At 43.5% G+C, this 72089-nt stretch overlaps 1 protein-coding gene across 4 annotated transcripts; it reads right to left on the reverse strand.

Moving 5' to 3' along the window:
- Window positions 1-14366: 14366 nt before the first annotated feature.
- On the reverse strand, window positions 14367-50890 carry MMD (monocyte to macrophage differentiation associated). 4 transcript variants are annotated; one of them, XR_015721313.1, is made up of 8 exons: window positions 50592-50888; window positions 43276-43357; window positions 39534-39694; window positions 36089-36163; window positions 34246-34347; window positions 33877-34074; window positions 32070-32139; window positions 14367-15175 (listed from the first exon to the last, which is right to left on the reverse strand). XR_015721313.1 is itself a non-coding variant. In XM_087854515.1 (7 exons), exons 1-7 carry the CDS (start codon window positions 50615-50617, stop codon window positions 15693-15695), a joined length of 771 nt encoding a protein of 256 aa, XP_087710641.1. In that variant the 5' UTR covers window positions 50618-50890; the 3' UTR covers window positions 15182-15692. The 4 variants fall into 4 exon arrangements, 2 of the variants coding, with proteins under 2 accessions (XP_087710641.1, XP_045628975.1); XR_006775480.2 differs by lacking the exon at window positions 14367-15175 and adding an exon at window positions 26329-26395; XM_087854515.1 differs by lacking the exons at window positions 14367-15175; window positions 33877-34074 and adding an exon at window positions 15182-15947 and having other exon boundaries at window positions 50592-50890.
- Between the last annotated feature and the right edge of the window lie 21199 nt (window positions 50891-72089).

Below are 72089 nucleotides of genomic sequence, written 5' to 3' on the forward strand. Positions count from 1 at the left end.
CCAGGGACAAGGCAGGGAAGGCTGCAGATTAATTCTCACACAATTTGCTATTGTCCTTTGAGAAATGTCTGGAGAGATGGAAAGGGGCCAGAAATTTGAGGATACACCAAATGTTGCCTTGGTTTTCCAAAAGAGGCAATGATGGATCCTTGGTACTTCAATAAGTATAACATTCTTTAGAAGCAAATGATGTGTGAACAGTAAAGAAATAGTGAATAATAGGAGTTGGGAAAATTCACTGTGAATAAATCATGTAAAATTAACCAACTTTCCTTTTCTGACAAAGGTGTCTTACTGGTAGATTCTGGAACGCTAGAGACACAGTTTGGAAATAAAAGTGCCCAAACTAGTTAGTGGACTAGTTAATGTCCCTCTGGAGTTAGTTAATACCCCGCGGAGTCCCAAAAGGCTGGTCTGTGCTCCGACTGGGACCAATAATGTTGTCTAGGACTCCAATGAAACCAAAAAAGCATACTTACTGATGCCAGGATTCCCAATTATTTGACATCTTGGAACAACAACAAAAATCAAGAAAATGAAATTTAATTAGTGAAAACGAAAAGTCTTACACCTGCTTGAAAACAATCAGATACGGAAGGAGCCGCCAGCGGTTCATGAAAAAGACTCCGGGTTCTGAGGACTACAAGCCAAGAGCGAGTGAGCAGTGTGATGCGGGGGCTTGGGAAGCATTGCCCCGGGGGCTCTGATTTCCACACGGCAGAGCAAAACCTTCTGAAGAGCCACCCTTCCATAAAAGCAATGAGAACACTGGCAAAAATGATCAGAATCAACATTTTCCGAACTCTAGAAATTAACCAAAGTCTCCCAACAATCCGAGGAGTATTTATTCAGGTAAAATGGCTGCGTCCTCATCAAAAACAGTGTGCTTTGTGGCATCTTGTCTATTCCCACCCACGGCCCATATATTTATATAAAAACGGTATATAAAGATACAACTAGGTATATTATATACAAATATGGACATATTACTAAGATAACACATGTGTATTTGACATCTTAGCAAAGTGCCTGGTACATAGACACCACTTCATAAATATTAGCTTCTTAATGACCCTCTTCCCTTTCTTCCCTTCCTTTATCCGTTCTGCCTCCGTACACAATCTGTTGCTAGATCCCCTTCATTCTTCTTTCCTAATTTTCACAGCAGATGGCAAGAATGGTGGCCTCCTGGGTCCAGGCCAGGGCTCCCATTGATAAGCCTGGGTCAGGCTGGGTTATCTCTGGGAAGGGAGAGGCAAATGTGAATTGTAACCAAGGATGAGAGCCAAGATGAATGCCAATAGTGGGGCTCAGACCCTGGACGTACACGAGTGTAAGGCAATGGACAGAATGTGAAGGGAAGCAGGAGAAGTGAAGAAAGGAGGAGGCAGACAGAGGGTAGAGGGTGCAGCTGGGATGGAGTGAGGGCACTGGGGGCAGCTTGGTGTTCGGTTGTGGCCTGTCTGTCTGCTCCACCTCCCTCCATCCTCACGCCATCCTTTCCCTGTGTCTTCATCCGTCTGCTTTACTATTTGGACAACTGCAGCTGTTTTCAAGTTGTGTCCCATAGAGATACGCCCAAGGCTCTTCCAACGTTTAATTTGGTTTTGAAAACCTATATCCAGTTCACCACTTGGGGAGCCGTAAGAAGGTGAGAGAGAGGTCTAGTCGGTGGAGACTCCTGTTGCCACCGGCTTCAGTCACTGTTTCCTGGCTCAGCTTCATTTTTATTTTCTTAACTATTGGGGTCTCTCCTAAAATTTAGCTGTGCTAAGAACGTTTGCTTTCATCAGGTTTGGCTTTGCACTGTTGCGATCTTGCCAGGGGGCATCTCTGCCTTTTTCTTTCACTCTTCTTTCCTGCACTCCACTCTGAATAAATCATGCTAAGTACCTTCTTCATTAAGTTCCCTCCTCCTTGCTCCAGAATATCAATTGACTTTTTGTCATCCTCTGAGCAAAGGTCAAACCCTTGGCTGAGCCTCTGGGGCCCTCTTTAGTCAGAACAAAAGGAACGGGATGATGCCCTATGCTGTTAGGATCCTTGAAGCACGGTGCACACTCTGAGTAAATACCAACTTCCCATCTGTGATTGTTCCTGAAGGGAACCTCTGCGTCCTCCCACCTCCTTGAACGCTACCTTGCACACAGGAATAGTACCTTGTAAATCAACTGAGACTTTCCTCCTGACAGCATACTTCGTGTGCCTGCATAGCAAAGCTTCTAGTTGGGGGAATGACCTAGTGATGTTTAGGAAGGCTAAATTCCTGTCTTCTGTCGAAAATAGTATGGTGATGTTTAGGAAGTGCCTCCAACTTCTATCTTCTGTTGTCTGGAAAGAGACCTACTTCTGGTTGGCCTACAAATACAACCATGGGGATGACCTAACCAAAGATCCCTTGAGCGCTTCATTACACCTGGCTCTTGATGCCCCCTTGTGGCAATCTGTCACCATGCAGAGGTTACCAAGGTGAACAGAGAGCTGTCCTTCAGTGGGTGCCTAACTCTGAGCCAACTATTTCCCATGCATTATCCATTTATCCCACCACAATCCTCTCAGGGAGCTACTATGAGTTTTACAAACTTTTCTCAGTAATACAGCTAACAAGTGGCAGAACAGAGACTTGAATCCAGGCAGGTTAGTTGGTTAGGCTATCAGGCCCCCAAATTACTTTGGATATTCACCCTGAAAGGCATCATGTGATTGAGGATTCTCATAAAAAGATTACAGCCCACATTAAATTCCTGTATGAGGAACTTGGACTTGACAGCACCAGTATTTCCAAGAATCTTAAGAAATATCTGAAATTCTGAAATGCTGCATTCGGTGAGAATTGGAAATACATTGAAATATCTCAAAGTCTTATTTCCAATTGCATTAGCAAAAGTGAGATTTTTTTTTAAAGCAGGTGAGTAATTTTTTTTAAAAAACGAGGTTTTGCTATTAGCCCCGTTGCTAACATGCCCAGAGACAGACACCGTGGTGGGTATACAAAGATGAATTAAAAGATGGGACTTCTGGAATAATGGACAAATAAACTCAGAAGACTTTCTACCCAGCAAAATAACAATTTAACTGAGAAAATTATTTTAAATAGCCATCACTTAAAGTCTCTGGCAAGTGTCCTAAGGGCATACAGCAAAGGAAAACCTTCTTTCAGGAAAAACTGTAAAATCTCAGCTCTTGCAGCACAGGTCTGTGGCATCTGAGACATGTTCTGCTCCATGTCCTCCCCACTAGCCGCATGTTATGGAAACTCTACCTGGGTCATGTGCAGCAACAGGGCTCCAGCATCCCTTAGACCCTGGTCTGGGGCTGTAGTTTGACTTCTGAAGGGGCAGGATGCTGGTGTTTCTCAGTTCCAGCCCCATTTTGTAGAAGTTCTATTCCAGATTGGCATACCAAGAGGCTTGGGTCTCCTTTTCTTTATCTAGCCTCCACTGGTAGGGTGGAAGCTCTGCTCCAGTCATGGTAACTCACTGGTACTGGGGCCCTGCCTACAGCCCAGCTTCCTTGCAGGGCAGAAATTCCATGCTGGGAAGGGCAAGTTGAGAAGACAAAGGGTTTCCATATCCCCTTCCCCTAGTACCCACTCATAGAGCAGGATGTCATCCTGGGAAAAGAGGGTCTCTGACCCAGCTCCAGTGCAGTAGTAGAGGGATTCTGCCTAGTGGGAAAAACAGGCCCCAAGGAGGAAAAGATCCACAGCTCTGCCTTAGGGGACTGACTTTATTTGGAATAAAGTATGGAAAACTCCATGACCACGAGCATTGTTGAAAATAATGGCCATCTTTGTGGAAAGCAAAAGGAGACTGGTATCCATCTTCATGATTCAAGCAAAATGGCAGAGTAGCAGAAGTGTAACAGGGAGAACCAGGGAAAGGGAAAGCCAAGGACTCTCCTTCTATCACAGTCAACTCTGGGGGTCAGGAAGGCTGGGCTGCGCTGCACCCCTCGGGAGCAATCAGAGCAGGATGAGGACAGAAGTCCGTGGGGACTTTGAGAGAAGCCATTTTGGAGTGGTAAGGGGAGACATCAGATCAGAATGTGAGGTGTGAGCGAATGTGAAGAGAAGTACAGATAGTTTGTCTGAAGGAAGCATGAGGAATCAAGAGAAGAGTGTGGAGTTCCACAGGGATGTGGGATCATCAGAGTAGTTTTGCTAGTTAGTAAAGTTTTTAAAATGAAAGCTTTTGCGCATGTTTGTGTGTGGAAGGGATGGATCGAATTAAAAGGGGCAGTTAATGATGTGCTGTAGTAGGGCTATTGCCTTCGAGAGAGAGGACCAGGTGCACATGAAGAGACCAGCCTTGCAGGGGAGGAGGACACGTGCTCTGCTGAACCAGGAGCGGAAGCAGAGACTGGGGCTGACACGAGCCCACGGACCGAACTGGTCAAGCAAAGGCAGCAGCCCTTCCACATGACGGTTTCTACTTTAACCATAAAGTGAAAGACAGGAATAGGCAATTTGGGGAGAGAAGAGGAGATCGAGCTTACCACGTACATGGAGAGAGAGCAGGAACCCGAGGCATCACGCTGTGCCCATTCGAAGTCAGTTATCCATCTAGAGCGCCGGCACTTCGCTCCACACTGTGGTTCCCCATAGCCATTCCTGGGGGCGCTGGCGTAGAAACCGTTCAGTTCGTAAGGCGGGTGTGATGAAGAGAGGACAGGGTAAAACAGGGATAGCAGTGGGGGAATGACGACATCGGTACAGCATGAAATAGAAGCCAAAAAGAGGTAAGTGATGTCGAGAGAGGCCAGTGAACAAAGGAAAAAGGAAGTGGTTGGAGATGTAGTTCAGAGGTCTAGAAATGAGGTTTGCAAAACCATGCACTTTGGAAGAGGTGTGGGTATTTGACAATGTCTGCGGCAGGGTCGTGGTCCCCTGGGTTGAGGCCCCGCTGAGAAGTGCACTGAGCTGACGTTCAAGGCCTTGGGTGAGCAGCCTCCCTGCAGATGCAGGTTCTTAAGCTCAGTGGCCTTGACTTCAAGAGACGGTGACTGCATCAGGTGTTCAGTGAACCAGGGCAAGTGGCAACCAAGGAAGGAGAGACGGGAGTAATGTAGGATGGCATGAGCTTCAAAGGAGATGGGTTTGTTGTGTCGTTGTATGTTTTGGGTTTAGTTTGTTTTCCTAAGAGGGCAGGGGAATAATGGTCTGGAAGTAGCAATGGTGGACAAGGAGGGCCATTATCCTTCCATTGGATCCTGAGCTATGAGAGAGGAAGGGGGCACACAGTTCCCTTGGGTTTCAACTCAGGCAAGTGGGTGTCGGAGATACTCGAAGAAGTGTTCGAAGATATAGATGAGTTTGCTGACCAGTTGGTGGAAGCTCTTGGCGGCAGACTTGTCGGGGTTAGGAGGGAAGACAGGAGGAAGGGGGTGGTTAGACCAGGGGATGTATAGATACGCTTTTATTTTTCAAAAAACAGGAGTAGCATTGCTGATTGGTAAAATAACTTACTGTAATATCATTGGTTAACGACATACATTAATATGTGTATTAAAAAAATCTCCTCCTACTTAGTAAAATAACTACAGAGAATCCCACCAGCCTCTGATTTTATTTTTATTTCTTCTAGCATTTTAAATGGCTTCCCCATCCATTTAGACGTCTTGGGCCCTCACTGGTGGTTTGTGGCTTTGATTCTGTTGAGACCAGCTGGAAAACAAGCCATTAGGAAATGCATTTGGACCACACTCTGTGCCCAACAGAAACAAAACAGAATATCTATTTCATTAGCACACCAGGACCTGGGAGAGGTGAGAATTCTCTGGAAAGAAAAGTACAAGAGGGCTCAGAGAGATGTCAGCCAAGCCCCACAAACTCTGTTTTACTTCTTTCCAGACCATATCTCAATCAAAGCCGCTGGACGAGATAAGGCTCTCTGGCTTAAGATGCTGCAATTGATATTCAGATGAAAGGTAATAGGAGGACAACTGTCTCTCTCAGACGAAGGGTTTTATGTGAGGGAAAATAGCAGGCAAATCAAAGAAGTGCTGCGGCTCCCAAATAAAAGGAGAACAGGAGAGGGTGATGGGGAAATGGCTTAAATGACCAAAAGAAAGGCTGCACTTGTCTACACAGGTCTGGCCTGCCTGTCAGACAAGTCAGACTGTAGCCGGCCATCTGCTGCTCTGAATAATGACACGGCCACCCGCAGTGACCCAGCTTTGATTGCCTGGGCAATGTGTTGGGACCACAGGGACCCAGCTCCTCTTTCTCCTGCTGGGAAACACGTGGAGCCATTCCCTGGAGACCTATTTAAAGATATTGCATTGATAGATTAAATAGGATAATCTATCCAGCCCGCCTAGTGCTTAGGAAGGCTACTTTCCTTCCATTTCATCGTGTTGTAAAAACACTGTGTAACAATGGACAACACACATTTGCTCTAAAGAATTGGTTTTCTTTCCCTCTGAACTTTAAATTTGCAATAATTACAATACTGAAATGATCGTTGCTGTTGTTGACTCAAAATGGCTCTCTTTGCGTTGGGCGAGATTCCATGTGACATGAGTCTCTATGCAAGAAGGTTCAGTTAGTGAAGTTGCCTCACCTGGAAGGTGGTCTCACAGCAATGATTAATTATCCTTCCTGAGATGCTCCCGCATGTCAGCTGGGTGCTGTGCTAGACACACATTATCCCCTTCCCGAAACTCTGGGAGACAGGTATGAGTATCCCAATTTTATCGATGCAAAAACAACAACAAAACAAAGCTAAGGATGTACTGTATGGTGACTAACATAATATAATAAAAAATCATTAAAAAAACAAAACAAAGCTAAAGCGTAGGAAGGTTCTGCTGGTCGGCCAAGACTATTTTATTAATGATAAAATTCACAAATAAAAGACTTTCTTTAACTTCTGTCGTGTCAGTGGTGGAGAACAGCTAACCTTTGATTCGATTTTAAAGCCCTATGAGTCTGTTACTTAAGCCTGGGTCCCAGTGATCAAACACAAGAACATACAGTTAAAAATGACAAGTGCATATTCCTGCCTATCTTATTTTTCTTGAACACTGATGATTTTGATCAAAACATAGCTTCAACTATAAGAATCTGCCCTTGGGTCTCTTGTCTTCCCATGCCTTGCTGTCTCTCTGGGCAATCTCACTCATGCTTAGGGCTTTACCAGCCAGCTCAACTCTGATGACTTCAAATCTGCAAGTATAGCTCAGTCGCTTTCCTGAGTTTCAGACCTAGCTATATCCAACTACCCATGAGATCTCTCTGCCTTGGGATACCTAAAGGACCTCAAACTCAACAGATCCCAAACAAAACCCATCCCATTTTGTCCTAAGTAAGCTTCTCCTCTTCTAGTCCCTGTCCACCCAGTCCACCATAACAGGAATCTGCAAGTCTTCACAGACTTTTCTCTCTCCCTCTCTTCATATATCTTATTGGAGGCCAAATCTTGTAGGGGAGAGGTTCTTGGGGTAAGGTCTCCAGATCGCCAGCAGCAGCAACAGCAGCTGGAAGCTAGTTAGAAATGAACATATTTGGACGCCACCCTAGTTCAGCCCCTTTGGGAGGAGGACCCACAATCTGTATTTTAAGAAGCCCCCTAGGTGATTCTGACACCCGCTCTAAATTGACCTTCCACAGTATCTGTATGATTACCCAATTCCTGAAGCTTTTACTGCAGTCATTTCCTAACCAAGTGTACCTTTCTCTACTCTTAAATCCCTCCACGCTATCCTCCCCTTTCCTACCAGAATGTTCCCTCTAAATGCAAATCTGACCGTGTCTCTGCCCTACATAAAATTCTCCAATGTTCCCCCAATGCTTAAGCAGCTCTGTCTACTAAAAATATAGTGTGGGCCACATATGTGATCTTTTTATGTGGCTCCTGGAAAATTTTAAAAGAAAAAGGAAAGTGAAATTAATGTGAATGCTGTTACTGAACCCAATATATCAAAAATATTATTGCAATCTGTCACCAATATAAAAATCATTAATGATATATTTTATGTTCTTTTTGCACGCCAAGCCTCTGAAATCTGGTATATATTTTTACACTTACCGTATCTCAATTCCAGATGTCAAATTTTCCTTGGAAATGCCTGACTTATATTTAGATTTCATACAATTTACAATGGAGTCAAAAGAACACTTGTACTTACCCAAGTTGTTCCAAACATACTTAAAAGTTTTCCAATAACTGAACTGAATCCTTTTTTAAGTTTAAATGAACTAAAATTAAATTGCTGAGTCACACTAGCCACATTTCAAATGCTCTATAATCCCATGTGGCTACTAGCTACCATATTGGCCAGCGGGGTTTAGAGGACCAATTTCTGGCCCATCAGTATGGCTTCCCAGGCCTTCTATGAACTAGCTTCTCTCCAGGTTCATCAGCATATCCCATCCTCATTCCTTATGCACATAATGATACAGTTACACAGAAGTGCATTTCCTAAGACATTCCACATCATTTCACACCTCAGGGCCTTTCCCATGACACCTCCCCTCCCTCAATTACTCTATCTCCCCATTCATGTGTCAAAACCCACCTACTTTTTAGACCCAACCCAAGAGGCACCTCCGCTATTAAGCCTCCCACCTCTTCCCAGGACTGACCGACCAATTTCTCTTTTAAGCTTAATCAAACTCCGTGTAAAACTCTGAGACTCACATGAGATTGCATTTCACTTACTTGTTCACGGATCTCTCCTTACTAGAGAATAAACTTCTAAAATCTTGTGTTATTCACCTTTTTTATATCCCTTGCCCTGAGAACATCATTCAATGCTACTGGACAACTTAGAAAATGTTTGTTGGGTTAACAAAGAGTTAATACCCACACCCACACCCTTGGTTCTGTGACACTCTCCTCCGTGAACCTGGAGGGCAGCAGGGCGCTAACAGTGAAGAAAGGGCTGTTTTGTCCTCATTGGCACATCAGGCAGTGTCTTCGAAGCCCTAGGAGTGAGACGGGCTTTCTGCCTTCCCATCTCTTCCTTCTCCAAGGGTGATGAGACACACCTTTGCTGGCACCCTCACAAAGGGTTTAGAAACAAGACTGTACATTCTGGTGATTGTTGGCATTCTCTGGTTTGCTCAGGCCACGTCCCTTAACCTCTCTGAAGCTTGGTTTCCTCCTCTGTAAAACAGGAGTGATAGTAGCTGCCCTCCTCATGGAGACGTGCTCACAGAATGTGCTAATGTGTGTATGTAATATGCTTGGTAAATTGTGACAAGTTAGGCGAACCTATGGGTTTACCACCATTTCATCTCAGAAGGTCACCAACAGACTAGAACAGGGATCCCCTCCTTTACACAAGAGTCTACACTGCCTTAAAGAGGCATAAGAGAGGGAACTCAGTGCATGATGAGGATCCTGCTGGTGAGGACAGGCTGCCCCCTGTTCCACTCTCTTCATCACATTCCATTCCTAGATGGAGAAGATGCTACTTTACACTCTCCATCGGTTCTGGTGTGTTCTCAACCACTACATCTGGCTTTTTCCCCTCCAAGTCTTCTCTTATCCTCTTGTGATCTTTCTGCACCCAGGCTGCTAGATAAATGTTTCTGGAGTCAGGTGGAACTAAAAAGCAAAAACAACATGGTAAAGCTAATGGGTCTTATGACTGACATCCCAGTCCAGGTGTGAGCTGTAAGATCTAACGAAGTACTTGCCGAGCTGGGCTCCCTTCTGCCCACGCCCTTCTCCCAAGAGGAAGAACCTCCGCTGCTCGAACGGAAGCAGAGGATGAGTGCACTGAGAAGGGGCTCCTCCCAGAGTCCACTTCAAAGGGAAGTAGGATGAGAATGTCCCCAGGGAAGTGTGAGGAGGCAAGAGTAGAGGAAGCCTTCCCTGATTCTGGTGGGACCCGGGCAGGAACACCCATGCAGGTGTTCCTCATACCCTGTGGTCTGAGAGCAGAAGGTAGAGAGGATTATGTGAGAGGCTGAGAGCAGAAAGGGTCTGAAACAGCCACCCGCAGTTCCCTAGGCTCCCAAGCAGTGTGGGAGATCCCAGATTTCCCTCTGTCCCCAAGGTGGACAGTGACAGCCAGCAGGTGGATCCTGACGGTGTCTGCATCACGATGAAGCAGATGGACGGGCAACCACACCGCAGGTAAGCACACCTGAGAATCAGGCAGAGGCGGACACAATGGTGAGAGGTGACACCCAGGTATTCTCTGCCTCCCCTACCTCTCATCCGCACTCAGCCCATGGTGCTTGGAACTGAGACACAGCCCTAGGAAGTCCTAGGAAGGAGGAGAAGAAAACGTGGAATTGAGTGAGCCAGGCTGGAATTGGCTTGACTAAAGATTCAGTCAGGATTGTAAATTCCTACAAGGACTGTAAATTCCTTGATGGTATGTTCTGTGTCGCGCATCCCTGCTTCCCCCAAGCCAGGGTTTGCACACAGCATAAGCCCACCTGGCAGGTGTGTGAACTTGTTCTGAAATGAGCGGAGTTGGAGATAATATGTTTTCTTGGCACACCTGGGTGGCGTCCTCTCTTTTCCGTCGCTTGTCTGCTGCCCCAACTCGGGAAGCATGTGTGCGTTCTCTCATTCACACGTCTGTTCATTCCTTCACTCAGAAAATATCAATGGCGTTCTTGAACTGTACAGCTCTACAGATGGGAATGGGGAGGGCATGCAGAGATTTAAAGTGATGTGTTTGCATGCTTTCCTTTGTTTTGTTTCAAAATTTCAAGAGTCCTTGCCTATTCGTTTTGGCTTCACAGCCACAGCAGAGGTGAGGGGAAGCAGACGGTGTTAACTTCACTGTTCAGGTGAAGAAAAAGAGACAAGTTGAGATCTGACCAAAGTGACATGGAAATTCGTGGTAGAGATGTAGGGGTGGGGGAGGGGAACTTCAGTTCTTCTGATTTCTTTGCTTTGTGCTCTTAGGTAATAAGACATCAGAACGTATGTTTGGTGGAGCGCCTGGGTGGCTCCGTCGGCTAAGCGTCTGCCTTCAGCTCAGGTCATGATCCCAGGTGCTGGGATTGAGTCCCATTATCAGGCTCCCTGCTTAGTGGGGAGTCTTCTTCTCCCTCTCCCGCTCCCCTCTGCTCATGGTCCCTCACCCTCTCAAATAAATAAATCTTTAAAAAAAAGAATGTATGTTTGGGTTAAAAGCGCCGTCAGCCAATGGAAAGAGCTGCCAGTGGCCAGAGCTAGAACAATTTAAGCAACAAAATTAATCAAATAGTATTTATACCCAAAGAATAAAATAAATATCCATGAATCTATACTGACATAAATAAATGACCGCACAAATAAATGCGTAGGACGGCCAGATGTCACTGAAGAATTCCAGATAATTTATTTCGATATTCCGCTGTAAAGGAGGTGGAACAGGAGTCTCCACTCCTTAGGTGTGAGCTGCCTTCCGAAGAACATAGTGTGGAGAGAAAGAAGAGTAACTCTACAGTGAAGAAACCTGACAAGCAGCACCTCAGGCCAGTCACTCAGGTCAACATCAGTAGTGAGAAGTCACGCTGACAGCGTGTACCCTTGGTGTGATGTAATGAGCACAACACTTTACCTCTGTGATTACTCTTCCCAGAACCCCAGTCTGACTATGAGAAACACACCAGGTGAATCCTTGTTGAGGAACATTCTACAAAATACCTGACTAGTACTCCTCAAAACCGTCAAGGTTATCAAAAACAAGGAAAAAGTCTGAGAAATTGTCACAGGCAAGAGGAGCCTAAGGAGACAGGATGACTAAACATAGCTTGGAGGGGATCCTGGAACAAATAAAGGAGATTAGATAAAAGCTAAGGAAATCTGAGTAAATACAGGCTTTAGTTAATAATAATTTATCCATTTTGGTGACTCGTTGTGACTAGCATATCATCTTCATGTAAGATGTTAATAGAGGAAACTGGACGTGGGGATATATAGGAACTCTGCCATTGTCACAACTTTCCTGTAAATCGAAAATTATTCTGAAGTTAGAAGTTAATTAAAAGTGAAGTAAATTTTTTTAAAAGATTTTATTTATTTATTTGACAGAGAGAGAGAGACAGCCAGCGAGAGAGGGAACACAAGTAGGGGAATGGGAGAGGAAGAAGCAGGCTCCCAGCAGAGCAGGGAGCCTGACACGGGGCTCGAACCCAGGACCCTGGGATCACGCCCTGAGTCAAAGGCAGACGCTTAACGACTGAGCCACCCAGGCACCCCATAAAGTGAAGTAAATTTTTAAAAAATAATATTAATTGTACAGTTTAAAAAAAAAAGTGCAGTGAATTTTTTGCATGCATGATAAGGGAGAGGCTGGGAGGAAGGTGCTAATACCCTGCTCTCCCATGAGTCGGTAGGGTTTACCGTCAGCTTTGGCTGAAGTAACACAGAAAAAGGCTCTCGTATTCCTGTCACAAATATGTGGCCCCTCCAGTGTCTGTCTGAGTCTGGACAAACACACTTGCCGTGCCATCATCTCCAGAATCTCTGCTTTCTAAGGTCAATAAGCCCATGTACCCCTCTTTGGTAATTCCTCTGGTTTACCTGGAACTTGAATGTCTACTATAGCATCCAGTTAATTTTCAGAATCCAGAGATGATTGAGAGATTGGGAGACAGAGTACCTGTGAATATCACCTGGTTGCCATGCCCCTGCCTTGACTTTTCTGTCTGTGTTTCTTCAAAAATGATAATCCCTGGAGTAGTACAAGGTTAAACGGTATAAGGTATGTGAAAGCTTTCTGTGACCTAGAAAGGACTCTGAAGTTTTATGTTTGAATGTCCTTGTCTTTCAGGAGACTAGGCCTGCCTGTGTCTTTTCTCCTTTTGAACACTACTCTGGCTTAATCAATTCAGTTCAACAGACATTCGTCAAGTATCATGAATATGTTCGGCACATTAACAAGTACCTCACTGGGGTAATGGTGTCCCTGGAAATGTAAGAAGATGGAGAAGCTTCAGTTTTTCAGCATCTTCATGGGTCTGGGTAGATGAGCTGCCTGGGGTGGGGATTAGAAGAGGCATGCATCAGTTATAACACTCTTGGTTGTTGGGCAATGAAAAACCGAATCAAAGTGGCCTGAACTTATTGGCCTATCTAACTGGAAGGTTCAGAGTCAGGTGGACTTTAGGGTTCAGCCATACAGTGGCTTACCCATAGCATCAAGGAGGTAATTTTTTCCTTTTTCTGCTCTGTTATCTACAGTGATGGCTTTATTCTGTAACTAGCTCCCCTCAGGGTATGGGATGGCTGCTAGTAGCAAGTGGGGCTCTTCGCCTACTTGTTCACAATAAGGTGAGGTGGGGAGGGCACTTACAAAACTAAAGCCATAACTCATGACCTTGACTACCCTATCTTAATCAGCCACTCCTACCTCCAGTCTTTTGCCAGTACCTAACTATGCATTATTTCCTTCCCATCTTGAAATACTATTTATTTTTAATTTTATTTGTATATTTACTCATTTATAGTCACCCCCCCACCCCAGAATATAAGCTCCACTGGGTCATGGATTTCCTCTTGTTCACCAGTCGTCCCTAAACTACCTTCTAAAGAGAGCAGGTCCCTCCTTGACCTACAGGAGAGAGGCTGAGTCTGCTACAAGGGTTCTTCCTTCCCTGTCCTCCTTCCTAAGCCCATGCTGATTCCTGCCTGAGTCCTGATTAATGGGGGGTAGGTGCTACCAATCAGTATTGTACTAGAATAGGACGATCACAGGTGCCACGGGAAGGAAGGCCTTTCTCAACAAAGGCAGCCCTAGTTGGTTTAGTCTGGTTGGAAACATAGGCCAGTTGACTGGAGAAGCCCAGGTAAAGATGGAAGGATAAGACTGATGGGCAAACCGTCCTCAGAGTAAGGAGGAATGAGTGGTGGGTAGCACGGTTGGTAGTCAAGTGGTTGAAAAGCAAAATGATGTAAGATGAAGGTTCAGGACCAAGTCTGAACTGAGGGTGAGTATGGTGGAGCTCTGTCATGCAAGCCTTCTGTCTACATTCCTGAGCATGCGAACCACGCCGTGCGTGGCAGGGCTCCACGGGCTCTGCGAAATAGTATTAAGAGCGCCTCACATTTTAAGAGCATTTCATAACTTACAAAACATATTCCCAGACATTATCTCACTTCATTGTCACAGCCATTCTGTGGGGTTAGTTTGATCCTTCCTATTTTGCAAGCGAAGAAACCAACCCTCAGCGTGACCGTCCCAAAGCCACGCAGTTCAGGAGAGGGAAAACCGGATGTGGATATTCCCCTCCAAGTCCTGAGTTCATCCTACCTTGGTGCAGTTGAAGAAGGAAGGGTTACAATTGCCTGAGACAGAAATGCATCCTTAGGCTCAGGTTTTCCTGTTTTGCATTATGTGTCTTTCCGTTTAGAGTTGAGTTGCTGTGTAATTCTGTGTAAATATGAGATTTCCCACAATAAAAAGTTAAAAAAAAAAAAAAAGAGATAAGAACAGGGTCAAGGTGCTTGGTCAAGCCCTGGCAGAGAAAATCCCGGGCTGGTCAGGCCCCAAGAAGTCAGGTGCTCAAGGGTCTCGGCTTCAGCACTTTAAGATTTAACTTTAAAAAAGAAAAGAAAAAAGAACATTTGGGAATAAGGAATAAGAAAAATCATGTGTGTGCTTAAGCAGCTAAAAAAAAGGCACAAAGGAATGAGTTGTTCCCTCCGGGTTTTATATTCTCTTGCCAGATCCTTTAATTATGCTTCTATTCTTTTTTCCCAAATTTAATTTTCCCCCAGACTTAAATAAAGAGCAGATGATGTTTCATAGAAGGCTTAGTAAAGTGGCCGTTCGGAAGTTATTTTTGCCCGGGTGCATGTTCTGGCTTGATCTCCAATTCACTGTGTGATCTCGGGTTATTATTCACCTCCTGGGAGGTTCACGTTCTCCAACTATAACAGAGGAATTAGAACATTCGCCACCAAATGGCCTCCCAAGAAGACGGACAAAGAATGCAGGGGGATAGCCACGAAGGCACTTGGAACACTTCCAAAGATGAATGTCTTCAGCTGGGAGATTAGAGCATCTTCAGAGTCACCTGGGTTCCTGGGTGGCTACAGTCCAAGCTGCTCTGCTGGCTGGGAATTAAAGCTGGAAGGACTTCAGTGATCTGGGCTGGATCCCGGCCAGAATGGGTCCCCAGGTCTTTTGGAACTGGTGCTCTTTCTGTTTGCTGGTTGATCTGGGTGGTTTGACCTGTAAGGTGCTATCATTTGCTCTGATGCTTCAGGAAACAGTACTGTAAGAAAGGGGCGGGGTCAGTCTTTGATCATCCATGCTAATCTCAAAGAGCAGGTAATCTCGAAGAGCGAGGGTCATTTTAATTCAGCATTGCAATTTGGAAAAAAAAAAGTTTTACCATCTTAATTTTGTTATGCTCAAGCTGAACTTTGTAACATGGAAGGGAGAGGAGGCCCAGACAGACTGGATGGTGGGAGGGAGGCTATCTGGAGTGGAGCCTGGCTCCAGGGTCTCTCTCTGCTGTCATTTGTGAAGATGTCGGTACACATCCGACAGCCTGATCTCCAGTACCTTGTCTTCTCAGCACTGATGTCAACAAATGCTCCTTTCAGTGCCAGTGACCATCAAGTCTTCATGCAATCGTTCATTCATTCACTTACTCAATAAGCATGTTCCAAGTAGCTCCTATGTGTCGAGAACCTCTTAAGGTTCAGCAGTGCAGAGATTAGTTACCTCCCTGACCTTGAGGCTGTGGTGGAGAACAGATGAGCACAATGCAGTGTGATTACTAACTGTCACAGCGGAATGCCTTTGGAGAATGTGAAGGAGGAGCCCCTTCTAAGCCCAGCGGAGTCAGGAAAGAGTTTCAGGAAGAGGTAACACTTGAATTTGGACTTGAAGTTTAAATAGGGTTGCTCAATGTGAATGGAGGAAGGTGAGGGCAGGGAGGGCATCCACGAAGAGGGAACAGCATATGCAGAGGCATGGAGGCATGATAAAGCAGTGGCATCCTTGAGGAATAGCAAGCCTTCTGGTTGGCGGGAGGGTACCTGGGAGTGGGAAGAGGTGAGTTCACACAGGTAAGTAGGTACCAGATCCAGCACTAAGCTTATCCTGAAGGAGAAGACGAATTATGTCGGAGAATCAGGCCAGATTCTCATTTTAGAAACAGCACTTGGGTAGAAATGTGGAGACTAGATGAGAGGTGTATGAGGTCAAAGGAGTAGGGTGGATGGGATGAATGAGGTGAGGTGGATGGGGTGGAGTGGGGTGGATGGGATGGGGTGGGTGGCAGAAGACTTGTCGGGAGCAATCAGAGTGAACACAACGGATAAGGGTTTCAGCTCCGGTGGTGCCCGTGGAGGAGGTGCAGAGTTCGGGAGAGATCCAAGAGAATGAGACGTGTGAACTGGGGGAACGCAGGGCATGCATGTGCGGGAGGGAGAGGTCCAGAAGGACTCTCAGGTTTCTGGCTTAGGTGACGGTGTAGATGGTCACACTGTTGGCTTACACAGGAAATACAGAAGGCACATCGGGTGTGGGTGAAGAGATGACTTACTCAGCTTGGAAAGCACTGACTTTGAGGTGGGTATGGGACATCCATGTGAAAACAGCCAATGGGCAAACGGGTTTAAGGATCTGGGAGACAGGACAGTGTGGAGCTAAAGACCCTCACCATGCATGTGGGTGAGGTCATTGAGGGTTAGAGGGCTGAGGAGGACCCTAGGGAACCAATATTTAAGGACCAGTAGAGGGGGAGGAGCCAGGGAAAAAAAGACTCAGGCCAGAAATGGGGGGGAGGGGAGCCTGGCTGCAGCAATGTCAGGGAGGCCAGGGCTGGGGAGACACAAGGGAGAGTAGACAGTGCCATCAAGTTCCTCAGAGAGGATAAGAATGAGACAGGCCCCAAAACAGGGCAAAGGAAGACAGGGTTGGTAGGGCAAGCCCCAGGCAGCAGACGGGTCTTGAGCAAGAATCTCCAATGGGAATAGGGCCGCCCTTCACACAGGGTGGAAGGAGCTAAGTAGAGGAGCAATCCGCCCGCACCCCTTTGCCCTAATTCTAGCCCAGGGCTCTTTCACAATCTTCAGAGCACCTCTGATGAAGAATAATTGAGAATGGAATTCAGCACTGACTGTCGGGTCCTGTGTTAGGTACTTTCTGCAAATAATCCCACCATAGCCCTTTAAGCCGGGAGCACAACCCTCCCTTTCAAAACAAGGAAATCAAGGCTTGGCACAGCCCAATCACTTGCTGCTCTCTTTCCTCTCCACTGGTTGTCAGGTCACGGCCCCCAAAACACATCGGTGAAGAACCATACCAGCGCTCGGCATCTACGGAGAGCTAGTCTTTCATTGCTCACTGGCTCGAGCTCCTGAAGCTGATGAGTGAAGAAGAGAAGCTTGAGCCAGATGCAGGTTGCCATTCCTGCCAGTGATGCGCCATATGCACAAGTTAAACCAATGGGCCCGACAGAGAAGATGCTGCAAAAAGACACTTTCTCTTAGAGGAGCAAAGGCCAGCCAGGGAGAGGTCGGGAGTAGAGGAAGGTCAGGCAGCTACCTTCGGCTCCCTCCCAGTTACTGAGCAGCACATCTCCCCTCCAAAACAGTTAGACTCCTTGGCAATACACTGGCCCACTTTTTAAGATTGGTGCTTGCTTACTTACTTACTTATTTATTTATTTATTGGTGAGAGAGTGCATAAGCGCGCAAGCAGGGGGAGGGGCAGAGGGAGAGAGAGAGAACCTGAAGCAGGCTCCACACTCCGCATGGAGCCTGATGCAGGGCTCGATCTCACCACCCTGAGATCATGACCTGAGTGGAGATCAGGAGTTGGACACTTCACTGACTGAGCCACCCAGGCACCCTAAGATTGGTTCTCATTTTTAAATTCACATTTATACAGTGTTTCAGTAACCTCTGAAGTTAGTCTTATTCCTATCATCTGCATTTTCTTTTTCTTTCTCTCTTTTTTTATTTTTATCATCGGCATCTTAAAGATAAATTGAGACTCAAGTCAAGCTGCCCATGTCCTTTCTACTACTTAGGGGCCAGGGTCTCCTAATTATTCAAAATCCAGATGCTGGGATCTTTCTAACACTTAGTGATAGATGATTCCAAAAGAAATTCCACCACTAAAACAACGTCACACGTGTGCCTGTGGACCATACAGTGGCTTCCAAGGCCCCATGTACCCACTATTCGGTACCCCTGATAAAGAAAAAGTTATCCATGATACTTGTTAAAGCTGGGAAGGCAGACTTTATTCAGGGGTGGCTACTGCAATGGGGTTTTGGAGAAGCGGGAGATTCAATTCCACTCTGAGTATAACCAGGACAAGTGGGAATTCATAGCCAAGGAGCAGGTGGGAAATTATTGTTTCCTCAATAATTTCAATAAGGCTGGGAAGAGTCTTATGAAGGCAAAAGCCAAGGTTATAAGACATCAATGGTAGGGAAAGAAGAGCTTCATTTGCTATTGAGAGTGGGGGATTTTCCCTAAACTGACCCAACAGCATACTTGCTAAACTTGAACTTAACAGGTCAAGGACAGAACCGAAGTCAGGGACTGGTCAGAAAGAAGATTCAGGGAGGCTGACTCAAGTTTGGTGGAAGGAGAGAGTCTTTGTTACCCCTGTGGCCTCCTACCCAAGACTGTTCTCCGCTCACTCAAATACTCAAGTCAGGGGCCTTCTTTGCTTCTGCAGGAATGCCTTTGGGAGCAGGTGTCTTTGTGGCCTGGGGCCTCACCCTCTCAGGTCTTCACACACGCACACACACACACACACACACACCCCTTCTTAGTGCGGCCTTCCCCAAGTGCACAAGGGCATATCCACACCCCCACCCCAGCATTCCCCCTGATTATTCGCCATACCACTTATTAAAACATACTATATGTTTTACTTATACGTTTTACTTAGTCTGTTTTCCCCCAGCAAGAATGTCAGTCCCATGAGGCAGGGACTTGTGTCTGTTTTGTTCACTGTTCCATCCCCAACAATTGGACCAGCATCTGGCACACAGGACAGGCTCATTCTTTGTTGAATAAATTGGATGGCCAGATGAAGGTCTCCCCAAATACCCTCAGATCTTGATTACCTACGTCAACAGGAAAGGATACTAATCCCCAGTGACAGATGATCCGTCCAGCCAATTCATCATGTACCTCGCCATGCGTTATTTCAATGTTAAAACAGTAACACACGGATTAGGTCAGAGGAACCATGAAATAGTTGCCTTCCATAAGAAATCTATGGTGTTACGTGGTGTGGTGACCCAGAAATACTGGGACAAACCTGTCTATGATGCAGGATTTGCTGCAGAAAAACTCACATGCATACAAACAAGATCACCTTACACACACACACACACACACACACACACACACACACACACAGGGGACCCTCAGTCCACACTGAATAGATACAATCACCTCCCCTTCCCCACATCCCATGCAGTATTTCCCAAGGGCACCTCACGCTGCCCCTGAGCCTGCTCGCCTCCCCCTGCCATGTGCCCCCATATGTGCTCCTTCCCATGCCTGGAATATTGTGTTTCCCCTACCCTATGTCCACCGGACCCACTGCCCCCTCACTTCTCCCCTCTCTGTAATTCCTCACTCACCCTGCAAGTCTCTGCTGAACTACTACCTCTGTAGGGAGGACTCTGACTCCCCTGGGGAGAGTTAATCACTTCCTTCTCCAATAATAGCATCCAATACAAACACGGTGGTTATGTTGCATTATGATTGCTAATTTGTTCCCAGTCTCCTTCTCCCCAGGAGACTGCAGGAGCCCTGGAGGGCAGAGACTGACTTTACTCAGAACTGTTTCCCTGGCCACTAACACGGGTGTTGACACACGACAGGATAGTGGTGAATGATGGGGGTGGAGGAGGCGCTCTAGGCCTCCCAGATGCTGTAAACAAAGCGGGAAAACATCTTGGCCCAGAGGTTTCTCATCTTGGCCCAGAGGTTTCCTGCCTGGGAGGCTGGGTAAAACCTGCTTCAAAGGAACAGGACGGGTTTGAACAAATGAGCTGCTGAATAGAGGGATGTCATTCAGGCTAGAGGAATATCCATTTGAGGGCGGAGGTTACCACAGGGGATCCTTTAAATGATGAGTTTCTTCAGCGTTCTCCAAAGCAAGAGCTGCATCGGACAGGGAATTCGAACTCAGCCCAGCAGACTTTTGCACAAAGTAAGGCACGTCTGGTGAAAGGCTGGTTAGATCAGCAGCATCCTCTCCTTGTCTATACATGCTCTGCCCTGGCGTTCACGGGCCACAGGCATCGGGATAGTGCCAGACACCAGATCAGCAAAAACGTATCAGGCCTCAAATCCAGATGAAGGGAGGAAGGGCAGAGAATCAGAGCAGGGATCTGGTGTTTTGTTTTTTGCTTTTTTTTGGGGGGGGAGGGTTGGTTGGTTTGGTTTTTCATTACAGCATCCCCAATATCTAGACCAATCCATGGCACATACCTGATACCCCAAAATTATCTGTTGGATGAATGTGTGACTACGGGACTCTATAAGATCACTGAGCAAGAAACGAGAAGACACAGACATGATCACACTGTAGTTAGAAATAATTCTCTAATAAGCCACTAAGGGTTGGTCTGGTGGGTGAGTCTCCCAACAGGCATACTCACATAACAGCAGATGGTGACCAAATTGCTGTCCAAAGAGTGTGGGTCCAATTAACTGAAGGCCTTTGGTCTAAGTGGAGTATGCACGTTCCCATCTGGGCACAAAAGGACAACTGCCTAGCTTCTTCCTTTTCTACCATTTTCCATGTCATATTCAGCCTCTGTCTCAAGAATTTAGTGAATATTTAAAGAACATTTGCTACAATGGGCACAAAATCATCAGAAAGCCTGGGGTGACCAGATGCCCTAGTGTACTCTCATTTTTAAGGTTTAAAAGGTGCACAAGATTTTTTTTGGAGTGCTACTGAACTGTTCCCTTCAGGTTGTTTTTGCATGAAAAATCTCTGCAGGTGGCCTCTAACCATAATTTTAAAAGCCTGGCCACATGGGAAGGAAGCTAACATTTATCTGGTGCCAATCATATGCCAGAATGCATAAACTAGACACTTTTGGTTTATTATTCAATCCTTATGACTGCACTATGAGGGAAGTGCTATACCCCTTTTGCAGATAGGAATTGAGGCTCAGAGGTAATCCGTAACTTGCCTGAGCTCACCCAATCTGTCACAGGCTGGCTGATGATTCCACGCCAACTCAACACACAGCTCACAGATGGGCTTCAGAAAACATTCGTGATTTTAAGAGAACCAAATCCTCTTGATCAATACCTTTTCCTGACTTTTCCAGTAATGGACACATTTGACTGGGCGTACCGAGTTTGGCCTGGCACAGAATGGCAAGAAGACCTGTGACCGCTTCGAGGAGATGAGGTAAGCCTCCAAAGCATGTTTTCCCAAGGCCCCCATAAGCCTCGCTCGTCTCTTTCAGTTTAAGCCTTCTGACTGCAGTGAAAGTCTGAGCGATAATGAGCTGTGTAGGAGAAGGAGAGTGTTCTGTTGTGTTGAAGGCCCCTGATGAGAATAGCTTAACTCCCCTTGCAAAGTGGCTGGAGTGCACAGTGGCACCGCTTCTTGGAAAAATAACATCACCAATACATCGCAGGGATGTAGGTGGGCATGGCACAGAACGTAAGAACATGTTGGCACTATCCGTTTAAAATAGCAAAAGCAGCAGAAAGACATGAACGCAGTCATTCTAACCTTGTCAAACTAAAAACATTGCTTGGGCCCTCTTGGGAAACTTTACTTTGCTTCACAAGGAGGGGAATCAGCTTCTTTGTGGTCTGGTTTCATTTGGAAACATTCGTATTCCATTCTTCCTCTAATCGGCATAGAAGAGTAACCATAACCCACAGATACCCAGTACAAATACGGAGATTTGGAGTAAGTTTTATTTTTAAGAGGTCTTCTTTTGGGTAGACCCATCAATAAATCTTTAACCAGGAATTGCACTCCTGAGAATGAAAACAGACTCTGGGCTTCCTGGGTTCAATCAAGTTCTGCCACTTACCTTGGACAAGGAAACTAATTCATCTGTGTTTCCTCGTCTGTAAAATGGGGATAACAGAATTATCTACCCATAAAGATTTTTGTAAAGTTTCAATGAGATAATCCGTGCAGACTAGCACAGTCCTCAATGGGAAGCCCTCAATAGTTTATTATTATTACCTAATGGACCCAATCATAAATATGGACAAAGCTATGCCCTGGTATCACTGTAGTACTGTTTATAATGGAAACTGGAAACAATCTAAAAATATAAAATTAAGTGAATGATTAAGCAAAATAGGCTGCATATCTCCAGTCCAGAAAAAAGGTAGAGCCATTGAAAATTCTGGCTATGAAAACTATATAATAATATATTGTAAATGTTTATAAAATAAGTGTGGGGGGGAAGCAGTATACAAAATCACATATACGGCATATTTACAGGAAATACATGAACATGTATTAGGATGAATGAACTCAGTGATTTAAAACTTTTCTGTGCTTTATTTTCCCAAGTGTTTTATATATTTTCAGAGTAAAGACATACAAAATAGTATTTAAACGTTATCTTAAAGTTGCTTTTTGAGTGTAATCTACACTAAGGCTCAATGGTTGCAGAACTGAATGTTATTTTTGTTTATTTTGTTAATATGTTCAGAAAAAGAGGACCCAAGGGGTGTAGGGTAGGTAAAATAGTTTTCCAGGCTTATAAATGGTTGATAGTTCGTTCTCTGGAAGCTTCAAAAAACAAGGCTGGCTTTTTTCCTTATTGAGCATACACTATCTAATATTTCCATGACAATTATTCATCAACTTTCCTGTCGTTGCTGTGAATGTTCTAGCTGACCCTTGGTCAGGGAAGCCAGTAAGGCCAAGGAAGCTACAAGTAGGCTCCCAGCAGATAGAGCCTGCGACAGTGTTCACGATAGACAAGAGGTACTTGGTCCAAACCACTTCGTTGTCAGTCTCTCTTCTCCAACCCGCCCTCCTCCCTCTCCTACGTTGAGCCCAGTGCTGTGCCACAAGCTGAGGACAGAGGTGGAGGTGACTCAGCTCCTGCCTCGAAGGAGGTCAGCCCGGGAGCAGAGAAGCAAACTCAATCCCAGTGACAATGGCCACACTATCAATGCTGTGCAGTCAAAAGGGAGGGCATCTGATGGCGGTTGGGAATGAGGAAATGTTTGCCAGGGTAGGAGAAAGGCTGGGGAAGAGCATCCCAGGCTGTGGAACAGCAGCTGCAAAAGCACCAGGAGGGCAGTGTTGGGGAGGAGGCTGTGAAACTCATTGTGGGGCTGGAGTCTTGTGGGGCTTTAGTCTGGGAGGGCGGATGAGGAGTCAGCATGTGAAGATACCAGGTGGCTGGCCTGAGTCGCACAGGCTAAGAGTCCATGGGCGTTTTAAAGCTGGGGAGAGCCATGCTTCAACTGTATTTTGGGATGATAATGCTGGTTGTGGTGAGGCGGCTGCGCTCGTTCGAGGGGTGGAACCAGTGGCAGGGGTACGGTGGAGGTGGCCGCAGCAGCCTGAGGGCAGCTCCCTAGGACTTCGTAGGGCCTTGCAGGGGGAGGGGGGCGCTGGGGAGAGCAAGCAGATCAGAGAGTTGTGGCTGAGGCAGGGATGACAGCTCTGGCTGGCTGCTTGGGTCTGAGTGTGACACAAACCAAGGAGGGATGGGAGGCTCTGGCCATGGCCTGAACCAAGCTAGGAAACTTCAGAGAAATGGGCTTGGTGGTGGGGGAAGAAGGAAAGATAATGAACTCGGTTTGGGCCAGGTTGAGTGAAATGTGCCGAGGGGCATCTGGGCAGTTGATGATGAGAGGTCTGGTCTTTAGAAAATAGTTTTAGGCTGAAGATATTGATCAGGAAGGTGAGAGCACAGGAGTGAGCGGATGCTCTAGAAATAGACGAGGTTACCCTGGTGGACCAGAGGACAGAATTCTAGGGAGTAATAACACTTTAAGACACTCTGTCTTCAAAATTAGGTTTGATGGAGGGTTGCCTCAGGCTCCAAACCGCTGTCCACGCTGAGTGGATTTTCAGCTCAAGTTTGATTGGTTTGTTTTTGCTGACTTTGAAAATGCAGTTGTGTATATGGTGACCTGCGTTCCTGCCCCAGCTCCCTGACTCTGCGTCCTGCACTATAGAAAAGGGAATGACACCGAACATTCACTTTGTTTGCAATATGATGTGTGTCCGGTCGCTAATATAAAAGTGTAGGCTATAGACTATCCAACAGGATAGTCTATAAACTAAACCAAAAGCCTTCTCTTGGTAAAGATATATCATTATAACATTTACAATCTTTAGGCCCCAACTAGCATATTTTAAACTGAAAACATGTGCTGATTTTAATGTCTGAGCTGGCTCTGGCATTTCAATTATTAAAAAGTGGACTAGAAAGTTCTAGATGACAGGAGCATTTGTTTTTCTATCCTGACTTTAAAAAAAAAAAAAGAAAAGCAAACAAGGCTAGTATACCAATTACAATGCTAGATGAGCTCAAGCTCTCAAAAATGCATGATCATCTTCACAGTCATCTAATTTAGAGACAGTGGAACAAATCCAAGCAACAATTTTATTCTAGTCTACAGCACAATTTTTTACATACATCTTAGTGGTTTCGACAGGGTTACTTTTGAGCAGACTTTAAATGAATCCACAAAAGTTAATATATTAAAAACAATATACACAAAACAACAGACATCAGGATGTTCAGAATCATGCAGATAGGGGTGTTCTGGTTGGTGTTATCACTGGGCACCCTGCCTATTTAAGAATTTACCAGCAAATACCAGTCCTTCTATTCTTTATTCCCACGTAATTCACCCAAATCAGAGAGTTCTAAATATGCACACCCAAAATAAACCCTCTTTTAAAGCCACATCAGTACAAAATTTCAATGAATAAGCCTAAATGTGTCGTCGAGCCAACTGTTCCACTGATCAAACCCACATCTAGCCAACAGTCGATATCAGCACGGATCTAAAGGCAAGGTTATTTCATTTATTAAAACACCAACCAGAGATTCATAAACAAAGCAACCAGTGTTAATCTTAATATAAGACACTGAAGGAAAACCAAAAATAATATATTAAATACCACTCCACTGAGCCAGGATATAACCCATGAACTACAGACGCATGAGTTTCTATCTGTCAAACGATGCTTTAAATATTCTTCTATGGAAAAGAAAAAAACTGTATCAGGAGATACAGGGGAAAGGTAGGAATGTGAATCTGTGCATCTAATTCCACAATTGAAAATGAGTATCAAACTGATAACATTAAGCTAAGTGACAATGACTTCCCCGACGGGCACCAAACAGGCGATGCCACTATGCACTGTAATTCATGACGCTCGTCAGGACTCTTCAGCGGATGACCACTTCAGTAATACCATCATAACACAGATGTGAGTACTCATCCACTGTGAAAAGAGATCCTGAAGAAAACATGGCAAAGGCATAGAGAAAAAGTTGAATCTTTTGAAAAAGTTAATGGTATCAAAATACTTTTCCATCACTGGTAAACCAAACTAGGTCAAGTATATGGCCCAAAGCAGCATGGAATTCAGAGTCAGAGGTTGGCAGAAAAGTTTGGAAAACCACAATTTTTAAAAATTGGCAATTTCTCTATGCTTAATAAAACTGTCAGAAGAGGTATAATGTTTGTTCGTTTGTGGAATGTTGACAGCTTGCTGCAAAAATTCACGTGAATGAGGAACCGCAGAGATGTGCTTCAATGAAATAGTCTTTAAAAATTTACAAAAAATGAAAATTTCTATTTAAAAAATAACCATGTTATGCCAAGATGAAACATGGTAAAAGTAGTGTAAGTTCTGTCCATGATTCTTCACACAGTTAATGGGAAAGTGATAGAAACAATTTTCTCTTAAAAAGGAAGCTCTGTTGTTGCACTGACTTTTACAACCTGACCTAGTAATTTAGAAAAATCATGTAGTAAAATCTGTAAAATTAAAATACAAAATTGTTTTGTAAACATTGGTTGGCCAAGTCTATCCGGAGTCCTTCATGATAGTGGAATGGAATGAATAATTAATTCACTACCTTATTTATCTGCTGTGAGGGGGAAAATTCCAGAACACAGCTTTTATACTTTCACAGTAATTATATTCAAAAGATATAAAGAGAGTCAGTGCAGTTGTCTTTTTTTTTTCCTCTGTGCAATTTTCAGCTCTTACCCCACTCCCAAGTGCCATAATTGAAATAATACTGGTTTTGAGACCTAGTACAGATTGGTCACAAATGTCGCATAAAGTCTGTAGGACTTCGATAAAGGTATTTCCAAATGGCATAGTAATGCACTGCAGCTGCCGTGGCCACAAACAGGTGCCAGATGGCATGGGCAAATGGAATGATGCCATCACTCTTGAAGAACACAACTCCCAGGCAATAAATTAAGCCCCCACAGGCAAGTTCATGAAGTCCATCAGTGTTATTCTGTCAACAGAGGAAAAAAAGAGGTTTTGATGTTACTCTTGATGTGACAAACTAAAGAGATCACTGCAATTCCCCCGAAGCCTGTTGATCTTCTAGACGATGAAGGAGTCGCACGGACAGCATCCTGATCGGTGAACATGAACTAAACTTGAAAGTCTCTCGTCCCTCACCCTGAACCACCCTTGGGGGTTGGCTGCCTTGACTGGAGGGAGCAGTCGGGCTACGGGCCCCACAGTGAATAGCAGTACACTCTGCTCACCTCCAGCACGCTGAAGCAGACTGCAGTCACACCCAGACAACGGGGCTTCAGTTTAAGAAAGTACAATCTTTGGCTTTCATCTTCTCCTTTAAGAGCTTTCTTCCCTACTAAGGCGCGCCCACACCACCACATTGTAACTGACATCTCACCCGGGTTCTCACTTCCCTTATCCTCCTCAAACTCTGCTCTACACTGATTGTTTTCTGAGACTTCCCTGCTTGTGTGAGCCTGCGGCTTCCTTATGGCTGACACGGGCAAATCACAGCTACAAGGGACCTCGGAGATCAGACAGCACGTAAGGATAATGCACTTGCTGATCTTCTCGATGTTGCCAGGCTTTTTTGTCTGTGAGCCTAGGTGTTTCTTAGCTCAGCAGGAAGTTAACACTCATGTGTGCTTTATCACAAAAAAGAGAATTTTTAGGCTGTTCTTGGTTTTCCAAGACCTAGGCCCATCTTCAAAATTAAACGGGGCTGTATGAGTGAGGGGAAGAGAACACAGGCAGGGCTTAGGAGGCTGATGAACACGTCAGTCTCCCAGATTCCTGAGGACTAGGAATAGAAAGTCTCAGGTTCTGCAGGGTGGCGAAAACCTAAGCCAGACTGTGGCAAGGCCTTGGAAGAGGATGGGTGTGTGGGTGTCCCAGAGGCCTGGGCACTGGTGACTGCAAGCTCATGAGCCCTGGAGCCTTGGACTATGGCCAGGTCCAGCCGGGAGCATGGAAAAGCTCTTATGCAGCCACCAACTTGAATGGGCCCCATGCACCTAGACAGTGGCAGCAGTGGACAACCACAAACTAAGAACCAGGCGTGAGGATATAGTGCCACAGGTAGAGAGCAGTCCTTCCTTCAAAGTTCACGTAAGCCCCCCCAGTTTTTGTAAGATCAAAAGATGGGGAAGGAGCCAACCCAAATCAACTGATAACAGGTTTCTCATTAACCTTTGGAAGATGTAAAGTCAGCCAGATAGATTTTTATCAAAAACAAACCCAAAATCAAAACAAAAAACCCCCAAATACCACACATTTATTATTTTTTAAAGGTTACAAAGCAACTGATGTCTATTAATTGTACAAAATTCTCTGTGTATGTGCATTAGGGACATTTTTCTAGAAGGTCTTCATCAGATTCTCAAAGGGGCATATAATTTCCAAACAGTAAAAAGTCACTCATCGAACATATCACAACCTCCTTATTTTAGAGATGAAGAGAGTAGAACCAGAGGAATGAAGTAACCTGAACAAATCCATACAGCAGATCACTGCCCAAAAGATACCACTCTTTTTTTCTTTCCACTAAAACAATAAGCAAGAGACCAAGCTATGTATAAAGGTTGGTTCTGACATACACTCTGGTAACAGTTCCTCAAGACACCACATTTAACTTCTCAACTTTCAGAGAACCAGAACGTAGTTAATCCTAAAACAAAACCTGTTTTCTTCATTACCTGGGTCATTACGCTGTTACTCTATCCCAGGCACTGTTTGAAGTGTACTCCTATATTGACTCATTTAATCTTCACAACCCTAAATTAGGTACTGTTAGTGTCCCAACTTTACAGATGAGAAAACTAAAACAGAGAGATTACATAATTTGCTCAGGTCCACGTAGTGTTTAAGTGTCAGAATCAGGATCTGAACCAAGGTGGTCTGGTTCCTGAACTTATATTCTTATTTTTGTGTCTGGCTTCTTTTTTTGCTCAATATAATATTTCTGAGACTCCTGCATGTGCTTCATCAATCATTCCTTTTTATTACTTAGCATTCCCTTGATTTATTTAATATGATTTGTTTATCAGTTCTTTCCATCTGGGGCTCATGGAGGTCTTTTGGTAAATACATGTTTTCGTTTCTGTTGGGTACAACCTATTGAGTCATAAATCTGTTTAATTTTATAATAAACTGCTAAACAATTTTCCAAAATAGTTATACCATATTGCACTACCCGAACAATGACTTGGGGTTCCAGTTATTTCACATCTTTGCCAGAATTTGGTGTTGTCCATCTTTTTAATTTTAATAATTCTCCAGGGCATATTATGGTAGCACATTGACGTTTTAATTTTCATTTTCTGATGACTAATGATGTTGAGAACTCTTTCAAGGGCCTATTGGATACATATGTACCTTTCTTTGTGAAGTGTCTGTTCAAGTGTTTTACCCATTTTTATAGGATTGACTCTTTATTACTCATTTGGAGTATTTTATATATTCCATATACATGTCCTTGTCAGACATACAGAGAAAGCAAATATATTCTCCCAGTCTGTAGCATGTCTATGCATTTTCAAGTTCACTGATCTTTTCTGCAATATCCAGTCTGTTAACCCCTTCCAAAATTTTTTTTCTTAACATACTGTTTTCAAATCTAGAATTTCCACTCAGTTCCTTTTTTGTAGTTCCATTTCTTTTCTGAGATTCTTCATTTGTTTACTCATTATGTTTTAAAGGCCTCATATGCTAATTTCAACATCTTTGTCATCTTTGGATCTGTTTCTATTGACTTGGTTTTTTTTTCTTTTCTTTTTTCTTTTTTTTAAGATTTTATTTATTTAGATTATTATTTTAAGATTTATTTATTTATTTATCAGCAGGCAGAGGGAGAGGGAGAAGCAGGCTCCCCGCTGAGCAGGGAACTTGATGTGGGGCTCGATCCCAGGACCCTGGGATCATGACTTGAGGCGAAGGCAGACGCTTAACTGACTGAGCCACCCAGGCACCCGACTTGTTTTTCCTTAGGTGTGTGGTGTCACATTTTCTTGCTTCTTGCTTATCTAGTAATATTTGTTTGGATAAATGGATACCATGCTGTTCGAGCATATATTTTGTTGTCTTCCTTTCAGTAATGTTGAGTTTTGTTCTGGTAGGCAGTTAATGTACAGAGGATCAATTTTATTCTTTACAGGTTTGTTTCTGGGCTTTGTTATGGCAGTTCCAGGGCAGTCCTCACTCTAGAGCTGGAGTAGCTCTCCTAAGGTGTGGAGGTCAACTTGCTAGGTTCAGTTGAACACCTGAGTTGTTCAGCATGGTCTCTCCACTGTGGCTGGTTGGCCTCTGATTTATCTTCCAGCACCAGGCACATTTGGACTATTATCTCACAGCTGTCCAAAAGCCACTCTCGGCCAGGGCATGCACAGTCTTGCCCTGCACAGATTCAGTGTAGTATTTGGGCAAGGACTCAGGGAAACCCTTTTATAGATTTCTGGAGCCACTTCTCTGTGAAGCTCCCTCTTCTCCAGAATCCTACCCCAAAACTGCAGCAGGCTCGGTAGCTAAAATACTGATTTTTGTTTCCTCCACCCTGACTGGTGCTCTCTCACTCTACATCCTTTTGGCGCAGTTTGGAAAGTGTCCTCAGGGAGAAAACTGGGGCAAATTCGAAGCTCATCTTTTTTCTATTCCCTCAAGGAACACAGTCCTGTGTCTGTGGCCCAATGCCAAGAAACAGTTGTTTCAAATACTTTGCCAGTTTTTTTATCATTCTTTATGGCAGAAAAAAGTAAGTCTCTGAGAGCCCAATATTCCGACCAGAATCAAAGCTTTGAGTGTCCAGTCATACTGTTTGTTAGTTCAGATAGCTTATGAAGTTCTTTTTGATCTGATCTCTGTCTAGCTCTCCAGCTTTATTACAAGACTTATGCTATCTGCATAATTACCCACCTCATGCATAGAGGCACACTCACACAGGTATGCACTTATGTTCCAAACAAGGAACTATTTTCAGTTCTTCAAAGGTGCTACTGCTTCCCCCTCTCCAGGGCTTCTTTCACGCTATATTCTTTCCTATCCAACTTGCATCATCCCAACTATCCCTGGCTCTTTTTTGTCTTTATGAATCAGCTTGAACGTCATTTCCTCTGGTGCTTGGGTCATGTGCTCCCATAGCAGCCTACGCTTTTCCCAATCAAAGACGTTTAAAACTTTATGATAGTTTCTTAAAGTGAATTGTAGGTTCCTGCTTAGTGCTAAGTTCTACAGGGGGGCAGGGGGAATGTGAGGGTTATCCTGTTTGACTATCATAAACGTTAGTCACCGACTATTGTACAACTTGTGAAAATGCCAAGGTTTAGGCTAGTAAAAATACTGGATAAACCTGCTCTTCTGATACCCCAACGGAATTTATTTGATGTTCTACTGTAACGATTAGTAACCTACACACACAGACCTTGCTTATGTTGCTTTGGGTGTCCTGAATTGCCTTCTAACTATATGGCCTTCAAGGCAGATTTTCTCGTTTCCATCATTCACTTCCTTCCCTTCACTATTCCCTGTTGCCTTTACCAACTAAACAATATTTATTTTTGGTGCTAGGTAATTATTAAACCTATCATAAAGCTCTTACCTTAAAGAAACATATTTTGTGACACTCTCGTAAGACATATCCTCTGAAAAAAACAAGCAAATCTATAACTTCTAAACCTTTTACAGATATTTTTGTGACCAGGGTAGGGGCTATATACATTCTTATAATGCACCTATGAGCTCAAGAGTGAAATTATAGGTACAATTCTTCTGACTTTTATAGACTGAGAAAAGAACTCAAACTAGACATATTACAAGTTCCTTAATTAATAAAGTGGCTAATGCCAAAAAATGTAGAGCCTAAGACATTGGAGCTAATGGCCCTACATAAGCTAATGGCACAAAGTAACCAGTTGGATGGGATCACAAGGCTATAATGATATGCTTTTCTTTCAAACTGACTGATAGATACACATAGATTTCTCAACAGCAATTCAATCTGAAAGGGAGTTCAAAACATATACACTGACCGCCTGCTATAGGTAATGTTACACTTCTCCCCATGAAAGTCCTCAAAAGAAATTTTCAAGCAAAGTTAAAAAAAAGGGAGGGGGGACTTTCCTGAGAAAGAGAAATAATATATATGACTTAAAAGCAAGTGAAAGAAAAGTAAGAGTAAAGACTTTTGGGAAATACTAAATAAAACATTAATGCAACTGACCTCTTGTGGTCCTTCTAATTCTTAAAGTTTAAGAAGTCAATAATTTATAGTTTTTTTCATTTTAAGACATCAAAAAATTTACCCTCCATGGGTTTATGGTGAAGACAATAAATAACTCAGGCAAAAATACCTATCTGCAGGTGACCTCATGCCTCTTTGGGAGAAGGGTGGGGTACGGGTGGGGTGAACACAATGGCTACCCAAAAGCAACACATAGAGAAGATTATCATATGGAAAGAAACACACTTCAGTATATAACTTCTCCAGACTACAACCAGGAGGCTAGTATAGATCGCAGGCACTTTGTTATTTATGTATTTTTTCTTTGGAGTTAAAGGAGATGTCATAACTTCAGAAAGAAAAGCTACATATCGTACATATGCACTAATGAAGAGTCCCAGCAATTTAAAAGGAAATAAGGTGAAATAGTTAAAATTATGAAGCCATTGCTTACCATTGATGTCACCACCAAAGCTGGAGAAAATCCCATTGTGAGATAGAAAAAGAGCTCAACCACCTTATACCTGTAGGATAGAAAGGCAGTTAATTATATCTATTCCTACAATACTTAGATCATTTCTATACCAGCTCCCCCCCTTTTATTTGAAAAAGAAATGCAGGGACGCCTGGTGGCACAGCGGTTAAGCGTCTGCCTTCGGCTCAGGGCGTGATCCCGGCGTTCTGGGATCGAGCCCCACATCAGGCTCCTCTGCTATGAGCCTGCTTCTTCCTCTCCCACTCCCCCTGCTTGTGTTCCCTCTCTCGCTGGCTGTCTCTGTCTCTGTCAAATAAATAAATAAAATCTTTAAAAAAAAAAAAAGAAAGAAAAAGAAATGCAAACTCTTAAACTATTCCAATGAATATATTTTCCCAGTAGGAGACCATTAGGCCTCTAATTAAAATACTATAGTTGAGTCACAATGAACTAGCATTTCTTACAGGATTGAAATGGCATCAAATACCACATGTGACTTGGAAAATGTTTGCTACCAAAAGTGTTATTATTGCATCCAATCCACCGTGCATTTCCCCCCTCCCAATCCCAGACTGTTTGCCCTCATCACCACTCCAATCCACAGCTACAAGAAACCGAAATTATGAAGACGGACAGGGATGCCACGTGGGGCCAGGTTTATCAGTGGCAAAGGGATGGCAGCCCTAAGGATTGAAGGACATGTAGTTTTGTTTGTCTCTTTATTTGCATCTGCACAAACTCTGACTTATAAGGTTCATTGCATTAAGCTATAGAATGTCCAAAAATGCTAAGAAATACACTGTACACTGTACTAAAATTCAACTTACATTTCTACCTATCAAAGTAGGTTCTAAGTTCTTTGGAGGCAGGGGCCAAGTTTCATTTGTGTTTGGATCTGCAAGGCCTAGCATAATACCTGGCATGACATAGGAACTCCCTAATACCTGCCCAACTGGATGGCCAAAGGCCAATCACATCTCATTCTCCATGTTTTGTACTCAGAGTTCACTATGAAGTAATCTTATCAGGGAACTGGGGAAGAATGGGTTTGTGGGTTTGGTGTAAAAGGAGGCCTGGAAGAGGAGAAAAGATAGCTCTTTTACTTTACTTTCTATTTTATCTAAGGATATAAGTTAGGGGTTTGAGCCCAAGAAGCAAACTGTTCCCTTGGATTTATATATATATATACTACATAACACCACTCAGAATAGCTAATTGTGGTCAAAAATGCATTTAAGTGAATTTCAAAGTCAGAAGTTAGTGAAAACTGCCATTTTCTTCTGAAAAGAGGAAACAATTTAATACTTTGTGACAAACAAAAATTATGTTCAATTCTGAAAGCCATTCTACCAACAACAATAGATAAGCTAATAAACTGTATTCAAGGACAATGATTGCATGCTTTGGAGTTTCTCAAATTCAGGCATGTGAAATAATGAAAAGAGCCATGGAGTAAGAACTAGGACACTTGGGTCCTAATTCTAGATGAATTGCTAATTTGATGCACATCCTAAATGGTCTCATTTTTTTAAGCATGAAGCTGGAATAGATGACTTTGAACATCTCCTCTAGGGCTGTGATGCTAAATTTCAATAAGCTCTCCTTTTTATATTGCTTAACACTTATGACTCTGGACTATAAATAACGGGTTAAAAAATGTGCCCCATGGTTAGGATACTAAGAGTTCAGATGCTCTTCCAAATATCCCCTTTCTCAGAGAATCTTGGTTTGGAATGTCTTCTGGGTTCCTATCTAGGTAAGTGTTGCTCTGGTGCTTATCTATTACCTTCGGTCTTGAAGCTTGAAAAACAGTTATTTTTCTCAGGTGATAAGTATGAATCACAGAGGAGAAGGCTAGTTTGCTGATAAGGCCAGTTGCCTGAGGATGTGAAGTAACATCCGACTGACTAAAATGCTGTCCATCTTGTTCCTCAAATGCATCCTGTCACACATGTGCCATTCAGTTCTTCCCACAGCAATCTGTCTACCAATAATGAACACCAAATGGTTTCAAAGATTTGTTAAAAACAATATATATTCTATTTATGTATTTCTACTATTCTGAAGTACAAATATAAAGTAAATTGTGTTGTAATGTCGATAAAATTTAGGCAGTTAATTTTAAAACTATCAAATGTAAATTATTTTCTCTTACTTTTCATGGTAGAGAAATACATAAATGGTTCCTCCAGCTGCCATGAGCCAGATAAACCAACGCATGTGAGATGCCAGCGGTCCAAGTTCACGGAGATTTAACCTAAAAAATGTAAACATGACAACAAAGAACAGAAGGGATAAATGAAGGGATTTCACAGGACCCGTGTTTTCCTCTAGGCTTGAAAACTGGGCAAGCAAGTGCTAGCATAAAACCAGAATGCAAAGGCATTCAACATGCCATGGAGGTATTTAGGCAATTTGGGTAAAATTAATAATTCAAAGACAAAATTGTTAGTTGACCTTTAAGACTTAGAATTCATTCCAACGTGGTTTAAAAATAGAACCAGCTAAAAGAAGATATGCAGAAGTGCGTCCCACCACACCTGTGATGCCCGACTTTCCTTATTAGGTAGACTGCTGTCAAATCAACTTAATTCTGATAATATATTTGGGAGCAGATTGCTTACAAAGCTTAATGAGAACCCTGAACAGAATCCTCAACCAGGATCACATCCCCACAGCAGATACCTAATACACAGACCAAGTATCTCCATTACCAATATCTCTGCCAAGGGAGAACATGAGAAGAATTAGCTCAACATATGTTATGAAAGACATTTTGTCAGAATTTAACTGTGGGCTCTTGTAAAGCTTGAATTTTAAGATGCTGCAAAATTCATTTGTACTCATTTCATATTAAGAATAGCTATGAGAAAAACCCCACATGTTATTCTGATTGGCTATGACTACAAAATTATTATTTCCAAACAGAAAAGGTACCACCTACCTACTGAAAACTACATGTGAACAGGTTGCTTACAGTAATATTTGATTCCTCGGCTTTTAAAAATTTTATTTCCTTATTTTAAGTCAGGGAATACTTCCCAAGAGCCTGTAAGTGTTCTTGCTCCAATATAATGCAGAGCTATAATTTAATGACAAGTATTAGGGAAACAACACACTTTTTTACTCCAACAGATAATTAGGTTTCTTTTTAATGATGGGTGCTGCGTTAAGTCAGAATGTAGAGGCCTGCTGTTTCTAGTGACTTCTGCAGTTGATGGCACAAAATGAATTTCTGAGTGTTTAAAACCGGACCATGCCTTGATAGAGGGAATCAAACATTCCTTTAATGGTAGGTTTGCAGGCAACAAAAGATTCTATCTGATCTATACCAAAAGGGCAGAAAGAGCAAAAATTGAACAGAATACTAGGTATTTTATTTTTTTTAGTATTTCATTTATTTTTTTTTTTAAGTAATCTCTACACCCAACATTGGGCTCAAACTCACGACCCTGAGGTCGAGTCACAGGCTCCACCCACTGAGCCAGAATACTAGGTGTTTTAAATAGCTAACTGATTAGTTCTCTTACTCATGCAGCTAAAGAAATGAGAAGTGCACTCCATATATAGTAGCTACTGTGCTGTGAATTATAGACAAACAAGATAAATTTCCAAAGTGAGCTTGTTTTTCTCATACATATTTAGTGTTTCCACTTAAATGATTCCATGTCCAAGTATTCTGAACAGCAGCAGTATACAGAAAGAACATGGAAGGCAAAGGTGACATATTTCAAAAGTGACTGTGCTACCTACACACAAGTTCCTGGCACTTTGTCCTGAACAATCCAATGCCAGATGTATACTCTGAACAGCAGTGACATTCTTCCCTTAAAATCTGCAATCCGACCCAAGTTAAAAAAAAAAAAAAACATGTATGCATGTGTGTTGGAGGGAGAGGGGTGGGGTATATGCAGGGGGCAGGGACAGGAGGAAGGGAAGGAAGTAGGACAGAAAATCTATCCCAAAAACACTACCTTCAAAAACAGACAGTATCTTACCATGGAGCGTAAGAAGCAGCAATGAAGAAATAAATAACCATTCTATCACACATGTGAAAACAATGCTCCACTGTCCTAGTGGGGGGGAAAAACATGTTAGGCAAAGTTTTTAGAAAATTTTCAGACTGGCAGCATGGGTTATCACTCCGTTATGTTGTAATTTCCATTCCTGTTCTAGTTTCTTATGGAAGTTATAACTTGGCTTTCAAAGTCACACACTATTTTTTTAAATTTAAATTCAATTAGCCAACATACAGTACGTCATTAGTTTTTGATATAACGTTCAGTGATTCATCAGTTGCGTATAACACCCAGTGCTCATCACATCACGTGTCCTCCTCAACGCCCGTCACCCAGTTAGCCCATCCCCCCACCCACCTCCCTTTCCTCCACAACCCTCAGATTGTTTCCCAGAGCCAAGAGTCTCATGGTTTGTCTCCCTCTCTGATTTCTTCCCATTCAGTTTTCCCTCCCTTCCCCTACGGTCCTCTGCACTATTCCTTATATTCCACATATGAGTGAAACCATATGATAATTGTCTTTCTCTGACTGACTTATTTCACTTAGCCTAACACCCTCCAGTTCCATCCATGTCAATGTAAATGGTAGGTATTCATCTTTTCTGATAGCTGAGTAATATTTCATTGTATATATGAACCACATCTTTACCCATTCATCTTTACACAGCTATTTTTAATAATATGAAGCCACAAGTAAAAGCTTTACATTACTTTTAAGCTTGCACATACGATATTCACTATGTATGAGATACAGGGGCAGAACCCCACAGTAATCAGGAGCTCTGAATTTATTTTGGTTAAAATAAAATCTGTGCTGATGTTTTCCGTTTCTTTTAGATCCTATGTAACTAAGAAATTCCTTGAGGGCAGAGCACTCCTCAACCCCTATCATAGTGCAGGGTGTGGAGCAGTTCTTTGTCTTTCTAGAATGTCTTCAAAGAAACTCTCACTTCAAATATCTTAGTGTATACAATAAGTTATAATAAAGGCAATTTAGAAACTAATAGGAACAGCAACAAAACAAAACAAAACAAACAAAAAAAAGGCGCATTTGCTGTAAGCAGGTAGCCACCTGGATTTCTAAGTGAGTTCCTCCTTCCAAAACTGAAAATTCAGGAAGTGTACAAAGATCTGGCCACTGAGGTCTAGTCACCCAATGGATTAGACAGAATCTGCCCTTCACTGAGGTGATTCCAAAGTATGAATGCATTGCATCATCTTGAATCCGTTTTCAGTGTTCAAGGGGTGATAGCTGTGGTTTGGTTTAGGGTTAGTGTTAGATTTTGCCTCACCACTTACACAGGGTCGGCCAAAGCAAGTTGAGGATGTTTTAGTCACAGTTACTATCAGTCATGTATTAGCGAAGTGAAAATAATTTAGGTCACAGGTCTAAAAAAGCAAACACTAGATTAATGCTTCTCAAACTTGACTGCATATCACAACCACCTGCGAAGCTTAAAAAATATAGTGATAAACTCTAGTCCAGAAGATTGTAATTTTTAAAATGGCTAGAACATGGGGTAGGGGTGGAGGGAAAAGGAGAATCTTTTATGTTTTTAAACTCTTTGGATGACTGGGATTCCTAGCCAGGTCTGGGGCCAGTCTAGAAATTCAGCTTTCTAGACTGTAGGCATTTGTTACAGCAGGTAAAGTCAGACCTGTAATTTTATTCAAGATCCACCCCAGCTTCTCTGACCCTCACTTTCCTCACAAGGAAAATAGAAACGACAACATTTCTATCATAGAGTATGTGTGAGCATTAAATGAGATCACATAGACCATGTGTTCATCAGCACAGCATCCAGCACATGGAGGTACTCAATAAATGCTCATTCCCTTGCTTCTAAATAAGGCTATATTTGGAAATATAAAAAAAATTAATGCAGAGCAAAAATCCACACATGGCTTGATTCTAGCAGTGCTATTTCAAAGTTCAAGAGAGACTGGTTTCTATGACACCTTCTCCAGCCCCTGGGAGGGAGGCCCTGAATACCGAAGTACGAATCTACAACTCTTTATTGATTCAGAAATCTAGACATCAAAGCCAAGTCAGCCGAGGCAACCACAGCGTTGCATTGTGCCAGGAAGATAATGAAGTACTCTGGCCTCTGGTCTCTGTGACAGTGTGTGCTGGGGAGACAGGTACTTTTGAGGCTCTCTTGTTGAGTATGCCCCAGCAAGCCCTCATGATCCAATGCTGTGGTTTTATTTTAGGCCCAAGGAACAGTCACCTTCTAGGCACAGGTAGCAGGCTGGGAACTATAAGAGAAGGGTGTGGGTGAAACCCGTAGGACTGGGAGTCAGAGGTCCTGGAATGATCACACTCTGCTAGTCTCACTGACCTGGGCAAGGCAAGACACTGCTGAGCCTCAGTTTCCCCAGGTGAAAATTAAGGGGTTTGGATTAGATGACCTCTAAGGATCCTTCGTGCTCTGAAACTATGATTCTACTTGTAAGGAGACCAGTAATCATCTCACGAATCCCAAACCCTGCTCTTAAATAACGCATGTCTTTTTAATATTAGATTGTTTGAATCGTTTTGAGATTTTTTTGGGCATTCTGTAAAACCAAAAGCTATATTCTATTATTTTAAAACACTCTAAGTCTGCTCTGAATATTCCTTTTACGAAAAGAAATTTTGCACTTTTGGGTTGTACAGAATGTATCCCAAAAGCAACTAAATGGTGTACTTCTCCCTTTATATTTCCCCAAATTAATCCTTCACTCAAAGGAGGAATGCTTTTATGTCATTATTGGGAGGCTAGTGGGCCTGGTATGGGTTGCAACGAAAGTACCTGAAAGCTAGTATATGAATTCTGTTTGAATAGATACACAGAACCTAATCCTGAAAGCTGAAAGTTGCAAAACAGTAAACCCAAACTGTAGCAAACCTCCTTACATTACCAAGTCCTGGTCATTTGTAATTTTCAAATCATTTTGGCATGCATTATCTCATTTACCTATCACAGAACCTTGGGAGTCGGGCATTATCATTCTCGTTTTAGTGATGAAGAAACTGAGGCTCCATGGGGTCTGGTGACTTACACAAGGCTGAGTGGCAGGGCTGGGCTGACTCCGAGTTCAGTGTACTTTGTCACTACCCCACAGCCACTGCGCTCTTACCTGTCCTGCGCTTGACAACATTAAAAGACAGGTCTGGGGATTTTACGATGTAAATCCTGGGGAAGCAGTGTGGTTTTGTTGGTGCCTTCTGAGAAAGACCTGTTTTCTTAGACACATATGGGGATCCTCAAAGTGTGTCCAATCCATCGGAAATTTCCTGAATAATGGCATAGCATTATAGTCTACAGGGCAAGGAAACGTCTATCTGCTCTGTAGCCTCAACCTGACTGAAACATGCTGGTAGCGGAGGCTACCCGAGTCTGCTATTCTGATCTGGTGAACGAGCGTGCCATCCACGGTACCTCAAGTGGCTCTTCTTCCACGACACAATGTGAAATACTGTGGAAACGATGAAGAGGGCGCAGAGGCCCATCCCATAAATCCACGCGGTGATCTTTTCCCAGCAGTCGTCTGACAGCCGATGCAGGAGGGCACTGCCCACGATGGCTGGAACAATGAGGAACTGAGGGAAGGGCAAGGAAGAGTAAATACTCTGGGTTTGGTGAAATTGAGACCTTTGTTAAAAATACACAGGTTTCCCAGGGACAATTTTAGAAAGATCATTTTAAACATTTGCCTCTCATGGAGTGGTTGGTGGCTGCACTGGTGACAGTGAGTGCCGTTCGGGACCCAGGAACCGTGGCCACCACCGGGCACCCAAACAGGCAGTACAGGATGCAACACAGCTCAGCTGTGGCCAATCAGATGTTTTTTATCCTAATTTCATTACATAAGAATGTATTTCATCCTATTCTCTAATGTGATTTAAATAGGTACGTAAAATCCAACACCAAGCACGCATCCAGATTTCCCAGGGCAGTCCTACTTTTCAATGTTCTTCCCTAGTTTCCCCATGAACTACTGAAATCTCAGTATTTCAGCAAAGGGTTAAGTGAATGAATTGAGTCAAAAAGTATTATAATATACACCACATACACAAAAATCAACTGTACAAGTCATGTTCTGATTTTTAGTTTGGATCTGTACATTCCACCAGTTTGGGAACTAGTGCCAAGTGAAAGCATTTGGGGGTAATTTATTTTCAATAGCACCTTTCAGGTAAGCAAGGGGAATCCATTCTTACCTATTCAAGTAATTTTAAGAGACCGTAATCCTGCAGAGAATTCTATTTTCCGTACCATAGGTTATACCCCACATGCACACAAATTTCAATGTCTGTCGTATGAGTATGGGTACCGCGAGTAAACTTTTTTTTGAAGACTTCATCTTTTTAGAGAAGTTTTTGGTTCACAGTAAAACTGAAGAGTAGTAAACATTTTTTAATAATTAACATCCTCAGGAAAAATAAACCATCTTATTAGATATTAGAATAAGCATACCTGGCCAAGAATGCAAACTCTAGCATCTTATCTTTTTTTCCCCAATACCGACTTTTGCCCTCTTGCAACAAATTATCATTCTCCAGATAAGATCAGCATTGAATTTTCAAATGCTGAAGTTTTCATTGGCCCAGATGATGTGCGAAAATTAATGACAATAAAGTAAGTTTTTCATCAGACAGAACTTAATTTATTTTGAAATTATGTCTTTTCTACTTTCACATATCCTCTCTTTAATGAAATGACGACGATGGAATTTTTTTTGTTTTGTCTGTTTTAGAAATTTCACTGCTCTCTGAAAGTCAAAAAGCAGGGATACAGTTCAGTAAGTTTAATAAGATGACATTTTGTTCTAAAAAATTAACATGGAGGTTTCGTCAGTTTTTCCCTTAACTTTGTTTTATACAAGTATTCCTTAACTTATGACACACCCAGAAGAGATAAGGGATCATTCAAGTCCATCTCCAGCAAATAATATTCCTAAAAGTGAGCTGTGCATCTCAATAGCCAAACTGTTACATTAAGTGCTCAATGTAATGCTAAGTAACAAACACGTCATTGATTACTTCATTGGTCGGTGGTACAGAAACTATCATGGCACTGTACCTGTAACTTTCATCAGTGTTTTGTAGTTGGTAAATAGAAAAAATAATGGATGTATATTGGAGCAATGGGGGAAGGAAGAGGCCAAATAAATTATTATCCAAATTTTTATATTCCTTATATCCTAACCCTGCCCTAGACTTAAATACACACATACAAACACAAAACTTTTTCTTATGGGCCTGTGGACAATTATCTTTGGAAGTAATTTTACTTTTAGCAGTTAAATCCATCAAACATTGGTCAAGAATAAAAGATGGATATTCTGATGGTATCAAAGACAATCAAATTAGGCAATGTGTTCTTTAGTCCAAATTGGTACTCTAAACATTTTAACCCTCTGGTCAAAGCTCACTCCACATAAGTGTGTCACTAAGGCGAAGACAGGGGTTACCTCAAGTCTAAAGAACTCCACTAAATCCTTCCTGTCCCCAGAATCTAAGCCATGGGTCCAGGGAGACTGTCCACTAGAGAGGTTACTCCAAATCTCATCACTGAAGTTCTTTTACGGAATCCAGGGCAGGCATGTCAGGTACTAATTTTTCCCTTTAGCAAGATTCCAGCATATTAATTATTTAAATAAGTCTTTTTAGCACCTAAGGCAAAAGGATATCCAGTGATAAATTAGGATGATGTTTCAGTATTACTAAGTATTATCTGAACTCCACCATTACAATACATAAAATAGATGCTTCATAAAGTTTGATTGATGCTAAGGAATGACCAAATGTTATTGTTCTATTAGATTATAAAGGAATCTACTAGAAACCAGTTAACGTGGGGTTTATATGACATCATTGTTTCTCTATAGAAAACTATTCTGTAACCATTCTTTGGGGGAGAGGATTAAAGATATGAAAAGGCACAACTAGAATTCAAGCAAATTTTATTATAATGACATATGTACTAACACTGTCTTGTACTAACACTGTCTAAAATAACTACATAAGCCTGTTCTAAACACTATTCGTGAGAGGATTAAGTTGGCCGCCTTCTCTTTGTCTGATCCTCAGCTATATAGCAGCTACCTCCTTTTCCTCAAAAGTCTCACCAAATGCAACTTTCAAAGGGAATAATGAAACCAAAGATAAACGGAAATTCATAATGACACAAGAAAATGTCACTGATACGACATTAACAGGAAAACTATGAAAATACATATTCATGAACATAACACGCAAATAGAAGAAATGCACCATAGCATTAATTTATTTCTGGGTAGTTTTGTTTTTCTTATATATTCTTCAGTATTTTCCAAGTTTCTTATAATGAGCATGTTTTTTTTTAATGTTTTTTTTTTATTATATTATGTTAGTCACCATACAGTACATCCCTGGTTTTTGACGTAAAGTTCGATGATTCTTTAGTTGTGTATAACACCCGGTGCACCATGCAATATGTGCCCTCCTTACTACCCATCACCAGCCTATCCCATTCCCCACCCCCCTCCCCTCTGAAGCCCTCAGTTTGTTTCTCAGAGTCCATAGTCTCTCATGCTTCATTCCCCCTTCTGATTACCCCCCCTTTCTTTATCCCTTCATAATGCGCATGTTTTGCTTTTATAAGGAAGAAAAAAGTTCACTAAGAATTTAAGAATTAAATCAGGTTTTTCTTCAACAATGTGGAGTAACTGAAAAGCAGTGGATGCCATGGAAGTGGGGACAGGGTGGCTACCTGTTTCGAGGGATCACTTGGTAAGAAAAAAAACACCTTTTTCAACCACACAGTGAACTCTCTTTGCCACATGAACACAGCTGACTGTCTTGAAAAGGTGATTTACCTCATTCCAGAGGTAACAGTCCTCATAAATAGTTGTCTTTTTGGTTTTCCTATAACTAGGGTACATAACTATTATTCTTTTACAGAAGATTGGTCAGAGAAGGTCAGTCTAGGATGGACAGAGCTGGCAACAGGGCAGAGCGCTCAAAGGGTTTGACATGCTCATGGCTTCTGGTAACAAGACTCAGCACTGCCGCCCTGGTGGGTGAGGTCACAGAGATAGGTACATCCAACTAACTGGGCCGAGGGTACTAGAGATAACGGCCCCTCCTTCCACCAGAGCCCTCTGGGAAGGATGCAAAGGGCAGGCAAGCATACTTACTGCATGTGTGTAACAGTTAGCAGCATGTTCGTAACAGGTTGGTTTGTAGCGGCCGTTGGCTGGGGCCCGGTGGTTCATGAACCTGGACAAACAAAAACACATCACGTGAGACAAGCTCGAAGCATGTAAAGAACAATGGGGAAGGCTGCCAATATTGTTTGGTCTATTCTAATTGAAGAGGCAGCTGCTGGAAATACCTAGTTACGGGAACAAGACCAAAGCCACTAAACAGGTGGAAACTGAGCCAACAGCCATGATCCGAAAACAAATGCCCTAGTTTATTGAATTAGGTATTCTTTCAGTTTATTCAAAAGAGAAACCTCTACCAACCAAAGGCAAACAGAAATCAATCATATCCACTCCCTTCAACTCATAACCCCCCAAGCTAAAAAAAAAAAGTTATGAATAAAAAAAGTCACAATCAAATCTAAAATCTCAGGGGAAAAACGCAAGGGAATCTTTCTAAACTTTACAAATGCCAGTAACTGCCATTCAGTGAAAAGGGCTCCAAAGCAAGGTTTCAATTTTCTCTCTCAAAATTTATAAAACATTATACATGGAGATCTTTCCACCCTACATTCCACGATTAGCAGGCCTGTCCAACTAGTTTCCCTATATTACGTTACTTGTTCCAGCACCACACAGCTTAAATAAATGATACCTGGCTGCCTCTAGGCCACCTAAACTAGAGGTATGTTTTTACCTGCATTCTTCCTGAGTTAAAACAGTTTGCTTTCAAATCCAAATATATAACTACTACCTGATACCCTGACTATAAAATTCATACATACATACATACAAATGTGTGTATGTATCTAAATATCAAAATCAGTTATACATACAGACACATACCCATATTCCATACTTCCCTTTGGGCCACTTTGTGGAAACAGCAATACAGTGAAAACCATGAACACCAGGGTACCTGACGTTACAAACAGCATTCTTATACTTCAGTGGGGAGGTGAGGACCCTCCAAAACCCAACCCACACTGTCCCTGCCATGTTTCATGAGGGATGCTGGTTTAGTCTGTTCTCTGGAAAAGGGGAGATGTAAATTCAGGAAGTTAAAAAAGCAGCCACTCGAAAGAAGCAGATGCAGAGAAACAGAGAGGTACAAGAGCCCCCACAGCACTCCGGTCTCAGAGGCCCCGCTGCATTCCTGTGCCTGGAGCCTGCAAGACGTCAGCAGGCTTTGCGCTATAAATTATCCTTTTGCTTGAGCTAGTTTAAGACAGGAGAAAAGGGGGAGATTTTGTCATCTGCCACTAACGAGTTCTGACCAGTCACACCTTATTAATTACCATGATGAAAAATGGTACCAGGCTGAACCAAATGGCAGAGCCAGGTCTGAAGCACATGGTCAAGCCATCCTAAACAATGCCCGGCTTAGAAACAAAAGACTAGCATTTTCTCCCTTAATTAAAAGGGTCTGTTATCCTTAGAGCAAATAAATAAAAAGAAAATGGCACTTCCTGTCAACCCAATATACAGAGTTTAGGTGGAAAATCCAATGGGGAATGAATCTGGGACAGTGATATTTCACTTGGACCACCAATGGGTTACTTATCTAACTAGTGTGCAGAATATATCTTATTGAATGGAATTTGACAAATGGTTCAGATGCTTCAGAATTTATCCAAGCTATTTTCGCACACAGATAAAATAAATCTTTTCTCCCCTGCTAATCCTTTAAGTAACTTTACTAATTTCCTAAGGGACAAGAGTGTCGCTAGATAGCTCTTATTAGTAAAAAGGAAAATAACTGCACTCTTGAGGAGAATGCTTTAAAAGCATCCCAAGCATTCAAGGATCTACCCCATCACCCCCAGACATAACAACAGAGCTATAAGTAGCATACCCTATTAGGAATTTTAAAGGGTAAAGAGCAGGCTCCAAGGTGGTAGAGGGTAGATTAAATTGCGAGTGTTCTGTTTAGGGTGCAGTAAGTAAGGTTCGTCTACCACCACCAGGCTGAAGACTAAAATAGCAATTTATATCTCTGGCAGCCCAACCTAAAAATAGTCAAGCCATTACACAGCAACAGGGATAGACTTTCACATTTTCTCCTAAAAGCAAAGAAGCTGGGTGGCCATGTTTGTGACAGCTTTGTCCCTGCCCACCTGGAATCACTCAGAGTAAAAATAAACTCATAAGTTGTAGAGAAAAATATCCCACCCATGTGACTTAAGGTAGTCTCTTACGGCCAGAGCCAGATTCACAATGAGGCGAGGGAAGAGCAAGTCTGCGAGGAGCCCATCACTGTCTGGGGCTCAGTGAAAACCACCACACAACGTGTTCTGCTGAGAAATTTACAATGCGATTTTTTCCAGTTCTCTCTCATCTGCCAGGGTACAATCAAGCCTCCAACATAGCCTCCTGAAGAAATCATTCCTAAAACCTAAATGGAAAAGCAGAAGTGAAATGCAAATTAACTCCCACACGCTGAACCTATTCTATTCTCTTCCCCCAAAAAGAATGAGAAAGGTTGTCAAGTGTTAGGGAAAACAGCACCCATTTATGGAAGCCGCCTCTACCTAAGGAGGAGTAACCCTAACGGTCATCTGATGCCAGAGGAGAGTATCCAGCAGGTTTTACAGGGTTTCAGGGAAGCTAATTTAATCCTGGGTATGGGAAACACACTTTAATAAAGCTATTATTTAATTTTTTTGAGGAGGGAAGGGCCGAGAGAGAGAATCTTAAGCAGGCTCCATCTCACAACCCTGAGTTCATGAGCTGAGCCAAATTCAAGACTCTGATGCTTCATCAACTGAGCCACCCAGGCACCCCTAATAAATTATTATTTAGTCAGGTCTGTCACTTATGTCCTCGCTTTCTCTTTCAACACTCTCTCTTGCTTCCCCCTTACCCAGCATTCTTAAACGCCCAAACCCCCCATGACAAAATTTCACAACTCTGGAGAGAAAGAACAGATAGCCCAAAGCACTGTGCCTTCTGAAAGTAAATCTATGACCCACCAGCAGATCTCTGAGGCCCGAGGTCAAATCCCAGAAGTTGTCCTTGATTCCTACGTGTTCCCCATTCTCCAAATACAAGTGTTGTCAATACTACTTCCAAATATATTCCAGATCAGCCTAGCTCTCTACAGTTCCACAGACCCTACCTTACACATCAAGACACTGACATCTCTGGTCTATACAAATATAAATCTCTCAATCAGTCTCCCTGCTTGTCCCCGTACAGACTCTTCTTCATTCAGCAGCCACAATAGTCTGTGAAAACCAGATCACAGCACACACCCCAACTCTGGCTTAAAACTTGCTTTTGGCTTCCCAAAGTGGCCCACAAGCTGGTCCCCACTGCTTCTGCAGCCTCAGGGAGCCACCTTCCTCTCACTCTCCACCCTTCAGCTATACCACCTCCTTTCTGCTCCTCAAACCACCAAGATCTCATCTGGCTTGGGGCATTTGTGTTTGCTATTTACTTCTGCCTAGAACATTCTTCTCCAGAAGGTTCAACTCTCCTCACCTGTCAGGCTCAGCTTAAATGTCACCTCCTCAGAGGTTTTCCTGACCATCCTACCCTAAAGTATCAGTTCAGCCCTCCCACCCTACCAGAGCCCTTATCAGAATTAGTTAAAAATCGTTTTTTTAAATTTGGGTATTTTTTTATTTCATCTTTCCCCACTGTAATGTCAATTCCACAAAGGCCTTCTTGTCCACCATTTCATTTCCAATCCCAAGCACAATACCGAGCTTATTGCTGGAACTTAATAAGTAAGTGTTGAATGAATGAATAGAAAGAAATTCTGCCTGTTGCTTAACTATTTTATCTTAACTGAGAGATACCCTGTTGTCAATTAGTTTCACTCGGGATCCAACAGGTTCTGTATGTAACAAAGAGAAATAGGCAGTCTTAGGGCCAAAAGCACCTTGAGTCTCATGAAAAGAAAATTCTTAAAAGCCAAGACCATGGATATTCCAAGGGCTCTTTCAACAGCACTTGATGGAGCAACATAAGCCAACCCATATATAAAGCACCTTATTATTAGCCAGTTTATGAGCGAGCATGGTGTTCAGGAAAAGTGTCCATTGCCAGAGGTGGTGATAGTGGTGGATGACATTTAACTTAATTATTAAATAAGGGAGAAGGCATATATATATAAGACTACCCCATGCCTGTAATTCAATGGTCTGAGAACATGTTAAAAAAAAAAAAAGGCAACAGGCAGTCTTGGAAGACTTCCTAATGCTTATGAATAAGGTGCTTTATCACATAATCAGTTTGAAGCTAACCAGTGGTCACAAGACTGGAGCTGAAGCAAGGAGCAAGTCCTTTTCCTTGGATTTTCAGTGGCAGGGCTGGAGAAATGAGTATGCACCAACACCATACAGTAGAAGCTCTCTGGGTCCTAGGCCTCAGCACTGTACACATGATATTGTGTAAGCAGGGAGACAGACAAAGGTGAACTGGCAGCACGGGTGGTGGAGAGGGACAGGAGATTGAATTGAAACAGGTCTGCCCTTTCCTAGCCATGTGACTGTGGCAAGTTGCCTTTTACTCTCTAACTCTATTTGCTCGTCTATTAAGTAGGTAGAAAGTTTGTCTTCCAGGGTTGCAGTTGAAAATGAGATGAGCAACACACAAATACCCAGCCACTGCCTGGCACAAGTAAGCGCTCAATAAATGTTAGCAATTATTCTAATCAGTCAGGGATACTGTGAAAGGGAGAAAATGACTCTGGGAGAGGGAGACTCAGATGTGGAAAGGATAAAGCAAGAGAAAATATGCTCTGTGTCCCAGTGGCATTTTTCATATCCTAAACTTTTTGAGAAGCCATGCATGCATAAAGCCCTCCATTTAGGACAGTGGGCTCTCCTTCTTCACAGCCTTCCTCTGAAGAAATGGCAGAACTCTGGAAGTTTATCCAAGCTACAATGACCACCACATTTCCATTACGAACAAACCAGCAAGGTGTTCATTTCTTGTAATTTAGGCATAGCCACAAACTACGGCCTAATGAAATGTTTTTACTGCAATCAAATTCTCTTCAAGGGAGTCTTGATAAATCTATCAGGAGAAGCAGCACATGCATTCAGAGACAGTATGTCCCTCCCTCCAGTTTCTCTGTAATTTACCCACCTATAATGTTTCTGAATGCTCAGAAGATATAAGGAACATGCCTTGAAAACATGATGAACAGTACTCCCAACATTTTAATGTTGTACAATACACACAAAGGACTTTTTTTGTTAAGTTAATTTGTATTTGCAGGCTTTATGTCCAAGTTCAAATTTACCCTGAGAAATAGCTTTCCAATTTTGTCTGTAACAGAAAAACAGAAAAATTATGTTATCATTCGATCTTCAAAGAAAATCAGGGTAGGTGGAGTTGCCATAAAAAAATAAATGTTAAATATCCATTGATTCTGTGCAGTCACTGAGAAAATTACAAAGCCTGTGCCACACCAAAAGAAATGCCTCTATTTTTCATCTTTAAATGAATGAAGTAGAGCACAAAATCACATTACTACGCTGATAATAAGGACTGGGAAGATTAGCATCCCCCAAAAGTAGTTCAATCAGCTGAGACAGTAGGATCTGTAACGAAGGGTTGTTTGGTTTTTTCCCCCCATTTCTCTTAACATTGTTTTAATGTTTGTTGCTAAAAAAGGCCTTTTTTCTTTCTTTCTTTCTTTCTTTCTTTCTTTCTTTCTTTCTTTCTGGAGGAGAATTCAAAGGATAGGAAAGAAATACAAATTCAATCAAATAAGGAAGGGTAATTTCACAGAATATTGTCACTGTTCTCTGAAAACAGGAAGCACACAGATGTTCAAAGAAGTAAAACCAAATCAAACAAACCACATGCACAGGGCCTTACCAACCATACTTGAATGCATGTTACTTTCTCCCTTAAAGCCCCTCCACCCTTCATGCCTGACTTCATGTTCTAAAGCCAGACATCATGGTTCCTTTCTGCCTTCAGAAGCACTGATACCACGTTCCCACCATGGGAATAGTGTCAGGCATTCAACACCCTGAGTGGTGAGCAATAGTCATAAATGAATCCAAGTCTTCAAACTCATCACCCTTCTAATGGCACGGCCCACCCCAACCCTTTCTATGTGTTTTTGGCTCCTTTACCCTGTGGGACTGGGGGACGAATGAGAGAAGAATAATGGGGGGGGGGCATCAAAGGCTAAGGGGGCTGGAAAGGGAAAAAAAAGTGCAGTTTGAAATTCTGAAATAAAAGGCAATGTCTAAAAACTCAACAATAACCTCCTTGGAAAATTTTCATGCACTCCTTTTCTTTCAAATTCCCCATCACTGCACACCAAGCTTGCCTGCTAGTGAAGGTCTGGGAATGGGGCCACGGCTGAAAGATTCAGACAAAGGATGGAGAGTGAAACACAGGGGAGATGAACTTTCACCCACTTAAATGAAGAATTAGGGAAGAAAAAAAAAGAAAGAAAGAAAGAAAAAAAGCCTAGAGCTTCCTCTCAGAACCATGGGCCAGCCTCCATCTATTGCTAAATGTCAGAGACCCCAGCAGGGATTAAGGCCACCGTGCCTCCCTAGGCTGGCGTTCCCACCAGCTCTCCAGTGAATGAGCTGCCGGCCAACCTTCCGGTGGCACCTCCTCGGTTCCTCCTCCTCATTTCCTAATACAGGCGCCTCAACAGCAGCACTCACCACCCGAATGCTAACTTGTCCCTTCGCAGTGCCCAACACAGCACCGCCCTTGGACGCTAAACCAGCAAGCTTAGAGAACTGGCAAGGCCCGAACCTGGCCAGGCAAGGCTAAACCAGCGGAGCATGCCTCAGTTTCCCTGTTGCAAGGGCCGATCACAGACATAGCACTAAAACGCCCAGCACCCTGTACCCTGTTTTACGACAAATCTCGAAGCAGGGCGCAGCAGCTGCCCGGCCCCTGTTCCGCGCGCCCCGGGAGCCCCCCAAGCTGAGGATAAGGGGTGGAGGCCAAAGCTAGGGTTAGAGGAAGCGGGGTCGGCATCTGCGGCTGGGGTTCCGGTCCTCAGAGCAAGGCACTAGCCCTGCTGGGATGGGGGTCGGCAGGATGAAGTCGGGTGAGCAATGGGATCCCCTGGACGGAGGGCAGGCTCGGGATTCGGGGTCTGGGAACCCCGGTCACGCATGAGATCGCGGTCCTCTCGGGAAGGGGCTCGCCCAGGGACCGCAGGGCGGGGAATACCCCGGGAGCTGGTCCCCGGCCAACGCGCGGGATCCGCGGGGGGATGGACCCAGGTAAGGAGCCGGGACCCACGCCGGACGAGGCGGGATCAGGGACCCGCTGCCCGCACGGGCGGTGGGGCGGGGGCGCCATCCCTCTCTCACCGCTGGAATCGATTCTTGAACCGCATTGATCCTCCGCTCCTCCTCGGGGGCCGGGAGCTCCGTCTCGTCAGCGCCGGCAGCAGGGCGCGCGGCCCTCATCGGCTTGCGCTGCTCCGGAGGCCGCCCGCGTGCCCGGCGGACCGCTCGGCGGGGTAAGGCTGAGTGGGCCAGGCCGGGGGTCGGGACAGGGCCGGGGCCAGACCGGGCGGCTGGGGGCGGGAGGGAGGCCGCTTAAACGGCCCCAGCGCCTCCCGCCTCCCGCCTCCCGGCTCCTCCACCCCCGGGCGCCCGCGCCCCGCCCCGGAGCCCCGCTCCACCCCTGCCAGCTCCGCCCGCCTGCGTGCGCCCGCGGCCGCCAGCGCGTCACCGAGCCGGGCGACCAATCAGCACCCCGAGCGGCGCGGCGGCAATGCTGCCATTCATTCCGCAGAGCCGGTGCGAAGGGGAGGAGCCTCGTGTCGGATGGGGCGGGGCTAGGAGAGAGGAGGAGGGCGGGGAGGGCTGGGGGGCGGTGCACTCCTAGAAGGGGTGGAGTTGGACGGTGGAAACTGAGGAGGCAGAGGCCAGAGGAAGAGAAATTGCAAAGCGGGAGGCAGGCCAAGACTCTTAAAAGCAATTGTGAAGAAGAGAGCAGCAAACAAGGTCTCCTGTCTGCGTTCTAGTCTTGGCTGTGTGGCATTCCTTCATTCTTCATCATTCATTTCTTCATAGCTCCGTTTGTTTATTCCTTCACCATTTTGAGGGCCAGCTCCGCCTACGCTATTGTGCGAGGCTCCAGGGCAGTTTTAAAAAACCTTTCCTTGTCTGCCACGTGAGAAGGTTGGTATCACGAAGAAACTCTTGAGATTCAATGAGAACCACAAATGGAATATCCTCCACAGGGATCTGTTTATTGTTGTCCCCACCAATTCTTTTTTAATCTAGGCAGCTTTCAAATCAAGCAAACAGAGGTGAATCAGGGCCCTGCCGCTGAACGTAAACCCTGAGGGCTTGCTGGAAGAGAGGTTCAAAGGAAAGTGAACGATGGGTGGCTTCTCGATCCTTTCCCTTATCACTCCTGGAATTTAGGTGTGCTCCCCTCCAGGTAGCCTGTCCACACCCATCCTCCCACATCCCAAACTGGTGACTCTCAAGGGGCTATTAAGCCAGCTTGTTAGGAGCGTTCACTCTACATGCAGTGGAGCATTGAAAAGCTGGAAGTTCTTTCACCCGGAATTCTAGTTCCTTTTCCTTGAGGATCTCCCAACTGAGGGGTGCTTTCCATGGTTATTTCTTTAATTTCCCCCAGGAACTCCAGGAGATATGCATTATTTTACTCATTTCACAGATAAGGGAGCTGAGAAGTTCAAAAACTTGGCCAAAGGCAAATCTAGGATTTTGTACTCAGCTTTGTCTGACATTAAAGCCTCCGATCCTTTTGGTACACCACACTGCCTGTCCCTAGCATTTTTAAAGGTTTTATTTATTTATTTATTTATTTATTTATTTATTTATTTATTTTGCGAAAGAGAGAGAGCAAGAGCATGAGCAGGGGTGGGGGCGGCAAGCAGAGGGGCAGAGGAAGAAGAGGAGCAGAGGGAAGAGCCACCCAAGTGCCCTCTCCTTAGGATTTTTAAGTAGTATGTCTCTTTAAAACAAAAACAAACACTTTTTTTTTTTCTACACCAACTGAGAAATATGAGCATGGATTGAAAGTTTACTAATCTGTCTGGCCCCTGGGCAAATAAATGGTTGATGGTGGGAAAGGTTACAAAGGAAATAATAAAAATAGATTAAAAATAATAATATGAAATAACATAAGAAGGTTTAAAAAACAACGAATCAACAGATGCCAGGTCACATTCTGTCCATGACTTAGGAATAGACAGAGAAAAGAGGCTCTTAGAATGTGGTGGGGCTAATTAGGGAAAAGGGTGCAGAAGAGAAAGAAGTCTGGAGATGGATTTTGAAACAGATGATGGGCATAGCCTTTTATAAGGGGAGAATGGCTTGAACAAAGATGTGAGGTGGTTAGTATGGGGAAAATTTTGGGGAGGCCACCTGGATTTAGAAACACCGATGTGATGGTATTTACCCAAGAGAAAAAAAATGAGTGAGATAAAAATCAGTTTAAATCGATAGAATAAAATCCTTGACCTACAGTGTTTCTTCCACAGAAATGCAGGAATATTAACTGAAAGTGGCTTATTTAAATAATATGATCACAAATTTAAATCAGCCCCATTGTTGGTAAAACTCCTCCCCAAAAGTAAAAGTAATCCTCAAAAGATGAAAATAAAATACAAGACAGGGCACGTGGGTGGCTTAGTTGGTTAAGCGTCTGCCTTCAGCTCAGGTCATGATCTCAGGGTCCTGGCATCAAGCTCTCTGCTTAGTGGGGAGTCTGCTTCTCCCTCTCACTCTCCCTCTGTGCTCTCTTGCTCTCTCTCTCTCAAATAAATAACAAAAATCTTTTTAAAAGAATAAATTGCAAGAAACAGCTTTGAATTAATTATGTAAACATCTGCCACTTTTTTTTTTTAAGTAAGGTGTCCATTTGGATCTATCTCTGGGGATAAATCCCAAATATGTTTGCAGAAAAGAGGTACTGGATTAAACTCAACTTAGAGATTAGTATTATGGGAGGGGAAGAAAATGGGAAGTTTTCCTGCATTAGCCGTATATGACATTTTTGTTGAGCTCAGAGACATATAGTTCTTTCTGCAGAATGGTGGGCCCACATTTGCATGGGCACGGCCTGTGCCTAGAAGAAAGACTTTGTGAGGGACCAGGCACCAGCTACAGAGGAATCTCTTGGGAGAACACCTGCTCTGCTTACTGTGGGGCACAGAATTTCTGGACAGGATACTGACCATACTAGGAAGCACCTGAAACCCAGTCTCCTGGCTGCCATTGCCCTAAGCAACTCTGCTCAAGATGGGATTTCAGCAGATGCTCAGGAAGGTTGCTGAACTTTGGATTGCAAGTCTTATTTTGTGACTGGCTTTCAATCTGTCTCTTTAACAATATGACAAAGTAAAGCAATTACTAAAATGTCAATACTCCCAGCCTTTTCCAAAGGGAGGAATGCTGTCTTTTCCTACTTAGTCTTTTGCCCACATTTTCCGATGCCATGGTCTGAATATTTGTGGACCCCCCTTTATCCCCAAATTGATATTTTGAAATCCTAATGCTCCATGTGATGGTATTAGGAGATGGGGGGAGCCTCTGGGAGGTGATTAGGTTAACCAACACCCTTATGAATGAGATTAATGCTCTCTTAAAAGAGGCTTGAGGGAATTCCCTGGCCCCATCCACCATGTGAGGACACAGGGAGAAGTCAGTAGTCTGCAACCCGGAAGAGAGCTCTCACCGGAACTCAAATATGCTGGTAATTCTGATCTTAGACTTCCAGCCTCCAGAACTGGAGGGAGAAGAAGTTTTCTGCTGCGCATAAGCCACGCAGTCTGTGATACTTTGTAGCAGCCCTAATTGACAAAGACACCTGACCTTTGAGGAATACCTGCCCCTTTCATGCCCAGCTCCTGGACTTCCAGGATGAAAACAATTGAAGAAAACAAAGGGAAGAAAGAGAGGTCTAGGAGAAAGAAAGGACTTAGGTAGACAGGCTGTATTGATTCACGTGATGAAGCTGAGGGAAGGAAAATTATTCCCTAATCTGCAGAATGTTGGTAAAGGTATTTTGTGAAGTGGGGAGGAGGTTAGCTAAGTGAGAAGGCTCAGAGAATTGTGGGATATGAGAAGAACAGGAAAGGGATTGTGAGAAGTTTTGCTAAAAGTATGAGTTGGATACTCTAATGTTTTCCAACAAGTACAGGTTAGGATCCACCCCCCCTTTTTCTTAATTATTCTCAGCTGTTCGGTTATATTTATTTGAAAGTGATTTCTTTCAGAGACTGGACCACAAGGAAGGTGCGTGTATGATGGTTACACAGATTCAACTTTCTGAGTACCTAACGTGGTCCTAGAACTGTTATAGGTATGGGCTCATTTTACTGTTAAGACCGTCCTGTGAGGGAGATAGTGTCATATCTATTTTATAAAGCAGTGAAGGCTTAGAGAGGCTTCGTGAGTTACTTAATTTTGTAAGTGAAAAAGTCGGGATCTGAGCCCAGTTTTTCTGACCCCACGACAGTTCCTTTTCCCTCCGTGCCTCATCCCAGTATTCTATTTGTTCATGACAACTAGAAAGGGCTGATGAAGATGAAACATGACTTCTCTTGAAGAGAGAAAAGCAGAGTATGCTGGTGTGAACACCCGTGAACATTTCTAAATTTGCACACACTGAAAGATGATGCTCTGAAACTTCACCTGCTATTGGAGTTTGTCCAGACCTAGTGCCATTCATTTATTTGTAAACCCAAAGCAACTGGGCCTCCTTGGACAAGCCCTTGCACCCGCTGCATACATTTCTTCTACTTGGAAGAAACACAAACCTGCATGATTCTCTAAAAGCACAGACAAGTAATGGCAAGTATTACTAAAGTTTTTGTGAATCTGGAAAAGGGAATTACATTGTGTATCATTTTTTTAAAAAATTTTATTTATTTACTTGAGATAGAGAGTGAGAGAGAGAGCACAAGCTGGGGGACAGAGGGAGAGGGAGAAGCAGGATCCCCATTGAGCAGGGAGACTGATGCGGGGCTCAATCCCAGGACCCTGGGATCATGACCTGAGCCAAAGGCAGACACTCAACCGACTGAGCCACTCAGGTGCCCCACATTGCGTCTCACTCTTAAACATCTGTTTCTCCAATGCCCTACATCCTATGGGAGCTGCCATTTTTTTTCCTCCCAAACATCCCCATTTTCCCATCCAACGTATTTTTTTCCACGCCAGTGGGGAAAAACCTCCACCCCCAGAAGGTCCGTCTGTACATTTTCTCATGCAAAGAAATTAGGTCTTTTTCTTTTGGCTTCTGTCATTAGCAACCCCAACAGTCACTCCATGGAAACTCAATGAAGGGTCTTCATGGGGATCTACCTTCTTTAAAAGATATGGAAAGGGAAAGACTTGAAAATAATGAGTAAATTATTATGTTTATTTATACACGTTTATTGAACGTCTAACGAGGTGCTGATACAAAGTTGTATGAGATGCCCTAGCCTCAAAGAACCTCCAGGTAGTGGGAAAGAAAAATAATTTATTGTAAATCACTATTCACTGTGTTAAGTGCTATGATGGAGTATTGTTCGTGATTCTTTAGGGGCTCATAATAAAAATGTCTAATGATATTGAAGCTGGGTAGGAGGGGGGGTTTAAGAGGAGATGACACTGGGACTTAGTACCCAGTGATTAGATGAGAAAGAGTAAGTAAGCTAAGTAGTAAAGATGCTGATATTCAAAGGAGAGAGAGCACAGCAAACGCCAAAGCATTCCATGTTGGAAGACCTGCACTTCCACGTGATACAAGTGAAAGGCATTTGTGGGGAAGTGTAGACAGAGGTGGAGGGGTTGAAAGTGTTAGGATTAAATAAAGTGCTGCTGTGCTAAGCCAAGGAGATTTGGAGTTTATACTGCAAGCAGTAGAGACCCACTAACAAACGTTAAGCACACAAATGAAGTGATCAGTTTTATATTTAGGAAGAGCTCGCTGATGAAATTTGTTTGGAGGGGTACGGAGGAGAACGTTGGTTGTCTGTATCAGTTGTAACCAGAACTTGCAATGACGATAAAAGTGTTCTATATCTGTGTTGCCCGGTACCATAACAGCTAACCAATTATGCTGTTGAGCACTTGACATGTAGCCAGTGCATCTGAGGAACTGCATTTTTACTCTCATTTCATGTTAATTTATTTAAATTTAAGTAGCCGCATGTGGCTACTGGCTACCATATTGGACGGTGCCATTATATAGCCTTCTCCCCCCTCTCTCTCTTTCTAAGATTTTGCTATTTATTTTGGAAAATTTCTTATTGCAATGGAGTTGACACACACTGTTGCGTGAGTTTCAGGTGTACAACATAGGGATTCAGCAACTCTGTATGTTATGCTGTGCTCACCACAAGTCTAGTGGCTTCTGCCTGATGATCTTTCTCCTCTTTATTGTACTCATGGAAACCTCAATTTATAACCTGGGCACATGGCTGCCCAGAGTAAAGACTGCGTTTTCTGGCTTGCCACATAGCAAAGTATGGGCCATATGACTTAAGTTCCAGGCAGTGGGATGTGAGCTGAAAGTATAATTTCTGGGTTATGCATTTAAAGGTACACCGTGCCATCCCCTTATCAATTTCCCTGTCTCCACAGGCTGAAGTGTGGACACAAAGGGGCGCTTGGATTATGTGACATAGCAGAGCAGTAAGAGAGGAGCCTGGGCCCCAATGGCGTTGGTCCAGAGCTGCCATGCCAGTCAGAATTTTAAGTGCGAGAGGGATGAATTTCCATCTCATTAATACCACTCTAATTTTGCGCCTCTGTCACATGTAAGTTATCCTAGCAGACACTGAGTAAAGCTGGAAGTAGAGTGACCAGTTAAAACAGGATTAGAATAATCCAGGCAAGAAATGTTGAAGGACAGAACTGAGGCCATGCCAATGGGGGCGGAGAGAAAGGAACACATCTGAGAAGGGTGGAAGGGTTCTTTGCAGAAAGCAGAACTCAGAGAGGAATACAATTTCATCCATGACTGCTTCTGTGAACATTAAACTCACAATTCAGTACCATTTAAAAATAGAAATCTAATGAGCAAAAGAGAAACAAAAATAGGACATATACTCTTCCCCAGCCCCAGCTGAGATCTGCTGCACTATAGATATAATTAAATCAATATAGTACCCTGACCTGTTCAGAAGCCGAGAAATCTTTGGGACGAAACGAAGGAGGGCAAGCAGAGAGCTAACATCGGTACAAGTTAAGTTCTGGGATAATTTAAGTCTGTGTATTTTGTGCCTGTAGATCGCCAACTCCATGTCAGCAAAAAACGCTGATGACAAGTCTTAAGAGATACCTTCATGAAAAAGTAAAATTCATTTTAAACTGCAGGGAAGGGGCGCCTGGGTGGCTCAGTCGGTTAAGTGTCTGCCTTCAGCACAGGTCCTGATCTAGGGGTTCTGGGATTGAGCTCCATGTCGGGCTCCCTGCTCCACGGGGAGCCTGCTTCTCCCTCTACCCCTCCCCTCTGCTTGTGCTCGCGCGCTCTCTCTCTCAAATAAATAAATAAAATCTTTTTAAAAATTAAAAAAAAACAAACCTGTAGCATGTCTGTTGCCTGCCAACAATTGCCTAAGACTTTAAGCAAGTTAAGCAAGTTTCCTATTCCTTTTTCTACACGAAAACTTTGTAAATTGTAAAAAAAGAAATTCTGGTTGGCTACATTTTGATTATGAACAATCTTATGGTGTTTTCAATAAGTAAATGAATGATTATTTGTTAAGCACACGTTCCTACGCCAGGCGCTTTTGAAGGTGACCGTTCATCCCAAACCTCTGCCCTAAGAGGCTCGACCAACCTCTCAAGGCTCCTAGCAGCCATTAAGGCTTTACTCCTACAGCCATTAAGGCACTCCTTTGAGTGCCTATCTTGAAAAATTCAGGGCTGTCAAAATAATTGGCTGTTTGTTCCAGCCAACACCCAACAGCAGGCCCCTGACCCCTCTATCTTAGAGCATTTACTAATTGTAAATCCAGCCGCTGACCCTTTGAGATGTATATGCGTCTCCTACACTCAGGCGGGTCTTTCTCCCGGGCTTGAAAGCCATTCCTTTGAAATGGAATTGTCGGGAAGGAAGGATAGGGCCTCTGTCTCCCAGTGTCTGTGGGAGGATAGCATCCTCGCTTCAGTAATTGCCAGCTTGCAGACACAGCTGGCTTAATCGCATTTACACTAACCAATCCTTTGTAATTTTTCACTTCCTCGACTCTACCCAAGCCCTCATTGCTTCCCCTACCCGCCACCCCTCCCACATTCTGCCTTTCCAGGCCCAGCCACCTCTGCAAAGATCGGAATGGAACTCGGCTCTTTCCCCTGCTGTCGGTAGTTACTGCACAAAATCTGTTTTCACCGCTCCAACTGCTGTTGGGCTCTGTCTGTCCTTGACACAGGCAGGAGCCCGCTGCGCGTGTCTATCTCACATGGGCTTTATCATCCTTATTTTGAAGATGAAGAAATGGACGCTCCTAGAGATGAAATCATTCACCCAAGATCACATTTGGTGGTTTGCTAGTATTTGAGTCATAGAATTACATAATTGTTGAACGGCAGGGCTCAACGTGTTCAGCCATCTCATTTTACAGAGCATTCTGAGGACTGGAGAATTTAAATGTTACCTGTTATAAGAGCCAGAACTGGACAGGGTTGTCAGAGGTAGGAAATAAGAATACAAAGTGCTCAGTTAAATTTGGATTTCCGTTAGCAACAAATGATTTTGTAGTACGAGTCTGTCCCACGCAATATCGGTTGTGTATTCGTTATTTATGTGTGACTCAGATTCAATTCAACATTCTGTATTTCATCTGGCAACCCTATCTCAGGATTCTCCCTCCACAAGGGTCCTTCCCACTCCATAACTTCTTAAAGCAAAAGCATCAATGATCTCAGAATTCCTTTGTAGGAAATGTTGGCCATGTCTCCGGGAGTTACAAGATACGAAGACCATGATTTAGTGAGTTTTGTGGTTTTGATGAGACACTAAGCCTTTCTGAAGCTGGGAAAACCCCACAAAGTAATATTTATGAGGGAGACATGGTTCGTTTACAAACAAATCCACCAAAAAAATTAAACTATATTTAAAACCCCTCTGTGCCTGGGAAACTTAACTCTATCAGGGGGTCTCACGGCTGCCTGGACTCCCAAGCTAACATCCATCTAGCCCACCTCTTTATTGCCACGCACATTTCTCCCCAAACAAATAGTTAAGTATCCCCATGGACAGGAATCACAATCCTTGTTGAGGGGTAGGGAAGGGGGCCATCTAGGCCCAAGCTGGCAGGGAAGATAAGGTTTGGCAAAGCAGAGGAACGTGGAAAGACTCAGTGCCAGGACTGTGGAGAGTCGGCCCGGGAGAGCGTCTCTGCTGGTGAGTAAACAGAGCCATGGAAAAATAGATCTGTCTTACTGGTAAAGAGACTGGTACTTCCAGGGCTGACTCATTAATGATGTTAAAAAGGAGGCAGCCGACCCAAAATGGAGTCATTTATGCTCGACCCCACCACAGCAAAACAAGACTTAATACCTAACTTAATTGCAGTTTTCACCCTCCAGGAATGTAACCTTTAACCAGTCAACGTGGAGTTACCTGGTCAGCAGTAATGAGATAACCTGCTGATAGACCCTTTCCATCCCTCTTGGGAAGACCACCGTGCCTGAAACAATTCATCCTTTGCTAATAATTGCCTTTTGGGGCCCCCTTTCCGCGTTTAAAAGCCTTTCCTTTTCTACAGCTTGGTGGAGCTCCTTTCTATTTGCTAGATGGGATGCTGGCCGATTTGTGAATAAGAAAGTCAATTTGGTCTTCAAATTTACCCAGTTGAATTTTGTTTTTTAACAGTGAGAAAAAAATGTATTTTTCTGGCAATACCTGTGACTTTGTAAACAGAGACACGAGTGAGAGAAACGCCATGGTGATAACAGTACGTTTCTCTTTACTGACTGACGCAGCACCACTGATAAAAGCCAGGGTTTACACACAAGCCCTCAGGAATGCCAGGCTTAAAAAAAATGCTCCCTGTTTGCACAGCCTTTTCACGTACTCTATCTTAGGTAAACCACAGCCACACTCTTGGCTGGAACCAGGAGGCAGGACAAATGTTTTGTTATTGGCAGTCCCTTCCCCCACACCCATTTTTTTTTTTTTAATAAAGGAAGCTGTTGAGATTCAAACACATCAAGGATCAGTTCAAGGTCACACCATTAACAAGGTGGCAGAGCTAAAAAATCATTCATTGTTAACTGAGATTCAAGTTTAACTGGGTGTCCTGTATTTTTATTGACCAAATCTGACTCTGAGTAAGGAATTCTTCCCTGAGCCGGAGGGTCTGCAGAGCTGCAGTGGAGCGAGGTGGGGGACCATGCCATCAGTGTGACCTCTGAGTCCACAGGCTGGACCTTCAATAGGGTGACACGGACCTTGAACAATTACACGGGGTTCTGTTCGTTGCACGGGGACCCCACTTGATTCAGCTCACACGAAGGGCAATTTAACATAAGCAGTCGGGTTCGTGAAATCCTAAGGCAGGAAACACGATATTGCCAAGCCCCTGGGAATTTCACAGCTGACGGGAAATGAGGTCTTTCTGTGGCTGCGCGATCTTTTCCATTATGTAGCTCTCTTTGCTGGTCCTCCTGTCCTTTTGTGTTTTCCTCCATAGACGGACTTCCTCAGCTTTCTCCTTATCTTGTCCGGGACCTTCAAAGGGATGCCCCAACTCTGTGTCTTCAGGACATTTCACCCTGCCCTGCCCTGCAGAAACAAACATTTCAGCACCGAGATTAAGGACACAGACTCTAGAGACAGATTGCTTGAGTTTCACTCCTGATTGACCACTTAACTTCCCTGGTTTCAGTGTCCTCATCTCAAAAATAGAGGCTTCAGCCTTACAGGATATTGTGAGAAGTAAGTAAGATAATGTCCGTAAGTACCCAGTGTAGTGATGACACATAGTACACGCTCAATAAATACAGCTATGTTGTTATTATTACAGCAACTCTGGTGTTTATAGCTCCTGGCGGAGTATTTCCAAGTCCCAATTTGAAATTCTCAGTGGAAAGAGCCATTAGCTGAGCTCGACTTGTCTCCAGAGACCATAGGTAAATAGGCTTTCTATGAATTGGCTACCCTGATCCAATCAACTCAGCCTGGAGGATGGACTATGATGGAACAAACACAATTGATTCACCAACCATTTCATCAGAGGCTGTGAGGTGGGCGGCAGTTCTTTTGGAAGAGAGGATGGGTGCGGCCAGCACCTGAAAAATGCTTAGTACTTAGTGTATACAAGAATTTGTTCTCAGACATTAAATATCTGATTTTAGTAAGTGCTCACAGCCCCTGGGTTATAGCCATCTCCTGTTCCTTGCCCCACTTGTGCTAGATAGGAATTCTTCCCAATCTCTCTTCTATTTACAGGTTTCCTACATCCCAGAGATTCACCTAGCCCACCCACTTTCATCGATCACCTACAGTGTGTAAGGTATATGGCCTACGCTTTTTGCAAAGGTGGCAATGGTAGGTTGGGTCAGAGAGTGGGATATAAAGAAGAATAAGGAGCAATTTCTGTCTTTTCAGGCACTTAAAGTCTGGTGGGCTTCACAAAATAATTCTAAACCAATATGGTAATGGAGACATAAAGCATTAAGACACCGCAGAGAGGGAGAGATACATTCCGTCTGCAGACGTTTTAAAGAAAGTTTTCATGGAGAAAGTATTTAGCTTGGATGATGAAGGATGGGAAGATACTGACCAGCAAAGGTGAATAGAAAGTATGTGACATGCAGGTTGAGTAAATTTTCTTTAAAGCTTTTATTCATTTATTTGACAGAGAGAGAGAGCGCAAGCAGGGGAAGCTGCAGGCAGAGGGAGAGGGAGAAGCAGGCTCCCCGCCGAGCAGGGAGCCCAATGCAGGACTCGATCCCAGGACCCTGGGACCATGACCTGAGCCTAAAGCAGATGCTTAACTGCCTGAGCCACCCAGGCACCCCTGGGTTGAGTAACTATTGTGAGTAAGTTTTCAGAGATGGGAAGACACAGAGCCATTGGGGCCACAGTTAGTGGTCTGGTTTGGTTCGAGTGTAAGTTGTTGACTTCATGAGAAGGGTGTGTTATATGTGCAGAAATGTCGGCATCAAATCATGAAGGACTTTGATGCCAAGCTGAAAAGTTGGCTCTTCACTTTATAAACAGGTAGAACCTCTGAAAGAGAGGTAATGAGATACCCACTGGCCATTTTTGGTTTTGTTTTATGTTCTTTTGTTGGCTGCATGTGTTGTTAAAGTGTGTCCATGGAAGTGGATCTTTCTCCCAGCTCGCAGAAGGCAGGAATTTTATAATACCTAACACGGCCTGAATACTCACCTTTGTACTTGCCAGATGCTAATAATCTAAGTCCCCGACATGTATTATGTCCCTATAATAACCGTCTGAGGTAGACATCGTTGTCCTCACTTTACTTATGACGAGGCTGGCACTGAGCAGAAAGCAACTTATCTGAGGTCGCCACCTGGAACGCGGTAAAGCTGATACCTGACACCCCGCACCCTCCGCATACTATGTCACATTGCCACCTGGTAGCAATGACAATTCTGGGCTTTAAGGAAAATAATGTATTGCAAGCTACATATGAGGTGACGCTTTTGATAATCGTGAAGATACAAGACAGAGAAAGCCGAGATATTTATATGTGGCCTTTCTCTGCATCCGAGAGATCAAAAATGCAACCTTGACCCAGACTTGGGATGGGGGGGGGGATCCCTGCCTGGAAGACCAGAGACCAATTCCCCAAAGGACTTCAGGCCATGACTAATTTATGTAGTGACTCATCCTCCCTCTCATATGGAACTTCTACTTTCCAAACGAAAAGAACAAATGGAAGCATGGGTGTTTTCTTAGAATCACCGAGTTTTTAGAGTTGGAAGGGCTTTTAACTGTTGCTCCGTTCAACATCCCCTCTCTAAATTCAATTCTTGGCTCCGCCGGCCACGTTACCATCTGTCACAAGCAGTTTGCAGCCCTTTTTTTTCCCAGCGCCCCACACTTGAGGGATAAGCTCATGTGCGAGATACATTACCTCTGCCGATGAGGTAAGACTGTGGGTTGTGTGCAATTCCTGGCACGCCAACTTTGTGCCACACCTTCTTCTCCCATTCCAGGGGAATCAAAAATGCAAATAATTAAGACAGATGCTATTACAGAGACTGACTTGATTGTATTCTAGAGTGTATTTTTATGCCATTCATTGGCAAAGGTTGGCAGTTTAACAGCTAATACCAAAATTACTAGTTAACACTCTGCTCAGCTGTTCTTGATACATAGGTTTTGTGGACCAAAGTGCTGATTTTGCCAGTGGTTGAAATCATCCAGTGACTAGGAGTTCACCATTTCTGATGAGAGCCAGTGACAACTTTGGACAGTTTTACTGTCAGCAAATTCTTCCTTCATTCAGTTGAAAAATGTTTCTAACAACAACTGGCCCATTCCAGTGCTGAGAGGTCTATCTGTCCCCTGCCCTGCATTCTCTCCCAATGTTCTTAGAAATCTGAGATTTCGTAGTATTCAAGTCCTTCACACCATTCCTCACACTCAGCAGATGACCTTCCCTGGGACACGCTCAGTGCTTAGAAAGTGTTTGCTGGATGAATATCTCTCCCTCTACAGAACAGAGACACGAACTCTCCAAGTTTTAGACTCTAACCTCACAAAATCTTGTGTTTTCCTTCTTGCTCCAATCTGAGAGAAAGGGGCTTGTTCCCTCTATAAGGCTTTTCTATCCATTTGGACTCTAAATTGGATCCTTTTTAGCTAATTCGGTGACTTGTTTACCTTACACATAATCGTGTCATTCCTCTTGGGTCGAAATATTTTCTTTCCTCAAGGGATAACTTCACTCTGAACAAATGTGCCATTTTAGAAATTTGAGTAGTGAATTTAATGTTTATCAAAGAAACTGCTGGAGCAGTTCATTCACCTGCTGTGTACTGTTCTTAACTTTAGCTGCATATCAAAATTACCTGGGGAGCTTTTGAAAATCTTGATGCCCAAGCAACAGCCCACATCCATGAAATCAGAATTTGGGGGTGGGAATGAGGATAGGAAGCTCTCTAGATGATTCCAGGGTACATCCAGGGTTGGGAACTACTGGTCTGTATTCAATCCTTGCGTGGTTCTAGACCACCACCGTCATTGTTATGTGGGAGTTGGTTAAAAAGGTAAGGCTCCATCCATCCATTGAATCAGACTCTGCATTTTAGCAAAATAACCCCGGTGACTCCTCTGCCCCTTCAAACTTGAGAAGTGGCGGTCTAGACCAGATGCTAGAGCAGGGATCAGCCAGCTCAAATCTGCAGGACAAATCCGGCTCACTTGCTTGCTTTTGTAAATACAGTTTTATTAAACAGACCGCCCCCATTTATTTCCATATTGCCGATAGCTACTTTTGTGCTACGATGGCAGAGGCAAGGAGCTGTAACAGAGACCTCAGAGCTGACAAAGCCTAAAACAGTTACTATCTGGCCCTTGACGGAAAAAGTTTGCCAACCCCTGCTCTAGAGGATACAGTGGTGAAGTTCAGTCGAGAAGGCATCTCTGGCGTTTGTCAGAGCACAAGTGGAGAGGATGAGAAGATGAATCTGCCTTTAAGCCAGTGAGGTTCCTTATGAGGACAGTTCTTCCAGCACACAGGCCTTTTATATCCACTTTCCAGGGCTCTCCTGCTAGACTGAGCCCGTTGTTTCTAATAGAATTAATTCTGGATATATTCTCCAGAGAAACAGATGGGCTGGCACAAGTCTGCCCTCAGAATCATGCTCAGGCACAAGCAGACATTTTATGTCATTTAAATGATGTTGCAGAATCATTTGATTAATGCAATATTGCAGAGTCTCTACTGGAAAAACAGGACTGCCTGAATCAGGAGGATGAGCTCTCGGGTCTGACAGCCAAGATGATCTCCTCCACTCAACTTTCCCTCAAAGATAAGAAGGTTTCTTCCTCTTGCTCCCCCCTCTCTGTATCAGCTTGATTATATATTTTTACGAATGTGTGTCCTTCATATTCATTAACCCCTGGCCTCCAGTTAGAAAGTCAGAACTTACTCGGTTTGCCCGGGAAAGGGTACATGGAGCTGACCTGCTCTAGGTGGCGTCCTTTTGCAGGACCGCCGACACAGGCTGGGTTCCAATCTTTCCCCTGTAATTATGGAAGAGAGAGGAGCTCACCAGCTCGGGGTGATACTCATCTGTGACCTTGCCGTACTGGGCTCTATCTAGAATTGCTGCTCAAACTCAAACATATTAGAGATCACCTGGCCGTCTACCTAATTACAGATTCTGATTCAGAAATTCTGGGCCTGGGCCTGGGCCTGAGATTCAGCATTTTTTTAAAGCAGGATTCAAGGTAATGTTGATGATCCTAGGACCAACTCGCCTTGAATAGCAAGAGTCTAGGGCAAGGGTTGGCAAAGCATGGCCTCTGGCCATATCCAGTCTGCTGTTTTTGTAAATACATTTTTATTGGAATTCAGCCATGGTCATTTGTCTCACATATTGTCTGTGGCTGCTTTCATGCTACAATGGCAGAGTTGAGCTGTTACGACATAACCTATATGGCCTGCCAAGCCTAAAATATTTACTATCTGCCCCTGGCTTCCTGAGGGAGCCTGTCAGAGTCATTTATGGGAAGGACATTTTCTTGGCACGAGATGCATTTCTTTTAAGGAACCTAATTGGATGCATGAATCTGGGTCCTGCTGAGGCCCTCTGTGCCATGCACGCCTCTCTTTCCTGCCATCAAAGTCCTCATGGAAGGTGGGCTGTTAGAATCAAAGTGGTGCTGACTGGGTCCCCAGGAAGGGGACCATGAAGTGGAAATTTGTGTGCAGAAGGTTTATTAGGGAGTGCTCTTGGATTCACACCTATGGAAGGGAGAAGAGTAGAGGGGAATGGAGGGGAGAGAGGAGGAAATGGAAGTAGGATTAGGGGAAAAGGAGAAGATAGGTTGCAATGTCATCTCAAGGGAGGCCTTAGCCAACCCAATGGGGGAAACCCTGAAGCTGACACAGCCCTTCAGACTGGTCCCCAAAATTGGGCGAAAGAGTCAGACCTTTGGAACCGCCACCCCTCCACAGCTTCCCTGAGGATGGGACATGTCCTTGGGACAGATGGTTCTCTTCAGCCAAGACAGTTTCTGAAGGGGGCTGAGAGCTGAGGGCTGTCTTCAGGCAGCATTCTCTGCAACTGGGGAAAGCAAGTCTTTCCTTTATTCCAGGAGGGGATCTAGAAAGTGCCCCACAACCTGCATTCCACAAGGTGTCATGAGGGCTCCCATCAGGTGCCAAACAATAAGTTTGCTTATTTCATCCCCAGGACCCTGTAAGGTTGCAATTATTTGCTTATTTTGAAAGATGGCAAAACAGAGACTCAGAGAAGTCAAGTAAATTTCCCGCAGCAAGGAAATGATAGATAGTGATTCCCGTTTAGATCTGCGGACACAAAAGGTCATGATTTTCCATTAAACCAGCATTTCCCAATTTGTACTCCTCAGAACAGATGTTAATAGGTGTTACATACAAGAGATTTAAAAAAGACTATATGGTCAAATAGCTTTTGGAAATCTTGCATTATTAAACAGAAATAGGTTTCCTTACAGTAGGCTTTAACATGCCAACGCACAGTGTGAATCTCCAAGAGAGTTATTAATATGCATTTCCACCCAACCTCAATTAAAAATGGAATTGTTTTGTGGCAGAATGTACCTGGGATCCCATTTTGGGACACAACGCATTACTCTAACCGGCTGCCTTTTGAAGTCTCTTTCTATGGGAAGATAGAATTTGCCCTGAAAACATGTTCCTGGGACAGCTGCCTGCACACTCCTCCACCTTCCCCCTTTCCAAGAAGGGAACTTTCACATAGCTTTCCTACAGAAGGAGTGGAGAACTTTCACATAGCTTTCCTACAGAAGGAGTGGAATGCAGAGTTTACACTTTGTTGCCTTTGGTCCTGATTTAGAAATACTGGTGCCGGATGCTCTGGGCAAAGGGAGGGGGGTCAGCCTCTGACCAAGGATGGCATTATCAAAGGGGAACAAGGCCTTTCCATGTTCCCACCCACACTTGGCAATGAGCAAGGTCCGTTTCCCATGGCTACAGGCATGGTGGTCAAGGCATTCCTTCCACTCTGGAGGGCTTCTCCCTCTCCCTCTGCCTGCTGCTCCCCCCTGCTTGTGCTCTCTCTCTGTGTCAAATAAATAAATAAAATTTTTTTTTAAAAAAAGTGTTTCTGAAAGTGTTTGTGTGAAATAAAAATCAATCACGACACAAAGTTACCTCTGCTAAAAACCTTTTCCTAGGTAAGAAAATGTTGAGGGACTGTTCTGTGGGGGAGCTGGGGTGGGGCTGGTGGTAGCAGGATGGATGGAGGGTGGGCGGGGGTGGGGGTGGGAGTTAGTCTCCTGTTTTGATGTCCTTCTCATGGCCCGGTTCTGGCAAAAGGTCAGATGTATTGCACTTTGCCTTGAGGTTTCCAACTGCAATACGGGGTCATCACAGACCTGCATGAAACTTGTAGAAATCAAACCCAGGGCCCATTTTCAACAATTCAGTTAAAGATTAAAATCCTGTCCCCTATAACCGCTTGGGGGAGTTGGGCTTGGCCATTCCTTCTGACTTGAAGATGGATAGGCTCTTTGGCTGATAGAGTTTTGGAGATGGAAAAGATCGTAGCAGAATTGCTGTACACCCACCTACCAATCTGACCATCCCTAACTTGTCCGTAATTGAAGGTTTACATGGTACACTTTAGTGGAATAGGAAGTTGAGGAGGTAAAGAAGGTTGCGACTTGAACTTAGCATGCCAGACCATTTCTAAGCAGAGGGACAGACTCGCAATTTAAAATGCTTCCTGTCCCCCACCCCTTCCATGCCCCACTGCTTGACCCTTGAATCTCTTGCCTCCGCTCACAAGGGGTTATCAGATAAATGGACTGGTGGGATGAAAAAGAGGTCAGGGAGTGGCCACAGAGGACACTTTTAAAATAGAACCATAAAGCTTGAGAAGGGAAGTAATGTACACTGCTGTGAGAAACTTTCTTTAAAAAAAAAAATCCCTAATTGAACAAAATAAAACAGATTGGCTGTGAAACTGATTATTCGAAGCTCTGGTGACAGCAAGGCTCCGTTGGGAAGGATCTTACGTTTTCTGTGGCCAAACTCTTCATTTCACAAGAGAAGGGCCCAGGGCCCCACAGCCATTCCAGGCTGCGGTGAGACAAATGGCCACAGCTTTGGCTTGACTGCTTCTGTTTCCTGCTCTCAAAACTGAACGAGTTGACCCCTAAATTAAAAATTGAGCAAAATTCTGGCAGGATTGAGGTCATTTTATTACACAACTTCCTGAAAGCTGGAGCTTGAAGCAATATCAGTAGCTGCATTAATGAATATTTAATGGATAAAAAAAAAAAAAAAAAGGAAGACATCGGTTTCCCTGGTCAGGAAAGCACTCAATAATCTGGAATTCCATGTCAGGGTTTCATTCCAAGCTTGCCTCTTGTCTTCTTCTCCTTTTTTTTTTTCCATTTATTGTAAGTGAAATAATTTACTTTGGCCCTGTTGGGAAATGGCCTTGAAATTGCCCCATGTTCTTTCCTTGTGAGATTTGTACTGTATAAGTGAATATTTTCCTCATCACTAAAAATGAGAAAAATATTAGTCCCTGTCTCATGGAGTTGCTAATGGAGATTAAATGAGCTGTTATTATCAAATCTCAGAACATTGCACATACTCAATAAACACTAACTAATTTTCCCCCTAATTTTGATGTTTATTTTTTAAAGTAAATTTTAATTTGAAAGTATTCGAATATACGGAAAACTTGAGAAAATGATCACCCAAATACTGAATATCCAGATCTAACCACTGTTAACATTTTGTCATATTTGTTTTGCTCACACATAGGCATGTCTGTGCATGTGTGTATATTTTTTGGTAAAATCTTTTGAAAATAAGTGTTAGACGTCATGACACTCCAGTCCTACATACCTCAGCATGCGTGCTGTAAAAAGAAAGATCACACAGAAGAAAATAGGCAATAATTCTCTAATACCTAACTTCCAGTCCATAATCAGATATTTTTAATTGCCCATTTTATAGCTTTTTTTTTTTTTTAACCAGAATCCATTGAAGGCTCACACCATGTCTTAGGTTTTATTTCTCTTTAGTCTCTCGTGATCTAGAACAGCAGCCCCCTCCCCATCTTACTTTCTATGGCACTAATGGTTTAAAGTAAGGCCAATTGTCTTGAAGAACGTCTTCCATTCTGTCATTATCTAATTGTTTGTGGTGTTATTTTAACATATTCCTCTGCCTTGTTTATTTCCCATAAATTGGAAGCTAAGTCTAAAGGCCTCGTTAGATCCGGGATACATATTTTAGGCAAAAACGCAATACTTCGTAGTTTATATTGGGCATTCCATATTGTATTATTTCAGTAGCCACATCATGTCAGGCTGTCTACATTAGCTATTATTATTACCAGGGAGGGATATAGTACTTAAAACTTCGGGGCGCCTGGGTGGCACAGCGGTTAAGCGCCTGCCTTCGGCTCAGGGCGTGATCCCGGCGTTCCGGGATCGAGCCCCACATCAGGCTCCTCCGCTGGGAGCCTGCTTCTTCCTCTCCCACTCCCCCTGCTTGTGTTCCCTCTCTCGCTGGCTGTCTCTATCTCTGTCAAATAAATAAATAAAATCTTTAAAAAAAAATAAAATAAAACTTCTCCAGTGGCCCTTTGATAAACACGCCCAGGACATGGTCCCAAAAGAGGAGAATTAATCTCTGTTATGAGGGTGGTGGTAGAGAGGGGGGTACAACCACCACCACCAAAGAAGTTAGATCACTGATTTCCATTAGAGACTTTGGATTACTGAGTATCTAGGCTGGTCTTACAGAGTGTCTCCCGGCAGGTTTGGGGTTGAAATTTCAATTCAATTAATTAAAACATTTCAAAATCTAGCTTTTGGCCAGAGAGGGTGTCAGCTACGTGGGATGGGGGACAAACATGAGCTTAAGAGCTACAGTCTAGTGACTCCTCAAAATGCTCAGACACTGGCTAAAGGGAATCACCCTATTTACTCTCCTTAAGACCATTATTTGTAGGCTTTCTGAGCCATATTTGTCTTTCTTTTCATTCTTTAATTATTCTCAAAGTTCAAACAGAGGTAGAACCAGGGGCTAACACAACAGAGGAGGCCTTCCACAGCAGAGACTTCATGAGGATGTGGTTAGGTAACATTCAAAGAGTAATGTGTTAACATTCTTTCCATTCACCCAGTCATCATCCAAAAAAAAAACACAACTGGCAGCTCAGGAAATTAGCTTGGAGTAGACCTGAAAAGCTACTGTTAATTCAGTTGCAGTTTCTGCTTTGTCTGAAGATCAGTCTTATCATTATCTACTGATTTTCTTTCTCCACATGATAATTTGTTACATGTCAGACATAGTTTCAAACCCTGGCTTCCCCTCATAAGACCTGTGTGGTTTGGGATAGTTAACCTCAGTTTCCAAATCTTTTTTTTTTTAATTGTAGTGAAATATACATGGCATCAATTTTACCATTTGAACCATTTTTTAGTGAACATTTGATGGCATTCAGTACACTCACAGTGTGTGCAACCAGGCCACTACCTATTTCCAGAACTTTCTCGTCATCCCAAACAGGAAGTCTGTACCCATTAAACAATAACTCCTGTTTTCCCCTCCCTTCAGCCCCTGGTAACCTTTATCCAACCTTCTGTCTCTGTGAATTTGCTTATTCTAGGTACCTCCTGTAAGTGGAATCATATAATATTTGTCCCTCTGTGTCTGATTCAATTCGCTTAGCATAATGTCTTAGGCATAATGTCTAAATGTCTCATCCATGTTGTATCACAGATCAGAGTACATTCATTTTTAAGGCTCAGTAATATTCCAGCATATGTGTATACCACATTTTGCTTATCCACTCATCTGGCAATGGGCATTTAGGTTGTTTTCCCCCTTTGGGCTGTTGGGTCCCTATCTTTTAAAGGGGATGATAATATCTATTCCACAGGCTTGTTGTGAGGATAAGATAACCAGGAAAAGGTCTGGTACATAGTAGGTGCTTAGTTAATGTTACTTTCTTCCTTTCTCCTGGTTACAGAAGTTCATTTGTTCCCTTTAGAATTTACACAAGGGAGTGTGATGGGGAGGACAGGATAATTTTTTTCTTGTGCCTTTTTCCTGTCCTCTGTTATTATGTCTCTGATTGATGGCTTGGATCTTTAAATGACTTTTGGGAGGAAGTTTTCCTTTGGATATGCTGAGATGTGGGAAGGGGAGAGGAAGGGGACAGGATGAGGGAGGAAGACAGAAACAGTCATCCTGTCAGTTCTATGCTGCTAAGCCTAAGAACATTTGTTAGCTGAAGGATTTGTTAACTTTTTCCAAAACAGCAATAGAGCTTACTGCACAGATAGTGATCTCTGAAACTTGACCCTTCTTATTGCAAAAGCCTCAAGTGCTCAGATCTGGGCTATCAGGACTGGAAAATGAAGATTTTTATCTCACTTCAATTCTTTTCTCCTTTCTAGGGCAGATGCTTTCCTCCAAATTGTGGTGGGAGGGGGCAAAGGGCTGTGCTTTTCTTCTGTAACTTAGAAGAAATATGTGCTTCAAAGGATCCCGGGAAGAACATATTTAATCTTGAATTTGAAGGGTATTCAGAGTATGCCACTCCAAAAAAAATGCTCTCTGACATAAGGATTATTTTGAGCTGCAGGTAATTAAGAAAAGCCAGACACAAGGACCCCCCCTCCCCCATACTAGGAAGGGCAGG

Source organism: Ursus americanus, chromosome 23 (assembly GCF_024610735.1).
Source record: "Ursus americanus isolate L20-20 chromosome 23, mUrsAme1.1.p, whole genome shotgun sequence".
NCBI lineage: Eukaryota > Metazoa > Chordata > Mammalia > Carnivora > Ursidae > Ursus > Ursus americanus.

Bases quoted from the DNA above. Each gene is read 5' to 3' on its own strand.
- MMD (XM_087854515.1), bottom strand. From the start codon at position 50,617: ATGCGGTTCAAGAATCGATTCCAGCG. The intron at 36,164-39,533 runs GTACCGTGGATG...CCCCCCCACTAG, and splicing joins TGGAAGAAGAGCCACTTGAG to GACAGTGGAGCATTGTTTTC. The intron at 32,140-34,245 runs GTAAGAGAAAAT...TCTATCCTACAG, and splicing joins GTATTTCTCTACCATGAAAA to GTATAAGGTGGTTGAGCTCT.